At 37.1% G+C, this 72,089-nt stretch overlaps 4 protein-coding genes and 1 pseudogene across 4 annotated transcripts in view; 1 reads left to right on the top strand and 4 right to left on the bottom strand.

The window, feature by feature from the left end:
• Positions 1–32,579: 32,579 nt before the first annotated feature.
• Positions 32,580–35,639, bottom strand: LOC139687877 (zinc finger protein 431-like). The gene is made up of 2 exons (XM_071585213.1): positions 35,521–35,639; positions 32,580–33,899 (listed from the first exon to the last, which is right to left on the bottom strand). The coding sequence occupies exons 1-2, from the start codon at positions 35,567–35,569 to the stop codon at positions 33,010–33,012; spliced, it is 939 nt and encodes a 312-aa protein (XP_071441314.1). The 5' UTR covers positions 35,570–35,639; the 3' UTR covers positions 32,580–33,009.
• Positions 35,640–35,998: 359 nt separating this feature from the next.
• On the bottom strand, positions 35,999–42,074 carry LOC139688204 (uncharacterized). Its single transcript, XM_071585633.1, has 5 exons — positions 41,915–42,074; positions 41,562–41,732; positions 39,376–39,594; positions 36,094–36,315; positions 35,999–36,037 (listed from the first exon to the last, which is right to left on the bottom strand). The coding sequence occupies exons 1-5, from the start codon at positions 42,047–42,049 to the stop codon at positions 35,999–36,001; spliced, it is 786 nt and encodes a 261-aa protein (XP_071441734.1). The 5' UTR covers positions 42,050–42,074.
• Positions 42,075–43,389: 1,315 nt separating this feature from the next.
• Positions 43,390–51,413, top strand: LOC139687800 (zinc finger protein 723-like). Its single transcript, XM_071585108.1, has 6 exons — positions 43,390–43,409; positions 43,500–43,675; positions 43,858–44,028; positions 44,802–45,014; positions 46,950–47,073; positions 50,131–51,413. Exons 2-6 carry the CDS (start codon positions 43,541–43,543, stop codon positions 51,237–51,239), a joined length of 1,752 nt encoding a protein of 583 aa, XP_071441209.1. The 5' UTR covers positions 43,390–43,409; positions 43,500–43,540; the 3' UTR covers positions 51,240–51,413.
• A 10,852-nt stretch (positions 51,414–62,265) lies between these two features.
• On the bottom strand, positions 62,266–62,398 carry LOC139688445 (U1 spliceosomal RNA; annotated as a pseudogene).
• Positions 62,399–67,130: 4,732 nt separating this feature from the next.
• The window catches only part of LOC139688367 (uncharacterized), a 900,666-nt gene continuing 895,707 nt past the window's right edge, over positions 67,131–72,089 (bottom strand). The window contains exon 12 of the mRNA XM_071585902.1: positions 67,131–69,921. Within this exon, the coding sequence (XP_071442003.1) occupies positions 69,687–69,921 (235 nt within the window). The 3' untranslated portion in view covers positions 67,131–69,686. The remainder of the gene's footprint in view (positions 69,922–72,089) is intronic.

The raw sequence follows: 72,089 nt of genomic DNA, 5'->3' as shown, positions 1-72,089 counted from the left end.
TACCTACTAGTCTTACCATCAATTACAATTATTAATTTAATTAAATGGAAATGCTGCAAACATAAACAAATAGGCTGAAGATAAGAAAAATGTCAAAACATTTTAACAGGTAATGAAGGAACTCAGTGGTTTTTGAAAAATATTTGAGGTATCCATAGGTCTTCTTCAGAAAAGAGCATCATGTATTTCATCTTATTACTCCTGAAATGCAGAACATAATTACAATGGTCCATAGAGGGCCTCAAAATTTCAAAAAAATATGAATAAATTAGTTGAAATATAGAATTATATCAAGGAAAACACTGTAAGGACTCCATCTCTGGACCAAAATAATACATTCTACCATCAGACTCAGAAATGTTTCAGGGAAAAGGGTAATTTTAAGACACTGACATATGCAAGACGTTATAGTGACACCATATCTGCATAAGTGAATAATACATAGAAAAGAAAATCACAATTTTTAAACTGGAGGCATTGCTTTTTCACAAATTTTCCCCAATAGTCCTTTGAATGTACCCTGTTGACAAAGGTTAAATCAAACAATGCTAAGTAAAATAATATTGTAGTTATTAAAACATTTTCCAAAATCATACCAAAGTTATTAGTTTCTCTAATCTTCATTGAGCTATAACAAAGAAGAAACTGATCATTAAAACATAAAAAAGACAATAATTCAACATAAAGATATGCTATGCCTTACCTCTAATGAATTTCTCCTTTCCTGAAGATGAAATAGCAGTAAAAAACAATTTTTATTTCTGTTAATCACTGCCTTATACTCTAGTATTTACATTCAAAATATGATGATGAATGAAGAAACAATTCTTCAGTCCTCCATGTTAAAATATAAATCACTTTAATACTTATTAATTACCATCTTGAAAAAGAAAAACATTTCTCCAAGGTCTCTTTCATTGACCAGATATTTTGGCTTCATTTATGCTGAGCGACAATATTAAAGGTAATATATAGAAAATATATATTCTCTAGATTTACCAATACTACCTTTGTTGAAACAATAATTAGCAGAATCCTCATAAGTCTGTTTTGATATGAAAAATTCTAGCCAATATAAAACCATTAATAGAAAATGTTAACAAATATTTAAATAGGGACATTATTATGAAAGTTAAAAGTAGCTTCAGTAGTTGTGCTACAAAAATATAAAAGAATTTTTAAAACCTTCAAAAATGACAAAATAATTTCACTATACATACATTTTTAATAAAAATAGTATTCCATTGGGGAGTATAATTATTAATTTTAATAGATGAAACACATCAAAAGCATTATCTATTTTTCACCTTTCATTCACTAATAGTTTGGAACGTGCATTATTTTTTAATCCTTGCACAACAATGATGACTAGATGATTAGGCTACACTATTGGCATTTAAGTTACACATGTAACTCCTACAAATTCATTCAACATTACTGAACAATAACAATGCAAGTGTATATTTTCCTTGTTAATTTATATAGTTATTAAAGTAAGAGGCAATTTCTTTAAAATTATATTCTTTGAGAGACTTTTGAGCAAGAAGTCTTACCCGCATGATTTAACCTTCACCCATCACAGGTTATTCCAAATATAGCCATTGGTAAATTATTAATCTTTCTTACTTTTTAACAAAATATGGAAAGGGATGCCAAATATCAGTACATTTTTTTCTCATTTTTTTAAAATTCCCTAGCAAGTACACTATTACACTAGTTCTTCTGTTAAATATGTAAAAAGGTTTTCTATATATTCCAAGGAGCATAGTATATGCATACAGTATTCCCGATTTTAACATCAATGCCAGTATTAGTCGCATGGTCATATGACATTTAGCCTCTAGCACACTAGGGAGGAAACTGATTTAAAAAACTGTATTTATAATTAATATAAGTAAATTTTGATGACATAATGTTATCCAGGACATTGCTCAGAACATGAAATACAAACCAAAGTTGAACCCACTCACTTTTCTGTGATGACATTTTTTCTCTTCCCGTTTCTTTTTCCTTTGCCTGTTCAATGGATGAATTTCATGGCACTCCTACTGAAACAGATAGAAATCTTTCAGATTTTTAAAGAATTTAAAAAAAGCAACAATGCCATGCTCCTGTGTCTCAATACCTGTGAAAACAAGATTACCAAAGTATTAAACGATAACTATTGTCCCTCAAAGCATCTCAAATCATTGTATTATTAACATAGATGCTTTTTTTAGGTAAAACTAGTAACTACCTAATATTTCCCAGTAAATTTATGATAAAAGCATCATTATGAATATTACATAAACATACAATGGATAGCTTACTTTCAATTCCAATTACTCTTGTATTGCTTCACATCAATTTCTCAGCAACATTTTTTTCATAAAATATATTTGTGTACCATCCATCATGGCTAAGGCATAATCTACACCAATCTTTCATGTCGAGGCATCATTGTAGCACTTTACGAAGTCAACATAACCTTGACCAAAACAATATATTTGAAAATGGCTGACTATAATTTGATAAGTCATTTGTTCTGAATTGATGACTAAATCTAAGTGCAAGTTGGATAATCAATGTAGCTTTTTTGGCACTAAGTGATATTCAAATAAATTTCAATGTGTTAAATTTAGTTAAACTTTCAATTAACTTACTGTTATGATTCCTTCAAAATAGTACTAATAATAAAATTCCAAGAGCCTTATTGATTACTTGATTCTATAAATATGAGACATTAAGCACAACAATACATTGGCTTAGGCATAGGTGTATATTTTATTTTATACCCTAACCGACAATTTTAAAAATATAAATATGCTGCTGGAAATAAGATAGGTAGGTTGTCCTGAAATGTTTGCTTTCCAGAACTTTTATGGCATATAAACAAAACAAGTAAGGGAGAGCCATGTCCTGGCTATATCAGAGTTGTTTGATAGCTGCCACACTTGCTTTGATCATGTAGTCAGTGACAAAAAAGGCAAAGTGAGCTATGGCCATGTTTTGGTGTAACTTCTAGTTTTCTGCAATGTCCTGCCAGATGCATTAAACCCTTTGTTTTTCTTATGCGTCCTTTTATATAAAATTTGGAGGACACAGTGACTCCAGGTTCTAATAACTTGTGATGAACTCAGTCAGGGGAGCTCAAAAACTACAATTTTCATGATCTTGACTGAATTCTTGGGGCAAGGGGATGCTGATGTAAGCTGCTCCTATAATTGTCTTTTGGTTAAAAGGTTATATTCAAATGCCAATGTCTTGTCACCTGCAATGATATAAAAAAAATTGGGATTATATTTGCTCATGTTGTGGATTTCCTGGCACATTTCAACATGGCTTGACTTTTGGTCATCAATGATCACTTTTGGAAGAATTTTCAATATAATCTGTAATTTGCAATTCATTTAATTCACCTTAACTTCAGATATTATAAATTCTAAAACACCTTGGGACTTCAAAAAAACAAAAACATTTTGCCTGACAGTTTATAGCATAACAATGCATAAAAAGCAGCATTAGGGGTTTCAGACTTGTTTATTTTGAATAAAGTATTTACTGCTGGCCAAAACACTTGTTAAAAATCCTCACCATTAAATTTAATCACTGAAGATAAACACTGAACCTTTTTCAGTAATTTTTTCTAAAAACAGGGATAATTTCAATTTATGTTTAATTGGTTTTAAAGTGATAATAATTATTGATGTAATGGGGAGCATGTTTTGAATAGCACTTAAGGGTTGACCCCTGAAATGTAGAGAGCAGTTTCAAATGTACCAAATAAAATGATTTTTAACTCTTCTGGTAATACATCTACACATTCAATTCTATCGGATCTATAAAGTGCATGCTTTTAACAGATAGCATAATTGTTTTGAACTTAATGGTGTCTAAAGTAGAAGCAAAGGAATTCTTTGTTTTCTTAAAAGATTTATGGTCTTTCATAAAATAAAGGAACAACTCAATATACTTTTGATTATCCTTGGTCACTCTTCTAATGGAAGTGAGTTTAGGTTTGGCATGTATTCTTGATAAATGTTGTGTTTTTTTGTGTTCTTTTTAACAAATAATTATCAAAATGCTTAACAACTTGAATTCTCTTTGATTTCATTCTTCTCTAGTGAAAAATAATTTCTTGTGGTGGTTCTAGCATTTCTTTGGTATTCATTTTTAGTTAAGTTTCTTCTGTGTAAAAAATATACCAATTCTTAGGCATTGTAATATTGCAACAACCTTGTCTAGAATTTTCTTTCCCTAAATGAACACTTAATTCTTTCCAACTGCTTTTACACTTTCCATTTTTGTGTAGCTTTTAGTTTAGGAAATGTCCTGTTAATTGTGTGATAACTTTCTGATATTACTCTGTTGGTGCAAAGCTTGAAACTTTTGAAGCAGTTAATTTTTGTGCTATTTTAAAAGAATTTTGCTGAGTCTGTGGCAATTTATTTTAGTCCATAGTCTTAGTTATCAAAAAAATAGCTAAGAGAGCACTTGCACTGACTAATGATTTCACAAATAAAATGTTTGAAGTTTTAGCTTTGCTTAATGAAGAATAGATACTGAAAGCAGTATCAGGGAAAGGAACATTTTCAGGTTCCTACTGGAGAGCAGTAAGACTTCCTCATAGATTCATAAATTCCAGAAGATTTCCCAGACCAGCACAGAGAGTGAAGTGCACGATGGCTATTAAGGGAATTGCAATATGATGTAATCATATTTCAGGGTTTGCATTGATAGAGGAACTGCGAGATCTAGATTCCCAGCTAGAGTTGACATAGGAAATAAAGGTGAATAAGTCTTTAAAACATTAGTCAGACAAAATATTTGAACATTTTATCGATGATAACAAATGTTACTACCGAGTGAGTTGATATAACTTTAGGGTATTCTAAAATTCATTCTCACCTGCTTTAAAATCTGCATAATAAACATCACTGCATAAAGGAAATAACATTTTAACGATATGTTACTGGCTAATAATATCTCATGTCTTTCTACTGCTATTGTGGAGCAAATAATATTGAACACTGGAGAGATACCAAGGACCTTGGAATATATTTTAAGGATAAGAAAACTAAAATATATGTAGAAATGAAATTCAATAAATAAAAATGTTGTATAGGCATGTGAACTTTTCACAAGCCTTTTTCCAAGGACTTTGATAAGGAATAGTCAGTTACTACCAAAAAGATTGAAAGACCTGTTTGGGGGAAAAAAAATCAGAAAGGATGAAATTTTTTTACTGCGGCATATATAAAAATCACATGGATCTCCAGCTGCAAATCCACAAAAGCAAAAGTACACAAGACATCACTATGAAACAATTGTAATGGCAAAACTAAGAAATTATTTAAACTGAAACCAATAAATCTTTGCAATAAGTAGATGGGTGGCATTGACAGCTCTGACATGATGGTTAATGTTACTATGATGAAAGGCATAAGATAAAGTTTTGGAAAAAGGTTGTTTAGAGTAATTGCCCTTAGTTCATATAATATGCAGAGAAAATACCAGTAAAACAAATGAACAGGTTTCAATTAACTTCAAGCTTTATCAGCAGAGTGCATTTCCTATAGCTGCGTGTCAATAAATCAGTGAGATAAAAGCTAAACTCAGGAAATTTCAAGGCAAAAAAAATGCACATGGTTTGTATGGTAAACTTGTTCAGAAGAGGTCAAGATCCTGAACTGTATGCATTAAATGCAAATACTGCATCCATGAAATTAGCCTGGATCAACATGGATGTTCAATGAGCAGAGCAATGATAGGAATGAAAGAAAATAAGGACTAAGAAAATCAAATTAATCTGCAATGGACTAAAAGTAATTCGGTGAGCTCCATTAAGGTTATTATATTTTCCACCCAGATTCCAGAAGATTTTATGAAATAAATATTTCTAATTTAATTTCCATAGATCAAAAAATATTTAACTTCTTTGTCTCAAAAACTTTCATTTAAAATAATCCTAATTATGTTTTTTTACTTATTTTTTGTAAAAATTTGAATTTGTCCTCTATTTAATGTTTCATAATTTTAAAAATAAATTTTATTTTTTTATAGTAAAATTAAAAATACTTTATTTTTTAACACAATATCTTAGTGACATTAAAGAGTTATTCACCAAACATACCAGATCACTAGAAAGTAACAATAGCAAAATGACAACAGCCCTGAGTTCTTACCTTGTGCCTTCAATACTCCCTCTCTTAGTCCTTCATTCTCCTAAGGCTGGTCAGCATCATACTCTCCCTCACTGCTCACATCAGGAAACAAATGTATTTCTCTATAGTTTGAATATTTCCACAAGATCAAAGAAAAATATTACTGTCATAAAGGATATCCATATAAATTATTAACAAAATTCCCATATAACTATCATGTTTTAAATTGAAAATTAAGCAGTTAAACCTTTCATACAAAAGAAGACCCAGAAGTGCCCTGCCTAACCTAGAGATGGTGGAGGTTGTTTAAAAATACCCCTGTATTAGAAATGATGCAATCCATCAAGCATATGTTTCAAGTTGGAAGATTCTATGCTATTAAGCATCTTTTTGGCAACCATCAATACTGAACAATTTCTGTGAATTTGTGAAAATTGAGATTTGGTCATAAAGATGTGATACAACACCTTAATTTGAAAAGCCTCTGCCTTACTAATAATGAAGCTGAACTGGATTCTATTCAAGGTTAGTCTGCTCATTTATTTGCAACAGTAAAATATTGGGTTGCATAGTTTTAACTAAGCCATAAGAGCTGTCAAGATAAGTATCATATTGGCTAACCAAATGAGGTGGACTGCAGAAATACCAAAGAAAATCTACTTAGTGATACTGGATGATACTGAAAGTGTACCAGCTAGCAGAAATAGCAGGCATTTTAAAAAATGGGGATTATCTCATATTAGCTGAAAATTTGGATATGAGAGCTCTATGCAAGATGGGTGTTGCATTTGCTCACGCTTCAGCAAAACCAGTGTAATGAAGATATTTCAATTAGGGGCTAAGAAACAAAGCAGAATTTTTGCAGCTTTCCATAACCATGGATTAAACATGGGTCCAATACACACGAGATGAAAGAACAATCAAAACAATGGATTCAAAATGGAGAACCATCTCCACAAAAGATGATGACCATTTCATCTGTAGGCAAGGTCATGACGTTGTGTTTTGGATTCTGCGTGGGATAATTTTCATTAGCAATCTTGAAAGAGGGAAAACTATCAATAATGTGTTTTATGCTAACTAATTGCAATGTTTGAGTAAAGAAATCAAACAAAGGCAGCTGCATTTGGCTAAGAAGAAAATGTTTTTTCATCAAGATAATGCACCAGCTGTTCAATCTGCTATTGCAAAGGCCAAAATTCCTTAATTTTAGTTTAAATTTCTACCCCATGAACCTCTTTTAAAAAATTTAGCCCCCTCAGATCATTTTGTGTTTGCAAACTTGAAAAAATGGTTCAGTGGTGTGACGTTGTGCTTGGCGCAGCGTCACTTGCCCAGTTCGAATACGCGCGCCCCTCTCGCGAGCCGTAGAACGGCGGGGCGCTATTTGTGGGCGCCGACAATGTATGTAAGAAAAAAAGAAGAGCGGGGCGCGCCGCGCGCGGAGAGTGCCGGCCAACACGTGGTAAGGAGAGTTCGTTGTGAGATGCCCGAGAGAGAAGGTCGTGTGCTATCATCGTCGAGTCACCGACAGCCTGCGAACACCGGGGGTGCGCGTGCCAGCAACCGACCTCGCCGTGTGGGCCCCCCGCAGGCCCCGACCGGAACATCGGGAGCCAGCAGTCGACAGCGAGGCGGCCATCTTCGGCTGCAGCCGAGCGGCCACCCAACATCGTGGCCCAGCAGGCGTCGGCACCGCGCGTCATGTTTGCTTGGGAGCGCCCACACCTTTTCTTGTGATAATAAATAGTTCTTATGAAGTTTACTCGTCGGAGTCCATTTTTATGCGCCTCCTTGCGCCCCTCGTGATTTCAGCTGAAGAGCCGCTGCCCACCCCGGGGCACATAAAAGGTGAGCGAGCCCTCCCCTGGGACGAGGAGTGTGATGGGCCAGGTGACAGCCAGCGGCGTGACTCTGCGGCTAGCCATGCGGCTAGCCTGGCGCCCTCAAAACAAGTAGAGTCGCGGCCTCCCTTGTCTCGCGGTATCGGGGAAAATTTATCTATAAATTAAATACCGCGTCACAAATGGCGCCCAACGTGGGGCAGCCTTTCTATTGTTGTGCGAGAAAAGTGACAATTATATTTCGAGAGTGCGCATGCGGCGCGAGTGTAAAATGGCGTCGCGTCGGCCTTGACGAGGCAACAATGGTGTGAAGGAGAGCGAGCGGAGTGATACCGGCATGGTGTGCAAAGCGTGTGTGTGAGCGGGAACGATGCGTGATTAACATCGCGCGAGCGCCAGTTATTACGTACAGCTCTTTCGCGAGCGGTATACAATTTTTCTATTTGATTTATAAATTAGTCCTTTTTTTTCGCTATACATTTTCATGAAATAAAAAAATTTAAAATTCTTTGTGAGGGAAGCAGTAAATAAGAGATTATAATTTCTACTCAATCTTTTGTACTTGAATGTGGTTTGTGCGGTTGCTTTGAGTGGTTGCTTGGCGTTGAGGGTGGGATGAAAGCTGTGAACATTCCCGAGGCGACTTGTTTCCAGTTAAGTTGCGGAGGGACGATCGGTTTCTAAGATTAACTACTATTATTGGCGTGAGGGAAGCTCCGTGCGTGGCCACGTATCCCCAGAGTGGCAGAGGATCCTTTGAAAAGAGGAAGTGGAGTTTGTAATTTTTGAATTTTGAGGTTAGGTTATGCTTTTAATATAGAATTCTGATTTATTCTACCCTATTTGTTATAATAACTGTAGAACAGGGAAATATCTTTAGATTAGGATTAAATTTTTGCAGTAAGCGTATTTTAGGTTAGGTGGGGCAAATCCTTTAATTATTCAATAGGTTAAGAATTTTCTTCTTCCTAATTTACAATGGAGGGTGACACTGGATTTTTGGCGAGATATCAGAGAGATATGAGGGCACTGCTACGGCATTCAGCGGTAAAGGCAGAATTTGAAATAATTAAGCAAATGAGTGAAGAAGAGGTGGAAAATGAGTTGTCAAGTAAAGGACACTCCTTGGTGGGGCCACTCTTAGTACGCAAAGAGCGATTATTGCGGGCTAAGCTTCTTTTGGCACAACCACGGTTAGGGACACCATGGTCAAAAGAATTGGACGAGGATGTGCAGCCTGACGATGTAACCCTCTCAGGAGCTCTACACGCCTTAAACTGGGACGAAGACCTAGAGGCAGGGCGGAAAACGAAAGGAGCATGCAGTAAGGGGCATAAAAAGAAGCACATCGAGACGGAGAAAGTTGCCGCAAGCGACGGAGAAATTAATGAGGAACTGAACCCCATTCGGACCATTACAGCAAACGCAGCGGGGGGCCCTCAGCCCAAACTGCCGCTGATGGACTCGTATGATTTTCCGCCGCTGGGGGAAAGGAAAGAAGCGTCAGATTTGACCAGAGAAAAGGAAAAACTGCGCATTCTGCCTTCGGAAGCGAAATTAAATCAGAAAGAGATACCAGTACAGAGCGACCGCAACTCTGAGGAAATAAAGGAGTTGCGGAGTCAATTGCAACAGCAGAACGAGATGATCAACAACCTAACGGATGGACTTAGCCGAATTTTACAAAAATTGGGCAGTGAGAAGAACGATAAGGAAGTGAACTTGAGAAAGGGTTCCAGGAAAAAGTATCGGAGGGAAATAACATCCACTTCGTCATCTTCTTCAGAGTCGGAGGTAACGAGCGGGTCGTTATCTACTGACAGCAGTGATGACTCGGACGATGCATCAGGGGACGATGGACATAGACAGAGCATCAGCTCTGAGTTAGGAAGGGCCAGTGCTCCGAGAAAATTGGCATCTAAATCCAAGAGACATCGTACGAGCTCGTCACGCTCAGCTGAGATCTCGCAAAGATGCATAAAGGCGTTCCAGAGTTGGAAGCTTGAATTTCGAGGAGACGGCAATTCAAAGGCAAGAGAGTACCTCCAGAAGTTGGGAAACATCAGAGCCAGCACTAATGCCTCGGATAGCGATATCTTGAAGGTTTTGCCGTTTACTCTTCGAGATACCGCTTACAACTGGTATGCGGCCACGGAGGAGTACATCAAAGACTGGAATGACTTTCAACGACGATTTAAACAGAGATTCGTCGAAGAGTGGGACGAAGAGCAAGTGATGAGGGAAATTACCAATAGAACCCAAGGGAGGAAGGAGAAGATAGCAGAATTTATAGGCAACTTACAACATCTTTCTAAATATTTGAAGAAACCGTTGTCAGAGAGGAAACTTCTCAAGGTCGCATTGAGCAATCTACTTCCAGAATATCGAAATGAGATAAAGGATCGACGCCTTAAGACGTTGGATGAACTGATGGATTGTGGTCAGAAGTATGAAAGAAGAATGGCAATCAATGCTCGTTATCATGATCCTATGCCAGCTAGCGAGTCGCTAATCACGACTGGCGCTTATGTGAGGAAAGGAGAAGAGCAAGGATCAAGAAAACCAGCGAAAGTAGGGGCCCTGGGGAGCAATGTGGAGGAAATGAATAAGAAGACCAGCATTGTTAACGAACTTCAACACAATGAGGTCAAGAAAAAGTCCATCACGGATGGGGGAGGGAGAATACCGCCCACTATGGGGAAAAATGGCGAGCCGTCCTCTCCGAGAGAGGTCACGCCCAGCTCCTCTGGGGCAGGTTACAATGGCCGATGGGACAGCCGGGCCATAACGAGACCTACGTTGTCTAGGCCTTCACAGGCGAGAGACCAGGGACCGGGCTTTGACGGAGCTTGTTATTCCTGCGGAGAGTCGGGACATAGGGCAAATGTGTGCCCGAGAGTCCAGTGTTTCAGCTGTGGCGCAAGAGGGCATATCGGTGTCAATTGCCCCAGTCGACAGGGTAGGACACGAGAAAAGTGCCAACTTTGCGGCAAGGTCGGCTTATTGGCAATTAATTGCCCTAATTGCAAACATCTGTTTACTCGGCAGGAAAACGGACAAGCGGGGAGTCGCCTAGCCCCAGCGGCTTCCCCGCAAACCAATCCGTCGAACACAAACCGGCTGAATTAGATTTAGATAATCATAGGAATAAGTCAATTAGGTTAGGAAATGGTGATTCGATTTTGGAAAAGCCGAGTTGGACAGCCAAATTTTGCGAACCAAATTCGATCAAGGAGGATGTAAATAGTGGAATAAAGAATTGTATAGAGAAAGGAAGGGAGATAAACTCAGATGGGCCAGATGAAACATCTGCTCCTGGGTCGAGTTGGACAGCCAACATCCACCACCCATCTGAGGCGTTGGCAAAGATCAAGGATGAAGAAATCTACAGATCGAGGTGGACAGCCAACCTCTATCGATCTGGCCAATGCAATGGAGCTATCAGGAAAAGCTCTCCAGCTGAGCAGTGGAGACGGACGGCCGACCTCCACTGCAAAGCTGATATTTGCTGTCCAGCCGTTGATTTCGCCGAGCCGAGCGGGTCAGCCCGTCTCCGCCCATCAAATCAACCGCATATGGGGGAGAAGGCGCATTGGTCGACGGAGTCAGCTCCGCTCTGCCAATCCGTTAGGTCGGAAGAAAGCGAAAGGGTCAAGTCCTTGGTAGGATCGAACAGGCCAGCCTGTCTCCAGCCACCAAAGCAAGCAGAGAGTGAGAGAATGAGTGAGAGGCCTCAGAGCATCTCGTCGGTGCCACAAAGCCCGCCGAGACATGCGTGGAATGTAGATTCTGCCCAGTCGCTTCACGCGGGCCGGAAATCAGAACAGGACAGCGATTATGAGAAATTGCCTCAAGTACTGTTCACTCTGGATCGGTTGTGTACCAACAAAGGGACGGGCAGGAATGAGTCGAGTGAGAGTGTGACATACCCTGTAACCATTGAGGACAAACCTGATAGGCTGTGTCCGGTTCAGGGAGGGGGAGTCGGCGTGGAGTCCACGCCTAGAGTGAGTTTAGCGAGTGTTACGGCAGAGAATAGAGACCAAGTCTCAGTCCTGATCGGGGGAAAAGAGTACATTGCGCTCTATGACCCCGGGGCTCAAGTGACCATAGTAGGTCCCGAGGTGGCGAAAAGGTATAAGTCAAGACTGAAGGGGTCAATGACTCAAGTGACGATGCCAATGACGCCCATACCAGCTAAGACTTTGGGATACCTAGATGTGACGATTACCATCGATGAAAAAACGGAGAAGATGCAATGGAAAGCCGCTGATTTCCTGTCTTCTCATCAAGTGATCGTTGGAGCAGATTTGAAAAACCTTTTTTCAATTGATACGATGTCCGCGGAGAAGTGTTGGAGAGCAAAAAAGGGCCCGTGGCACCCATTTTGGAAGAAAGGGACAAGAAATGAACCACACATTTTCGCAGAATGCGCGGGTCTATCAGTCCTAGAGAGTTATCAAAGCGTAAGGCTCAGCGCACTACTGAGCGAATTTAATAGAGAGGAAGTGAAACAGGGTGAGAAAAAAAACATGGAATGTGGAGGCATCACTACGCTCACTGATGACCAGAGAAGAAGACTGAACAAGGTAATAGAGCAAGCGATCACAGAGGGCCCGAAGTTAATGCTGCTGACAGAACACCATATTGACGTTCAAGGAGCAGAACCAATAAAACATCGGCCGAGACGAATGTCTCCTAGAATGATGGAAGTAGCTCAACAGGAACTTCAGAGGATGTTAGACGAGGGAGTAGTGGAAAGGTCGGCCTCAGCTTGGAGCAGTGCGCCAGTCATTGTCAAGAAAGCAGATGGTAGCGCGAGATTCTGTATCGATTACAGAGACCTTAATAAGGTTACAAAGAAGGATGCGTACCCTCTGCCTAATATGGATTCAATCCTTGACAAGCTGAGGAAGGCCAAGTATATATCGAAAATCGATCTCCGTTGGGCCTACAACCAGATTCCTATGGAGGAATCGTCTAAGAAGTACACAGCCTTTGCTATTCCTGGCTCAGGTCTGTTCCAGTTCCGACGAATGCCATTCGGTTTGACGAACGCACCAGCAACGTTCCAACGACTAATTGATTCGTTGTTCGGGCCAGAATTCGAACCAATAATGTTCGGATATCTGGACGACATAATCATAGTCACCGAATTATTCGATGAACATTTGAAATGGGTCGAAATTGTGTTGAGAAAACTGGACCAGGCAGGGCTAGTAATCAATAAGGAGAAGAGCGAGTTTTGTTGTACCAGGGCTGCATATCTTGGATATCTGTTAGACGCAGAGGGACTTAGACCAGATCCGGAAAAGATAGCTCCAGTCGTGAATTATCCAGCACCATCTAACCTCAAACAACTAAGACGATTTCTTGGTATGATTGGATGGTACGCTCGGTTCATAAAGGACGATTCGGAAATCAAGCTTCCATTGGTCAAGTTATTGCACAAAGGTCAAGAGTGGGAATGGACAGAGGAACAGCAGAAAGCGTTTGAGACATACAAAAGGGCCATTACAGAAGCCCCGGTCTTGGCAAGGCCGGACTTCTCTAAACCCTTCATCGTACAAACTGATGCGAGTAGTGAAGCAATTGGAGGTGTTCTTTCTCAAGTGAATGAGGACGGAGAACATCCAATCGTTTATGTCAGCCGAGTTCTCACATCAGCTGAGAAAAACTATACGACGACAGAGAGAGAGTTATTAGCTATTCTATGGGCCATAAAAAAACTAAGGCCTTATTTAGAGGGCTACAAGTTCCTCGTGATCACAGACCACTCCGCACTCCAATACCTACGAAATCTCAAGGAACCTACGGGTAGGCTCGCGAGGTGGGCGCTGGAGTTGCAGCAGTGGGACTTCGAGGTGGTGCATCGTCGAGGTAAAATCCATGATTTGCCTGATGCACTATCTGGTATGTACGAGCAACTATCTGGCGAAGAGAAGATCGCTGAAATTACGGAAGTAAAGGATGAGGACCACCAACGCAGAGTCGAGGAAGTCACCAAATATCCGGAGAGGTATAAAAATTGGAAGGTCGAAGCGGGCCACTTGTATCGTTACAAGTACGATGAGCTGCTCGATCCAATCGCTGATTGTGAAGAGGGCTGGAAACTCGTGCTTCCAAAAGAATGTCGAGAGCGGGTCATAAGGGATGCCCATTGTGAACCTTCATCGGGCCACCTCGGAGTGGAAAAGACCTTCGATCGAGTCGTACGAGATTACTATTGGAGAGGGGCCTATCACGACATTCACAACTTTGTGAGGCAATGTCAGGACTGTCAACAGTTCAAAACGTCGCAGCAAGCGCCTCAGGGACTATTGGGTAAAATAACGGTAGAGAGACCATGGAGCGTGGTAGCAGCAGATCTCATGGAGTTTCCGCTTAGCAAAGCCAAGAACAAGTACTTAATAATCTTTCAGGACTTATTTTCAAGATGGGTGGAGCTAAAGGCGGTCAGAGCTGCTACGGGGGCCAACGTGGTTAAAGCACTTGAGGAGCTTGTCCTATTTCGCTGGGGAACGCCGGAGTATCTCTTGACAGATAATGGAAAAGAGTTTGATAACAAATGCGTAGGAGAAGCATTGGCAGAGTATGGAATAACGCATACAACAACGCCTCCATACCATGCTCAGGCAAACCCAGTGGAAAGATCCAATCGAACGCTGAAGACGGCCATCGCGATGTTTGTAGAAAAAGACCATAGAGACTGGGATCAGCATTTACACGAACTAAGGCATGCAGTCAACACCGCGAAGCAGGCCTCGACTAAGATCTCGCCAGCCTACTTGAACTTCGGAAGGCATCCACTACCAGTGAAGAGTTTGCGGCGCGAGCTTGAGAAGGGGGAAGGCATAGAGAGCAGATTGGATCCACAAGCGTGGAAAAAGAGGGCCGATAGGTTAGGCTTATTACGAGATCTAGTAGCCGAGAACATAGAGAAAGCTCAGGAAAAACAGGCGCGAGCGTATAATAAGGGTAGAAGAAACATCGAATTTAATGTAGGAGACCTAGTAATGCGTAGGACCCACCATCTGTCCAGTGGGATTGATAGGTTTTCAGCCAAGCTAGCCCCTAAATTTGAAGGACCGATCGAGATACTAAAAAAACTGTCTCCAACAGTTTATATCGTAGAAACGCGTTCCAATAAGCAAAACGCGAAAGTAGATATTGGTGACTTGAAAAGATATATAGCACCAAGATCCACTCGTCAAAGTGGTGAGTCCTCCGAGCGCCAAGCCCACGGAGCACACTCTCAAAAAAATTCCTTATGAATTTTGGTATTATGCAATAGGTCAGCATTGTGTGTTTGCCTCATGTTATCTTGTCTGTGTGTCAAAGTGAGCGATTTATTTTTCAATGATGTGAAAATCTCTGTCGGACATTATTGTTGTTATGGCACATAGCCCTTGAATTGTGGTGAATGAAAGTTTGCAAACGAGGTGTGATGTGTTTGAGCTGAGGACGTACTGCCTTTTATAGAGTGAATTATCTGAGCGAGTGATGCTTTTGTTGAAATTTTGTGAGAAATTCCCTTGGAATGTATGAAAGATTCATGCCAAAAGTTTGTTCATACCAAATGTATTACTTGATGTTCATAGAGAATGTGGTTTAAATTAGAAAAAGTTGTGCTATCCATTTTCTATCCAATAGCTGAAGACAGAATCTCAAAACTGAGTGAACTACTGGTAGAAATCTGTGAAATTGTTGTTATTATATTGTGTTCATAGGTTTCAGTTGCAGGCTCGTTTGTAAGCGGTCCACTCGGACGAGTGTCCGGCTTAGGGAGGGGGTATGTGACGTTGTGCTTGGCGCAGCGTCACTTGCCCAGTTCGAATACGCGCGCCCCTCTCGCGAGCCGTAGAACGGCGGGGCGCTATTTGTGGGCGCCGACAATGTATGTAAGAAAAAAAGAAGAGCGGGGCGCGCCGCGCGCGGAGAGTGCCGGCCAACACGTGGTAAGGAGAGTTCGTTGTGAGATGCCCGAGAGAGAAGGTCGTGTGCTATCATCGTCGAGTCACCGACAGCCTGTGAACACCGGGGGTGCGCGTGCCAGCAACCGACCTCGCCGTGTGGGCCCCCCGCAGGCCCCGACCGGAACATCGGGAGCCAGCAGTCGACAGCGAGGCGGCCATCTTCGGCTGCAGCCGAGCGGCCACCCAACATCGTGGCCCAGCAGGCGTCGGCACCGCGCGTCATGTTTGCTTGGGAGCGCCCACACCTTTTCTTGTGATAATAAATAGTTCTTATGAAGTTTACTCGTCGGAGTCCATTTTTATGCGCCTCCTTGCGCCCCTCGTGATTTCAGCTGAAGAGCCGCTGCCCACCCCGGGGCACATAAAAGGTGAGCGAGCCCTCCCCTGGGACGAGGAGTGTGATGGGCCAGGTGACAGCCAGCGGCGTGACTCTGCGGCTAGCCATGCGGCTAGCCTGGCGCCCTCAAAACAAGTAGAGTCGCGGCCTCCCTTGTCTCGCGGTATCGGGGAAAATTTATCTATAAATTAAATACCGCGTCACAGTGGTAAAAGATATTCCAAAGTGAAGCAGTGATTTAGGCAGTTAATTTCTATTTTGAGGAGCAGGACCATTCTTATTATAAAAAGGCTATCAAACTTATTATACATCCATGGAAGAAGATTTTACAGCTGAAAAGAGAATATGTTAAATATTTTGTCCCATAATTTTTGTTTTCTTTGTTGGGTCGGGTACTTTAGGGTATATCCTCCTATTTCAATCTAAAATATTTTTTTTCATTTACTTCATTTATAAAAATCAGCTTTTCACATCAAAAACTTTACTTATGATAATTGAAAATTTTAAAATTTCCCATATTCAAACAAATTGATAGGTTGGGCATGAGAGAGATAAGGATAACATGTATATAAATCCATGTATTTTAATGGATATATTAAGGTCAACACAAGTATTTACATTTCTCTACCAATTATTGTTATCTACAGAATAGGCACTGCAGTCTTACAGGTTCCCTTGAGATGAAGGGCAACAAAGGATAACAACACAGCAGAAGAGCAGATAGGAAGGAAGAGAGGATTTTTGAGACCAATCTATAGAAAGCTGGGAAGAATATGATGAATGCTGAAAGCACATTGATTGGAGTGAGATACTGAAGAGTTTGATATATAAAGGAAAGAATGCTACACAAGAAAGGAAGTAGGGACAGAAATAAGAAAGATAAGGATTTTACATGGGATGAAAGGAGGATAGAAGTACACAGATGGAAAGAGGCTCATCTAAGAGTTGGATGTCAATGTCAGTTTCATTGGAAGAAGAGAGTAATGTATTATCCTAACACATTAAAAAACCCTTAAAGACCTCTACCTAACAAAAAGAATAAGAGATGTCCAGAAAGACAATAACTCAAGACTACATTTTGGTGGCCATGGTGCCCTTCAACTGAGTCGTAGTAAGCATCAAATTTGGCCAATAGTAATATTAAGTTTTTTGCCATTGTTGTGAATGATGAGCATATATTTTTACCAGAGTAACTCTTCACTGATAAATAAATCCATAGTTCTTTGTTGATTGTAAGGTGCTAAAAACCTTCAATTACTAATCATTAGAAATTAGAAATAAACAATGCATGAACTGAGTATGTACATATATATATATATATATATATATATACACACATATATATATATATATATATATATATACACACACACATATATATATATATATATACACACACACATATATATATATAGTATAAATTTATGATTGCAATAAATCACAGGCCAACCCTATGCTTGCTATTTCCACTCATCAAGTTTATTTAAAATTATGTCCCTTTTACAATATATTCAAAGCAATTCACTGTGTACACTTCTTGATCTATTGACTACTCAGCTTTCAAATCATATTCCAACACAAGCAGCAGAGTTTTACTTTGAAGGATACTTAACACGATGTGCAGATGACTAAATATGCTCAATTCCTTAAATATGTTCACTCAACCAAATTTCCTGAATTTTTATTGGCAGACTGATGACAGAAATCTTCCTGCATTCTTAACTCTACCTAAGATAAATTAAACCTTGCACCATTCACCTTAAAAAATTATCAAATTTATGAAACACCATTGTTTATGACTGCAAAGCATAATTACTTAATTCATTCACCTGATTCACAATAATTATAACTATAATTGGCAATTCAATTCATTAGTGTGCCCTCTGTATAAATTAAACCCACCTCAAACATTGCTGTTCACACTAAATGATCTACAGAATCCACTATAATATTCAAGACCAAAACTACTTGATGCACAATCAAACAAATCCTCTCAAGGCCTCTCTGTACTCTTGTTGTCAAGCCCTTGGACATCACTCTCTTCCTCAAATTATTTGATCGCCAATCAAACAAAAGGTTGGTTTGGTAATGGAATGGTTGATTTCACCCAATACTAAACCCTAAGCAATTGTCCATGTTGCATTATGTAAAATTAAGCCATTACCAGGTTATTAATAACTGGAGGCTGCCATATCACGATTTCTCCTTAAATTCTAAACAATGACATGACACAATTTCTTCACACAGGCATTAATTACTAATATGGAAGAGTTCAATGGAAAAAATATGTATGAATTAGGACACAGAAAACATATCAAGAGCAATTCTATTTTTCATCTTCTACTCATCACCAGTTTGGGAACGAGTATTATATATATTTGCTCCACTGCTAAACTAAAACGACTAGATGAATAAGCTACGCAATTGTTCAAACAAATGATATTCGTAATTACTCTAGATTCCTTTGTTATCACTACAATGACTATGTAACTGAATGTATAACTTCAAAATGTTACTGCATGAAAATGCAATTCTTTAAACTATTTGATTCCACTAAATTTTAAACAAGAAGTCATACCAGGAAATATTTGTTATCTTCATGCAAAGATTTAATTCACATTTATGGTCATGCGTGAATTATTAATATTTCTTACTTTTCAATATATTATATTAAGTAATTGCCATATGTTATTAAGTGTATTCGCCAAATTTTTTAAAAAGCCATCTTAAGTAGACTTTTAAACGAGCTCTTCTGGTAAACATTTAAGTAGACCTTCAATATTGTCCCAGGAACATAGCTAGTGCAAACAACATATCCAATTTTCACAACAATGCCGGTAATAGTCATTAAATGTTTAGCCCGTTGTACACTGGTTAGGAAACTGATTAAAAGTAATAAGTCCATTTTTCAATATAAGTAAATTTCGTCGATGCAAAGTGCTATCTACTACTTAGATCAAAACATGGTGAATAACAAATATAAGTTGAACACGCACCTTTGCGCGACTAATTTTTCTCTCTTTTCTTTTTCCTTAGCCTCTTCAATAGAAGGTTGTTTTCATGGTATTGCTGCTTAAACATTAGTCAGCAATTGAAAACATCGATAGCAAACACCTTGTGTCATTGATAGCAAATAGGTAGCGTGGGATAGGAGCTACCCGGGTGCTGCTATCCCTCACTACCTATTAAAACAAGATTATCAAAGTATGAAAGCGTACACATTCACTCTCGACGGAGGTCGAATCATCGACAGGGTAATTAAGTCTTTTTAAATGCTAAAACCGGGCAATACCGAAAAATTTGTGGTAAATTTTCGACAAAAGCGTCATGGTTACGTAATTATGCAACGGATAGCTTATTTCAACTTCAATGACTCTTCCATTGCTTCCCGCACCAGCTTTTTAGCATCATTAAATTCATGTTATTTGTGAACCGTCCAATATAGCCTAAACATAATCTAAACTCAAAACATTCGTGTCGATGCATCGTCGCAATGCTTCCAAGTTGTCAATATGAAAATCTTCTTAATAACAGATTGCAAAATGGCCGATTAAATTTCGATGGGTAGTTCGTTCTGAATCGATAACTAAAATCGAGTGCGAGTGGTGGATTGTTGTTTGGCAAAATGTGAACACCAATTTCAAGCTGGATGTCTGCAAGATAACCTCATTTAAACTCTCAGCTATTTAATGGTAATGATTCTTTTGAATTTATAATACTTATAAATTAATAGGAGCTCATTAAAAATACTTGGGTTTCTAATTAGGAAACATAAAGCCAAGGAGAGATTGGACTTATTTAATATACTAAATAAAAGACTGAAAATGAAAGTTTCGCTAACAAAAGTTGATAATTCCCTAAACTTAATAAGCAACAAAAGTTGGTTTGTTGTTCTATTTCATTTTCATTTCGATTGTTAAAATTGATGGCACTTATTAATATCCTCCTAGCAATGTATTCGCTAATACTTTTAGGCTTAATTATTTAGATGGTGAATTACCAAAATACCTCTTTACTTTGAAGATAATGGTTTGGCCTTCTGAAAATATTGTGTAAGGAAACCATAACAGTTTGAATGTCTGCCTACCGCTTCATTTTATTGTTATACTAATGCCTGTGAGGCGGAATATTTTTGTTTGTTTTCCAACAGTTTAATGAGAGAGTTTACAGCAATTCATTATTCGTTAAGTTTAGTAATCACAGATTTTTTTTCATATGGCTATCCCAGTATCTCTCATTTCCCAATAGGTAATAAATTATGCTCTTTTGAACGTTAATTTTTTTTCTTGTTAAGACTATTAAAGGAAACAGAATTCTTTTACCTAGTTTTAATTCCAAACTGAGCATTGATATTGGCAGCATTAATATCGGTAAATTGACGAGCAAGTTAGGACGAATACCGCCATAAAACCTAAGCTCGTATTGATTCGTAAATTTCGAAATGGGGAAAACGAAGAGCTAGATACTTCATTTAAGACTAGAAATAAATAGAGTATTGCTTATTAATCAGTTAAATCGGACAGTGGACGAGACATTTTCTAAACTTTCAACAGAAAAGTCCGAATTTCAAGCTAAGGCTCAGGATGGACCTTATTGAATGTGATAGGTTGAGAACTCCGAATTAACAAGTACACACCATTTCGAGGTTCAACATTAATTGAGCTGCTTACAAAAATTAGGAATACTAAATCTGTTAACAATGTCAAAAATGATGATCAATAATTTCTTTAGCTTAAAGCTTTAAGTATGCCATTTGGGCGAAAAATATAAACATTCTTCCTGAAAGAGTTTCAAATTCCAGTTGCAGAGAATTCCGCGATGCCTACGTGTGGAGCTGCATCGATTGCCTGGTTGAGCTTAGAGATATAGCAAAATTCTAGGGAGCCAATAACATTTCAACCAAGGGTTTTGGTTTGACAGATAAAAACCTCGTAGACCCACTAAAATTATAGATCATGAGCTCAAGGATCATCTCGACCTCCTTTACATTAGCAACGAAACAACCGCTCACCATTGATGAATTAAGAAATCTGATAAATTGATTCACTCCCAAATTACAAAACATTGTAATAATATATTCACTTGCAAACGCTGACTCACACATTACCAGAATTAGCGAAAGCTAGAAGAGCATAAACAGCTATGTAAAGGTACAGGCGAACCAAGTAAAATCATTCTACCTGACGAGGACAATAAGTTTACAGTTCACTCACTTAACTTATTCTTTTCTGGTACCTTTTGTCATTTACGCTGACTTTGAATGTCTTCTGGAGAATTTAAGTACCTGCGAGCTTTATCCTAACTCATCCTATACTAATTTAATGCAGAAACATACCCCGTTCAGCCTTAGTTAAATCGGAGTCACACCTGAGGGATGAGGGAGGACCCATGCATGTACCGACGTCCCAATGCTTCAAGGGTATTCATTGAATGGATGAACGAAGAGGCTGAAAAGGTTTGTAAACTATAGAAGAATACTATTCCAATGAATCCTCTCACTCCAGAGGAAGACTCAGATTTTTAAACTGCGAACGCATGTCACATTTGTGGTAAAGAATTGAACGAGAATAGAGTTAGAGACAATGATCATTTGATAGGAAAGTATAGAGGACCGTCGCACTTTTTGTATCATCCAATATAAAATAACAAATTTCCTTCCAGTCTTTATTCATAACCTCTCGTCTTATGATGGGTATTTCATTGTACAATAGCTTAACTATGATGAGTGGGAAATATTTATAATTCCAAATTCTGAAGAAAAAAATATCTTTTTCTAAGTCTATCGAAGAACATCAAAAATGGTTTTGTCGACACGTTTAGATTCATGCCCGTATCTCTAGCTTCACCGGTTGCGAATTTAACAGTTTAAATGCACAAGTACAATATTCGGTGAAAAGACAAATTTAGTCACACGAATGGGAGTTTATCCCTATGATTACACTGATTCGTTGAATAAACTCGATGAAACTTTGCTCCCGGAAAAGGAAAATGTTCACAACAGGCTAACCGATGAATATGTATCCGACGAAGATTATCAGCATGCGGAAAATGTTTGGGATGCATTTGAATGTGAAATACTCGGCGATTAAAGCGATGTCTATCTGGAGAGCGACGTTACCCTTTAAGCTGATATTTTTGAAGATTTTCGTCACGTATGCTACAGCGCGTATAAACTAGATCCTGGGTGGTATTTTGCTGCTCCAGATTTAACTTTTGATGTAAAGCTCAAATACACTAAAATAGAACTAGAGCTTTTGGCTGACTACGACATGATACTAATGATTGAGAACGGTATCCAAGGCGGAAATTCCCAATGCGTTAAAAGTTACTGCAAATCGAACAATAGATACATGCCAAGTCATGACCCAGATTCTGGTTCAACCCATTTGACATATCTAGACGCGAACAATCTCTACGCGAGGGCCCTTCGAAACACCTTCCTTACGGTGAATTTCGATGGATAACAGGCAGATGTTGATGATTTAAACGTTGAAAATGTTCCCGAAGACAGTGAAACTGGGTGTATTGTCGAAATTGATCTTGAGTAACCACATAGGCTACACGATACACATTTAAATCTCCCTCTTTTCCCGGTAAATAACACACCATCCGGTAGTAAACAAAAGACTAAACAAATCGAAAATAAAAGTAAATATGTAATTCATTACGTAAACTTGAAACAAACTTTAGAACTAGGACTGGTGCTGAAGAAGGTGCATAGAGTAATCGACTTTAGTCAATCACCTTGGTTTAAGACTTATATTAATATGAACACTGAGAAAAGCAAAATGACAGTCAATGACTTAAAGAAGGATTTCTACAAACTTTTTAACAATGCTATGGAAAAACAATGGAGAACGTTAGGAAGCGGATGAATATGGAATTACTGGAAACGAAAAAAGACCACATAAGCCAATTAATAAGTCAACATTTCTGGATAGGACGATTTTTAACGAGTGTTTAGGAGCCGTTCACACGCGGATGGCAGTCATAAAAATGAATGAACCTATTTGCATAGGTTTCTGTGTCTTAGACTTTAGTAAGAATTTAATGTATAACTTTCAATACAAAACAATGCTTCCAAAATACTGTGAAAATAAATCCCTTGCCTACACCGATACTGACAGCTGCATATATGACATAAAAACGGATTATATGTGCAGGGCTTTTCCGGGGAATCTAGATGGAAATGACACGTCAAATTATCCAAAGGATCACTTTTATATTTCCGAAAAAAATAAAAAAGTCATTGATAAACTCAAAGAGTAATGCGATGGAAACCTAATGACAAATTTCCTTGGATTATGTAGTAAACTTTATTGGTTCTAGGTAGACGGAGGTAGAGAAAAGAAGAAAGCAAAAGGAATAACGAAAGCTGTTAAGGAAAAAGGTTTAAAATTGAACGATTACGTTAAATGTCTCAGGGACAACTCGACGATACTTCAAAAAATGAACAGGATTCGGAGTAAAATGCACAATATTTACACCATGGAGGTAAATAAAGTAACGCTGAATGTGACCTACGATAAGCGATACCTTTGCGAAACGCTTGCGCGGGGTCACTATAAAATTCCACGAAAACGTACGCATAATGGTGCTTTAAACAATGCTTGAAATTATAAAATATGAAATTTTTAATCTAAATTCCAGTGTTGACCAAAAAGTTAGCCTGGAAGCATCCGTTCACCTACATTTGCGCGGGTCTCTCAGGCTTCGGAAAAACCGCATTTGTCACGCAGTTTTTGGAAAATTTAGATTATACGGTGAATAGTCCGATACGTAAAATAGTTTCGTGCTGTGCTCCAGGAAGTAAACCAAGCATTAGAATACCCGTTCAATTTCGAATTGAAATACCCCCTTTCGAAGAATTTGGGGTTGTGCCAACGTTGTACGTGATTGATGGTTTAATGAGTGAGGGAGCTTATAGCAAAGACGTGTGTAAATTGTCCATCAGGGGAAGCCATCAATTTAACGTCTCTGTGTTTTCATTACACAGAATATTTTTATCAGTCCAAAAGCGAGAAATATTTCGTTGAATTCCAAGTATATTGTCGCTTTTAAAAATCATAGAGGTAGGTTACAATGTGGTCACTTAGCTAGGCAGGTTTATCCTGAAAAATCGGTAGAGTTGGAGAGGGTGTATAAACAGGTTACGCAAAAACCATTCGGTTATTTGGTTTTAGATCTCGGTCAGGACACTAACGAAAGGTTCCTCATTAGAACGGAAATTTTTCCCTTAGACGGGGCCACCGTTATAAACATGCCCCAACACGATGGAAAGATTGAAGAATAATAAGCATTTACTTCATGCTTTAAAGTGTGCAAAGCCTAAACTGCGTGCTGTTATATTACAATCTTCAGACGAGGACTTGATTAAAGCCATTTGTGATTGTTGCTTCAATACCCTAAACGGGAATCATAAGATTGATGAGCGTTTGAAAGGAAAATTATCAAAGCATCGCAACTAGTTGAGAAAGTTGGCTGAGAAAAGAACTAGTGTAAAAAGGAAACGCTAACTTATAGTATAAAAAGGTGGTTTTTCGCCATTATTATTTGGTTCAATTTTAAGCGTAGTCATCCGTAGCCTAATAGGAAAATGAGTGCAAAAAATGCTAGTCGTGAGTCCTGAGGCCTTCGATCAGTCATACAAAAACTAGGTTGAGCAACTTGGACAAGAAAATAAAATGTGTGTTGGGGAAGAAGGGTCTCATGGACTCGGATAATTGGCTCTTGTATAAAGGAATGCTCGATTCTTATCTTAATGCAGTCTCAAACATAAACTTCCTCGTGCACGTCCCGATAGTAAAGACATTGGCGGCAACGAGGTCGCAACTCGGTGAGGAAGAGAAAGGATCTCACGCCTTGAAGCAATCGCTGGCCGAAGTTTAAAGGTTTTATCGGATTTGGATGCAACATGGGAGCGTATAAGCAAAAGACTAGGAGCGATGGAAAGCGCTTCTCCACCAAAAAACGGAGAAAAGAAAAACGCTACCATCCCCAAGAAAAATTCCCAGACGAAGCGAGCGCGAAAGAAAAAAGAAATCCTTTGGGATGGAGTTGGAGACGACATAATAGATAGAGTACACAACGATCCAGTTCATCCCGCTAGTTTTTCAACCGCGCAAAAAGTACACCAAGTAACTCGGGTGGGGCGAAAGGCGATACAGGAATGGCTCGTGGGTCAGCAGACGTATACCCGGCACAAAACTTTGAGGATAAGGTTTCCACGTAATCAATTTATAGTATTATACATTGACGAATGCTGGCAGGTTGATGTAAATGACTTAAGATCTTCCAAAAAATTCGATCGCGGGTTTGCGTACATTTTTCCGGTAATCGATTTATTTTCGCGATATTAGTGGACGAGAGTTTTACGTTCGAAGAAACCGGATGATATCATTAAAGCATTCGAGGATATTTTTCGCGGTAGACGTAAACCTTTTAAAATTCAGAGCGATAAAGGAGATGAATTTGTAAAGGGTAAATTAAAAATTTTCTCTCGAATCAAGGTATAAAATTATACACGACCAATAACCCAGACATTAAGGCAAGTATCGTGGAACGCTTTAATCGAACACTTAAAAATAAAATGTACAAGTACTTTACTAGATACTCAACATTCAACTACGTAGATGTTCTAACTAAATTGATTCAAAGTTATAATTATAGCGTTCATTCTGCAAAAGGTATCGCACCCACTGACGTAAATGAGAAAAATGCGTTCCTAATAGCGAGCCGTCACTGACGCGACAAGTTTGAACACGTTTCTAAATTTAAAATAGTATATTACCTCAGAATCAGTAAGGAGCGTCTCCCATTCACAAAAGGATACACGACAAATTACACCAGCGAAATATTCCAGGTAAATGGTGTGGATCGTACGAGAGAAATACCAACATACGAGTTGCACGACATGAACGCAGAGAATTTAAAGGGTAGTTTTTATGCGCAAGAGTTAGTCAAGGTGAAAGTTTCTCCCGAGACGGAATACAGGATCGAAAAGTTTTTGAGACGTAGAGTGAGTGGTCCTAAATTGGAGTATTTTGTCAAGTGAGAAGGATACTCATCCTCATTTAATTCTTGGATTCCTTCCTCCTCTGTGCGTAAAATATAAACGAATTTTATCTAACACTCCCTAGCGATAGTTCGAGGGAATTCTTCCCTAGAAATACAATAGCTCATTATCAAACAAAGTTGAGTCATCGTATCAATTTAGAAAATGATGATTGGTACATGGGTCTGGCTGAAATTTGTTTCCCACGATGGGTAATATTATCCTTTCCCGTGAAGTAAGAGAAGAAATTGAAGACGCTGGAACTCTGGCGGAAGAAGATGAGGCGTGTTCTGCCGGAAAAAAGATAATAGAACACGAAATGAAGGGGGTGGTTTACGGGGAAAAAGGTGGACCACAGGATGACCCTGAGGTTAAAATTAAATTGAATGATGGTTCGTTCTTTGAGATACCTTATGGTACATACGAATCTTTGGGACGGGCTTACCTTAAACTATTCCTTGAACTGAATGAAAATGATCGAAAATCACTAGTAAAGGAATTGGCTTGTGATAAAGAAGATCTCCAATTAATAGATAATCCTTCTGGATTAAATCAGCGGCTATCTCCCGGTGTGGTAATTAAAGGTAAAGAATTAACGTACACTTTACATCCTGGTGTGTATGACTCGTTTCGTGATTTATACATTAAAACTATCTCCTTTCCACAATACAAGTCAAAACTATAAAAGGGAGGACATTATCGGAGCGAGTTGGTTTTTACTTTTCCATGGAGTAAAATTTGAACCAGGACTTCCAAAATCATTAGGGTTATAAGATAAATAACAGCAGCGTGGTGAAAAGGTAAACAACGTCGTCGTTGTTTTCGTCGAATATTTATGTATACGTGGATGTGATGAAACCACCGCTAGTAGGAGAATCACTGAGTAGACGCTTGCGCATAGTAAATCTAGAAGTCGGCAGACATCAAACATTCAATCCAATCCACTATTTCCCCGTGGAGAAAAACAATATTGAGACTGGAAATATTAATGACTGATAAACTCGGGGAGCCCATTCCATTTCTCGCAGGATCTCAGTCATTAATCGTATTACATTAAAAAAAAGAGGTAATTATAGTTTACGAGTCATTGAGCTTCGAGATGATTCCCACACGGGATCGTTAATATGATGCAAAACAGGTGGGAGGTGAGATTGGTCTCATTTATAGAGCTTCATATCAAATACAAAAGAGACGGGGGATAAGTAGTTTTCTGGCGGGATTGTGGCGCTTTGCCAAGCCGTTGCTATTTAGCGGAATAAAAACGGTGGGCAAGGAGGCCGCGAGTGCGGGGGCAGCAGCTCTCGAAGACTTTGGGACTAAACCGGTAAAGGATATACATCGCAGTAGAATAAACGAGGTGGGGCAGAACTTCAAACGCAAGGCCGAGGAAAAGTTGCAAGGTATGACTGGTGGACGATTGAGGTTCCTGAAACGTCCAAGCCTAAAAAAAATAAAACCCGTTGGATATAAGAAAAAACAGCATTCAACTAGAAGGCGGAAACGAGGAAAGGTCGCGCCGAGTGATATTTTTCATAATGAGTTAGCATATGCTGAGTTCGCTGGACATATTCCAACCCAATCCCCCAATACAGACAATTCTCTTGAAGCGATTAGTATAATAAAAATCCATCTCTTCGTTGGATAATAGATCCGTTATCGAATTTCTAATAAAAAATTCTGGAGATGCGTACAAGGGCTTGAAAAGCGTTTATCTGAAATTTAAAGTGAAACTAAAAAGAATTTAACTGACTTTACCGAGAGTGATACTAATCAGCCGGGAGTCGTCAACAATCTCCTCCATTCTCTATTTGAACAGTGTAATATATATTTCAATGGAACTCTTGTCAAACCCTATGAAGATCATTACTACTATAGGAGCTATTTCGAAAACGTGTGAAACTATGGGGTCGATGCGAGCAGAACCCACCTGCATAATGTAAGCTGGGAATTGGATACGGGAAATGATATCGATAAGACGGATTCTTCCAATGCAGGGTACGCGAAACGAAAATCATGGTTCAAGAATAGCGCCGAGGTGGAATTATTCGGTAAATTGCACGTGGACGTGTTCAATCAGTCGCAACTATTGCTAGATCGAGTCGATGTGGGAATTAGGTTGATGCTTGCACCTCCCTCCTATCTCATGGAGGGAGGAGTTTTGAAAATTCTCAACGCTACTCTTTACCTGCAACATTTTGATATCAATCCGTCCATATTGGTGGCGCATAGTAAAATATTAGAGAAAGATAATGTGAAATACCATTACAAAAGAACTGAACTAAAGACTTTTACCATACCTGGCGGAGGTCGAACCCTAAATATCGATCATACTATTGTTGGACGGATACCTAACACAATCGTTTTTGCAATGGTAGATAATGAATCATATGTGGGCAGTGTGACGAGGAATCTGTTTGCCCTTATCTCATCATTCATTAGAGAATTTTTCAATGTTTGTTAATGGTGATCAGATTCCTTCCGAAGGTTTGGAGTGTAATTTCTATGGAAAAAATATTGGGCACGTGCGTACGATTCATTATTTTCGGGTACTGGAATAAAGCACGCTGACAGAGGTAATCAAATCATGTACGACATGTTCAGACACGGTTATTTCATGCTAGTCTTTGATCTAACCCCCAAAATTCTGGGAATGAGGATTATATAAGTTTAGGAGATAGAGGTGTTGTGAGAATAGAGGCTAAATTCAAGCGAGAGTTGGAAAAAACAGCCACGTGTCTGCTTTTTGTAGAGTATAAAGCTACATTGGAAATAGATAAAGGCAGGTACATTATCACAAACTTTTAGTCATGGGAAGCATGCAGATAGGTTACTAAGACCATTTAAAATATTCCACAGTCTATGCATCTGATAGGTTACCTAAATCACCTCAAAATGGAGTTTACATAGTTAATTTAGATCCTTCTATTTTACCGGGTTCTCACTGAGTGGGGATATACTTGGATAATCATTGAACCGAGTATTTTGATTCTTATGGTCTGCCTCCCTTTGTGGTGAACGTATGCCAATTTTTAAAACCAGAAACTGGAGGAAATAAATAATGTGACCTTCAAATAATTTAAATAGTAATGCATGTCAGTTGAGAATTGATATCAAAATTTCTTCATTGAAGATTAATGGATTGGAAAGAGGAATAGGATGAGAATCAAAATAAATTCAAATAGATTAAAATTCAAAATTAATGAAAAGAGAATGGTGCAATTACCCACATAGCAAATCTGAACATAATAACATGAGGCACATAATTAGATCAGATGGAATAATGTGCATATCTCAGTAGTGTTTTGGTGCTGGAACCATAGCCAGTGAAAAACTGAGAAGAGGACCAAAATTATCCTGAACAAATAATATGTACATCAACAGTTTGATATAATTAGTGTAACAGCATCATGGAGTAACTATCAGGAAGATTGTCAATGAAGGCAGAATTATTGAGAGTTCCTATGCTACCATAATAAGAGAATTTTATGGTTTGTAGGGAATATAGATGTTATGAGAAGGCTAAGGCTTGCCATGTTTTAAAAGAGACCTCTAAAATGGAAACACAAGTCTTGGTGCTTTCCTGAGGAAAACATATCTGTGCTAACATCATTGATTTTTTAAAAATTTGTATTCAAGCACAACATACTGTTGATCATGCAACCGTGTTAACCTCCAGATTGTGAATTTTTTCTTATTTCACTAGCTGAAATCCATTCAGAGAGAGGAAAATGTTAAAGTATTAAAGACATTCTAAACCAGTGTTTCACAGGTTTCAAGGCATAATTACAGCTAAGGAATGTTTGTCAAAAGCAATATATATGATTGCCAATAGATAATTCAACCAAGTATTTGATCACATATTCTTACATTTTTTGAACTGACATTGCCTTAAAAATATGCTTAATAATACCAATGCAATTATTGTAATTTACATGATTTATTCTTCTTTATTTATGTCAATCCAATCAAGTTTTGTTATTATCTAAATTTTAATACTGTACACTGAATAATATATTGCATTGTAAATTCTGCTGTAAAATAAGGTCATCCTAAAAGCAGAGGAAAACTGCAAATATGAGCATTTCTTAATGTATAAGTTATACTATATAGCTTTCACAGATGGAACATAACATAAATAGAAACATATACCAGTTTCTCCCATTTAATACCCAATGGAATGCATTATATAGACAGGAAATAAATAATATTATAGATGCCAATACATAATTATCACTTTAAAAACTTTAAAACATTAATTATTACAATACAGTATTATTCAAACTTTCAAAATCAACTATGAAGAATTGAAACTTAGGAAGAAACATATTTACAGTTATAGGTCAACTACATGAATATATGAAACTCAATTTTTAGGTAGGAACTGCTGCTAATTAGATGCATCAATCAATGGTATGAAACTTTCATTTATTGAAATCCTCTTCCATAAATTAGACAGAACTTTTTAAAAACAAAGAACCTAAAGGTTTATAACGAAGATCAAAAAACATTATTATAATGTACTGCTCAAAACCAAATAAGTCAGATTAGATTAAAGAAGAGACCTATGCATATTTAATTAATGGTTGCCTTTGCCTATCTAAAGTAAAACTTTTATTTAAGTCCATGCTCAAAGCTAATTTAATTCACCAAAAACTATTGGTCTTGGATCTCCAGTTGCCTCAGAGTAAATAACAATTTTTACAGTAGAAGTCTGTACTTCATCTTAATGGCCTTCAATCTTGCTTAGCTCAACAAATGGTATTATAAATATGATTCCTTTGCAAAAATTAACACTGCCAATCATAAACTACTACGTGATCTATCAATTAAATTTATTATTTATATGAAATAAAATTCTTCAATTGTAAACAAAATGGCGATAGGAAAAATACCAAAACATTGTAATGGGCAAGGTAGATATTCAGTGACCCTAGAAACATATTTGACTTAAATCCATATGTATTCAGAATTATGCATCATATCTTTCTTTTGACTTCTGACAAAATGCATAAAATAATCACAGCAGTCCATAGTCTTTCAAAATTTCAGAAATATTTAGAAATCAATCAAAATACACACCAAGTAAAAAACTACATATGCAGACCCTTTCTCTGGACCAACATGAGAGATTCCACCAGACTTGCTTTTTTAATTTTTATATGGGGAGAGAAACTTTCCTTCACAATATGGGATGGTAATAAATCATAAGAAGATAATTGGTAGATATACCATGAGATATTTTCACTTGCATAATTTCACAAGAATAATGTGACCTTGCTGATTGGATGAAGGTCCTAGGTGAAGAAATCTTCTTGCTCTCAGAATATAGGATGGATTGGAAAATGGAAAACCTAGAGCTTTGTCATGAATAATCACATGGCATTGATAGCATTTTACAGCAGTAACAAGCCTCCAAGTAATGTTCCCATCTAACCAATTTCTTGGTGAGGTCTAGTGATCTCAAGCATATCCTAACCATTTCTTAGTGTACAGAAACTCATCTTTTCAATTGATTTACACATCACAGGTATTTTTTGGTTTGCCTGAGGGTTTATTTATGTGAGACTTTGGACCTTCCATGCAAAGACAGATATATTTCTTCAGTGAAAATTGTTTGTGAATTCCTATTAATTCTCAAAGGAACATTGTACTTCCTAGTACAAAACACCCGGAGTAGGGTGTAAACCAGAGAACCATTTTTCCAGTCCATATTAAAGTATGTCCCTTCAACAAGTTAGCTGTAGGTTTTCTTAGACCTTTTAGTTCAAGCTAAATACATCACAACATAAGTTTAAATGAAATTCATAGTATAATTCCTTGCCAAATATTGTACCATTCATGATTGCGATTAAAAATTACTGTATGATTGATGTATATCAATTCACTTGTCTCTTGGTAAAATCTTCAATAAGTCTTGTTTCCATTAACAGTTTTAAAATATGACATCATTGGTAAGATATCTTGTGTATACCAAAATTCATTTAACATAATAGCGATGAGCATATTATTAATATCCTAAAACTGTAATTAAATAGGATACAGAGTTTGAACATGGCCTATGAAGCCTCATGGTTGATTCATGAATAGAAAATCCAAAAAGTATAACATTACTAAAAATCAATGCCAGAGTTAATGAGTTTGAATTGAAGCTTTTTCATTTTAATGTTTACATTTAATTTCAAGGAATAAAACAGTTTCTGTTAAAATAATTTGTACCATGATATATAAATTCACTCAGAGCTTTATTATACATCATGTTTTATTTGAAAAATATACATAAAACAGGAGAATACTTGATCAGAATAATTTTGATTTTTTACCAAATTGTAATAAATGATTAATTATGGCTTCAACATATTGTAATAGTTATTTGGAGGAGTGTTAAAATCAATCAATCCTCAGCACTCTAATGAACCTCGATTATATGTCACCTCAGCGTTCTTTGGACAATGGATGTGAGTGAAATTAGAGCACTTCAATTAGCTTTTACTTGTTTTCACATTTTTTTATGTTTAAAGAGGATGCTTTTACTTTTAAATGCTTTTAAACATATCACGCTTGTGGAGCCTTTCAATAATATGTGACAAAAATTGAATCTGCTGGTAGTGTTTATGAAAGAATGTATCAGAACATCTAAGATTTGCCTGATCTTTTCTCAGTGTGTCAACATATGTTCCTTTAAATGACTACTTTGTGTGAATGCTTCAGAACATATAAAACATTTGTATAATCTCTGAAAAGTATGTGTCAGCAAGTGTTTATTAAGATTTCCTTTCTGAGTAAATGCCTTGGAACATATCTTACATTTGTATGATCGCTCACCAGTGTGTGTTAGCAAGTGCTTCTTCATATTACTATTCAAACTAAATGCTTTTGAGCATATTGCACATTTAAATGGCCTATCACCAGTGTGTGCAAACATGTGCCTCTGTAGAAGAGCATTTTGAGAAAACCCTCTTGAACATATCGCACACCTGTGTCTCTTTTCACCAGTGTGTGTCATCATGTGCTGTCTTAGGTTTTCCTTTAATGAGAATGATTTTGAGCATATCTCACATTTAAATGATCTCTCACCAGTGTGTGTCAGCAAGTGCCTCTTTAGATTACTCTTTAGACTAAATGCTTTCAAGCACATCTCACACTGGTGGTTCCTTTCTCCAGTGTGTGACAACATGTGTCTCTTTAGCCTACTATTAAGAGTAAATACTTTTGAGCATATCTCACACTTTTTTTGCCCCTCTTCAGTGTGTTTTGACCTGTGGATTTTGAGTTTACCCATACATAGGCAGTTTCTGGAGCACTGTTGGCATTGGTGCTTCTTATCCAGAGCATGCACCAATTTGATATGCCTTGCAAGGTCAATTTTTCCCTCAAATACCTCTGAGCAAACATCACATCTGAATTGCATCACCTTGCTAAGGTGCACATGCATTATGTGATCTTTGAGAAGGCCACTTTGTTCAAATACCTTGTAGCAAATTTGACAAGCATGCAGGAGAGTTCCTGCAGCATCATTCCCTGTACCATCTTGTTTCTGGCCATAATCTGATCAGTTTGAAGAATAAGAAAAACAATATTAGCAATGAATAGTAATTTCCTGCAATAAAAAAATTTGTTTTCACCAGTTTGCAAACACACATTTATGTACATAAACAACTATATAGGTATATTTGTTCAAATGCAATCATATATGCTTGCATGTCTGTAACATTTACAAACAAATATGTAATTTATTCTTGCATGCACATTCATCTGTCTGTGCTTGTGTCCTGCCAACTTTATTCATTATGCTAAAATCTCAGAAACAAAGCATCCATCATTGCCTAATGCTGATCTCCAATAATTACATCCATTAGTTTTTCCCAGTCTGCCAAATATATTCATACTTAAAACAAACATGTGTGATGTTCTTAGCATTTTAAGAGTTCTTAGCTTCTGGATAAAACTTATTAAGAATGACACACAGTGCTTTTTTAAATGAAATCATGATTTGAAATTTAATAAGAAATGGATACATCTAAAATGCTGATGATTTATCTGAGCAGATACTTTTTACTCCATTAAATGATTTTATTAAAATGATATCAAAGGATTAGTTTCTAATAATTTAGAAATTATTTAATCCCATTGATAATTAAAAACTTATATCACCAATCAATTAAAAAATATTACCCCTGCAAAAAATATTACCATATTGTTGACAATGCCAATCATGTATTTTACCCAGCATATACACCCAATGAGCACCTTATTGTTGACTTAAAATAAGTGGGCACTAAAAATAACTTACAGCTTTTTCACTATCTGTCCAACTAATATGGAATAAAAATTTTGATGTTATGGCACTTGATAATAAATTAATGTTTGCATTTTTACTGCTATTGTTGAGCAAGCAATAAGGAATATAGCAGAGACTTGCAATAAAATGAGCAAAGTTTTGTGGTTGTAAATGAACTCATTAATAAAGTAAATTATCTAATAAAATTGCTCCATCTTATGTTGCATTACCTTTTAACAAGTATTGGCTTGGCAGGTAAACTTTTCAAAACAAATATAATTTTGACATGGACTTAAAGAAGGAATAAAAAGAACAAATTGTAAGCTTTTAGAAATCATTAGCTCACAGGAAAAGAAATGTTCACTTAAAGAAAAATATTATTTTCTAAGGAAATTAAAAAATGACCGAAATGTCATGCTACTGTTTCAACCTAACACACAAAATAAATCAATAACAATGCACATGATATAACTAAAAAAAAGTGGGATTAGGATTAGGAAAATAACAGCATGCAGTGGTAAACATTAAGTAATGCAATTCATTAGTTTTGGCTATGGCATATTCTTTTGGGCTTCCACAAGATTTTATTTACAAATAATTATAGTTTTCTTTATGTTGGTAATGGAAATTTAATATATTTCTTGGCTAAAACAATAATTTACTTTTTAGAAAATTATTTTTCTAACTGGGTTGCTGTATAAATGATATAATCCTTCATTAAATGTAGCAGAATAAAATTAATAACAATTAATTCTTTTTTGTTGAAAAAACAATAACCAAACAAGTAAGCACCATCTAATTTTAATGGCACCATGACAGTTAACCACCAACACCTTAATACCAGAAAGTATCAAAAGTGAAAGCATAGCAGTCCTGGGCTCTCCTTACCATGCACATGCAAAACTTTCTTTCTCACGCCTCCTTCATCTTGTGCCATGCTAGCATCACACTGTTCCTTATTGTATACTTCTGCAGCAGAAGACAAATGTAATTCTACATATTTGGAATAATCCTGCAAGATCAAAGACAAACATTACAGGATTTTGTAAGGTGTACTCATGCAAAACACTAACAAAATGCCCCAAAATTATCACACTTTAAATGAAAAATTGTACTAAGCTGTACATTTTATATTTCAATTTAAAATATCAATTTAAGCATACACTTAATTTAAACATACTGATTTCTTCATCAAAAATTTTACCTGCATTAAATGAACCTTTTAACAACCAGGACTTGAACATTCAATCTTTAAACTAGCAGATCCTTGAACCACTTGAGCTATCATGAAGACAAAATTTAGAATGAAATCTGTGGAGACCTTATGAAATAAAGTGCCCTGATTCTTAGGCCAAGAGATGACATGTCAGAAGGCTTCTTCACTAACTATAGGTGAAATAGATGCCTGTAGTCAAAGTGCACATGACAAATTACACTAATGATAAGAATATGCATACTTACCAAATTCCCTGATTCTTTATTATCGGACCAATGACTGCAACCTTGCTGCATTGATGGCACCAATGACGAATCAATATCCCTTATGAGAGAAGCTGAGCATTCACTGGCCGTGTCAACCTCCTTTTTGACAATGATCATGTCATCTCTGATATCTCCAGTACTCTCAATAATGTCACCGGTGATTGTATAGTCATCAATCTCTTTCTTGATCTCACTGGGAGACTATTGCAAAGCATACATGCATGGAAACTTAATGATATCATTTCATTAAATTTTTAAAATGAGGGCATCAACACAAAACCTTCAGGTTAATCTGCTTTGCATAATTCTAGCAGGAGAACAATGCAGGAGTTTATTCAAACAATTAGTTATATATTCAAAAATTGGAAATTAAATTTCTTTTATCAACTATTCATAAAAGGGTTTATATATTATTAGACAGTTTATATATTATTGTTCCTAAAGTAATACAATTGAACTTTTTTCTCATTTCACTCCTATTGATTGGAGAGGTAAGAAATTACTAAGAGTTGATGAAGACACTAAGCTTTGCAAAAAAAACCACTCTCCAAGATAATGAAATTGTAGGATCTTAGTTATTGTAAATCACTATTACCAATTGTATCACGAAGAAATGGAATTAACAATCTAGCAGCCTTACGCAATTAATTACTAAGTTTTCTACTTTACTGAAAAATCTCTTGAAAAGACAAAGAAAATGATTTGTGAGGCTTACAGGGACTCTGCTCTGTTTTACTTACAAGTTTTGAGGTGATTAGAGGCCTTAATAAGGAGGGCCAGAAGAGGTTCAAGATGAATACAAAAATGTCTTTTTTTGACAGTAAAGGAGTGAGTTGAGAAACACTCGCAAAAATGCACTACTCTAGAAGCATGCCTTTTTAATTGCATTCTATTTTATACATATATGCTACTGTTACAATTATTTCATACATAAACATATATATGTGTGTGTGTGTATGTATGTGTATATATATTATTATTATTAGGTAATCTACTGGTTAAGGTAGGTTTTTGGAGGGACATAATTACTAATTAAATAATTTGTGACCCCTAGCAAAACACAACATCCTACTCTACATCAGGTCTCTCTTCAGCTCTGAGTACTTTCTTCCTCCCTTCATCCCGTCTAACATCCTTATCCTGTTCCTTTCCTTTCCTCATTTGTCCAACATTCTCCCCTCAATCAGTCTTCAACATCCCCCTGCCGGTCAATACCCCCTTCAGCCACTTTTCCTGCCTCCATAGGATTACTCCCAACAAACCCCTCTCCTCTCCCACTATACCAAGTACTTCCTCGTTTGTTTTCTTCTCTGTCCATTTCACCTTCTCCATTCTTCTCCACACCCATATTTCAAAAGCCTCCAGTCTACGTTTATCCTCCTGCTTCAATGACCACGTTTCCGCACCATATATAGCTATGCTCCATATCAAAGTTTACATGAGTCTTTTCTTAACATCCTTACTCAACGTCCCTGTCATCAACTCTCTCCTCTTTGTGAAAGCCTCTTTGCCTAGTGCAATTCTTCTCCTTACGTCCTTACTACTTTGACCGTGTTGGTCCAAAACACTACCGAGATACGTAAACTGTTCTACCTGCTCTAGTTTTTGCCCTCCTATTCTAATGTTAAGCTTAGCCTTTTTCTTTCTAGAAAATCGCATAACCTTTGTTTTATTAATATTGATTCTCATCCCATACCTGTCACACTGAATTTCCAATTCACTAAGCAATGCTTGCAGCCCCTTGGCTGACTGACAAACTAAGCTTGGTCATTGGCGAACCTAACTGATTTTACGAATTCCCCGCCCACTTTCATTCCTACCTCCAGTTCTTCCCATGCCTCTTTAATCATTTCCTCTGCACACAGGTTGAACAACAGCGGTGATAATGGGCAACCCTGCCTTACACCTTTTCCTAACACTCCCCAACCGGACTCCCCGTTTCCCACTCGCACCTGAGCAGTCTGAGTCATGTACAGGTTGCGGCTTAGCCTCCTTTCCCTCCAATCTATTCCTATTTTCTGCAATATACTCATTAGTTTTTCCCAATTCACTCTATCAAATGCTTTTTTGAAATCTACGAAACAGGCAAAGACCTCCTGTTTGTGTTCTATATTCCTCTCAATTAATAATCTCATTACTGCAATGGCATCTTGCGTACCTCTTCCCTTCCTAAACCCAAACTGATCATCCCCTAAGTAATCATTTGCCCTACTCTCTATCCTTTTGTTTATGATCCCAAGAACAACTTTTGCTGTGTGGGATATCAAACTTATTGTCCTATAGTCCTCATATGATGTAGCCTTTACCTTTTTTGGAATAGGAACTAAAACTGATCTCAAAAAGTCTTCCGGCCATATTCCTTCCTCATAAACACTATGGATCATTAATAAATAGATAAAGAACGTACTACGGCCGAGTGCATGGAAAGAATGGATCAGCCCATATAGCCTCTTCCTCCTACATTTTCCTAAACATTTCAATAGTTCCGCAGGAATGTTATCCACCCCGACGGCCTTATTTAGTTTCATCTCCCTTAATGCCCTTTCTATCTCATTGTCTATTATGCCTGGACCTAAGCTATCTTCCTCTACGTCATGTTCCTTTTCAATGCCTAACTTTGTTGGTCTAAGCTCTTTACTATACAGTTCTTCTATATATTCCTTCCATCTCTCTTGGATCTTTCCTGTGTCAACTATTACCCTACCCACCTTATCTCTCACTGCTATCATTGATCTCCCTTTCTTACTTCCCGATAAAGATTTAACTTTGCTGTACAGCGCACCGATTTCACCCTTCCTCTGCAGACTTTCCATATACTCACACTGCATCTTCCATCATGCTTCTTTTGCTTTATTTGTTGCCCGCCTCAATTTATTGTTTAATTCTTTGCACTTCATTTTGCCTAATTCTGTATTTACATTTTTCCATTTTCGCTGCTCATCCATCTTTGTAATCATCTTATCCGTGATCCATGGTTTCCTAGTCCTTTTAGCGTTGACGGTTCCTGTGTGTGTGTGTGTGTGTGTGTGTATATATATATATATATACATACATATTTATATTTACCCACACACCATTTCATGTGTACCATATAAGTGCAAGTTTTGGTAGGGACATTAAATGAATTCTGAAGCATTACTAAACCCTGTGAACCAAGAAATAAAATCTCACACCATTTATACACCTTAATAATCAACTTTGGATAAATTATCGGTATTGATTACAGTGCAAAATTGCAAAATAACTACCCAATTTACTCACCTCAATCACCAATTCATTAAAATTATTATCAGATGTAAAATGTAGCTGACTGCCAGCTTTATTAGTGTCCTGCATCTGCAACATTGCTTTATGCACTGAAGGACTGACAGCTTCTGCGGCAGTACTCAATGCCCAATTTTTGCTCAATGTTCCTTCAACAAAGTTGTCTCCAGCACTTTCTGCACCCTTATTGTCATTGTTCAGGACATCACTCCCCTCCTTTTAAGTGATAAGCACAGGAATTTAAGCAGGTCAGTTTCATGGATGATGATAAGGTTCATCAAATACTATGCCCATCATGTGATATTCACCCATTAGCAGGGTATTAATAAGGGGAGAATGGCAGATCAATTTCCTGTGCCACCTATGGTAAAATGGCAGAGCATTAATTTAATGTCTATTATGGCATGCCAGGTAATCAAACACTTGACTACCTTTTCCCTATTTTTAAATCACTTGCAGATAGGAAAGAAACATTAAGAATGAATAACAGTGAATTAAACTTCAAATAATTTATTGCAAAAACCTTTGATATGAAGGTATGGAGCCTTAGATGGAGCCTGGCACTAAAAAAATACAGAGCACCTAAACCCTGAATACTAATGGCACCATATGTTGGGATGACCATGATATTGATAAAAATTCCTATAAAAGCATAATATTTCATATTAATGTTGGCAGAACCATAGTACCCTTAGCCCCAGTGAGTGATAAGATATTATTGGTAGATAGATAGAGGTCTTTATTTGGGCAACATTGAGACAAGGTCCTTCTTCCATGTATCCCACCATCGTATTCATACAAGGTTAGGCATAAAATTTATAATTACATGCATACATAAAAATAAATACATATGGACAGACACATTCATTATGCACATTGAGAGAAGTACACAGAGAATGGATACAGTTAATCATTGTTCAGGTATACACTCCACCAATATATCATAAGGAGGAAGGAGTCAAAAGGATACATCATTATTTAGAGGACAACATAGGGAACGTGTTCCAGTAGGTAAATATTTAGGATTTAGCGATAGGGGATTGGAATTCAATAAAAGGCAAAGGCAGTGATGGTGATGAGGTGGGGAACAATGGGTTTGGTACGAGGTATGACTGCAGGTAGAAAGCAATTGAGTTCTGCAGGGCATAGACAGGGTCATCACCAACACTTGGGTTAGGAACCACAAAAGCTGTATGTATACAGGAAAAATGATTCCAGGTGACTCAGAAAGGTATCATTTAGATAATAATTATTTTTAGGCACAGCTTTTGGAACAACAAGATTCATTTGCAATTTCCCAGGAGTAGATACAGAATCTGATTACAATTAAATATTCATGAACTCTAGGATGCAATTCAAAAAGGTAAGGCAGGGTCGGTGTATTATGAATTGGAACATAAGGTTATCATGAGTGAGGGAAAGGAGCTGGGGACCACCAAGGAAAAATTGAAATACATTCAAAAAGGAATTACAAAACCAACAAACAAAAATATCGGAACTTTTAATAACAAAAATAAAGAGGGAACCATGGATTTATTGATGAGTTAATTAGAAAGATAGACGAAACAAGGAAATGGAAGAATGCATAGAACGTTTTATAGAAGAAAGCACAATTGGTTAAATAATAAATCGAGATAAATAACATTAAGATAAAACGAATCATTGTGAAGACAAAGTGTGAGGATATGGATAGTCTAGAGTGAAAGGGTGAGATTGGTGCACTATACAGCGGGCCGACTGCATGCTTAATGACCAACGTATTTGGTGTGGTGCTGTTTTGGACAGAATTAATAAATGAAAGGCTAAAACCGACTTAGTAAGTAAGAATCAAAATTCATCGGATAAACTATTCATTACCAGAAATTTTATAATAAATGGTATCGTGATTTTTTCGTTCATTTTGGGAAGTAAAAGAAACTGCATGAAAAAAGCTTTTTAATAACACCCTCTCGTAACAAATCATCCGAGAAATTAAAATTTAATGTTTCAAATAAATAATTCTTCCCTTCCAGAAGATAGACCATATTCGCTAAATTTTTAAACAATTACATTTGATTTAACGATCGAACTGAAACGAAAATGGTTTTCCTGCAACTTCATCAAAGAAGATGCAACGAAATATTAATTTTTGACCAAATATGTCTTCGTTGCCAATATCGTTCAATTTAATAGATAAAACTGACCTTCTCTCGATTGGTTACCCAGTCTTTTGTTGCAGGATTGAACCCCTTTTGAATGCGATTATAGAAAACAGACAAACACTCGGCACATCGACGCTTAAACAGCCGGAATTCCGTAAGCTTCTCCATGCAGTTAGAACACACCAACCAGGGATAATTTGCATCTTCCACAACCTAATAAAATATTTCATCAACAGATAGTAACAATGAAATGCACAAAACTCCTTCTCCCCGAATAAGAATACACTTTTTGACAACAGTGTACGGAATATATAAACCAACTACTAAATCATTTAACCGAAGATTTCTTACAAACATAATTTAAAAAAACACGTCACACGGACAACTCTACTTACTTTAACACCTATTAAATCCTCTATAGTCTTTTCCAACATGATTCGTAGTGTCCTGTTTTCCCCGAAAACATTTATCAACAGTCCACGACTATTTAAACACAATCTGCAGACTTCAAATTCGGCTTTATCGCACATTATGAAGGTTTCAGAGTAATCTGAAAGATTTACTGGACAATCTAACTTGAAATAATAATGCAATACGTCACAATATATTCGAAATAGTATTCAAAGATATTAAAACAGCAGAAACCACAAGGTAAACAACTTAACAGCTGGGCAGTTGCATTTCGTCCTTCATCTGTTCCACTCATTTGAGAAGTTCTTTTGAATGGCAATGGTATCGATGGATATGGGAAGAGAGGATCTTAATCCGAATCACACATATTTCGGGCCAATTAGATGATGTCTAGTTATTTGGTGACGGAAAGCGAAAATGGACCACTTATGATATTTTCATTAGGTGATGAAGCTGGACAGGCTTTCTTTGATACTAAGAGGACATTGATAAAATAATGTTCGTCAATTTTCCATTCATTTATTCGAAATACCCGGGTCAAAGGATTCATAAAGGCCTTGTTTGCGATGTCAAAATGAAAGAATAAGCATAAACATAAGTAAGCATTAGTTGCTATGTGTTGTAGCTTTAGAGTAATATTAAAAGTTCTACTGTGCTGGGTTTCCATTCAGTTCCATAATTAATAAACGTCGAAATGATTCTTCGAGCGTTGATGCGGGCCAAATTGTTTAGAAGTCGATACTTGCCCTAAAATCTCTTTAAGCATCTTTGAAATGTTTAAAGGTAGCATTAATGATTAAAATATTAATAGGTAAGCTTATTCACCCTAGGCAGTGGACTTGCATAGCCTAATGTAATTGATGCACCATGTTAGGTCCCTATCACATATTGTCACGGTAATGAAAAGAATCTAATGAATATTTTAACCAACTGTTAGGCTTTCGTAAAAGAAAAGTGCATCAAACTTTAAAGGCATTTAAATAAACTTAGAAATCCTGGAATAAATTATAAAAAGTCTTCCTAAGATCATTTATTTGGATATCCGTATTTTCAATTTTAGCGCCCAAAATCAGTTTTCACACAGATAGCAGTCATAGCTCCAGATTAATTTATAAATTTTCCAAGTCCTACTGAGGTGTCATTCAATTTAATTCCTTCATGACGACATCCTTCTTGGAGAACTGAATCTTAGAGACGTAGGACCCGGACATTGACGAATTGAATCTTTTTTTATCCGTGTCAACTTAATATTAAACGATGCCTGTGATACTCCATCAGCTCATTAACATCTCAAAATAAGCTGCATGTAATTTTAGGCCTTTTAGTTACGTGGTACGTCTAATTATTCCGATACATGTGTTCATATATGTGACCCGGATTAAGATTCACTCTTTTCTTGTAAATCCATTGAATGTCAAGAAAAACTTCGGTAATAAAATGAAAAGATGAATAACGAAATGCAAGTGCCCAGCTGGGAAGGTGCTTATTTTGTATGCAAATGTTGTTTTAGTGACTTTGAATACTAATTAAAGTAAATTGTGAACATTGTTATCATACTTTTAACGTTAGGTTCCTCAGTAAATCATTTGGAGTACTTTCAAACGATCAGGATGTGCGATAAAGCTGAATTTAAACTCTGCAGATTGTGTTTAAACAGTCGCGGACTGTTGATGAATGTTTTTGGCGAGAACAGTAAATTACAATTCATGCTGGAAAAGACTATAGAGGATTTAATAGATGTTAAAGTAAGTAGAATTGTCCGTGTGACGTGTTTGTGCAAATTATGTTCGTAAGAAATCTTCGGTTAAATGATTTAGTAGTTGGTTTATATATTCCGTAGGCTGTTGCCAAAAAGTATATTCTTTTTCGAGGAAAAGGAATTTTGTGCATTTCATAGTTAATATCTGTTAATGAAATATTTTATTAGGTTGTGGAAGATGCAAATTATCCCTGGTTGGTGTGTTCTAACTGTATGGAAAAGCTTACGGAATTCCGGCTGTTTAAGCGTCGATGTGCCGAGTGTTTGTCTGTTTTCTATAATCGTATCCAAAAAGGGTGCAATTATGCAGCGAAAGACTGGATAACCAATCGAGAGAAGGTCAGTTATATCCATTAAATTTAAACATGTCAGTAGAGAAGACATATTTGGTAAAAATTTATATTTTGTGCCATATTCAGTGATTAATGGGTAAAAAACCATTTTCTCGTAACTACGATTATTATGATCAATCGTAGAGGTTAGCGAAAAGGCTCACTCTCCCAGAAGGGAAAATTGGATGAAGTTTAATTCTAGTTTAATTTATCGGAAAACGTATCACCCGAGATAATTTTTGTTTTAAACATTTTTGAAAATGCAGTTTCTTTTATTTTTCAGAGTTAACGGTAAAAATAACTTAGACGTTGAGCAAAAAATTGGCTATTTGAATGAATAATTTAGCCTACGATTTTCCCTACTTACTTCCTGACAGAGTTTTAAATCATTTATTTTATTCGCGCCACGTCTTCACAGTGGTTCTTTTAATGCAAATATTATTTAACCCAGTTTATTATTTAACTATTACAACTAACCGCTGTTGTTTTTCTAGTTCAATATTAACAAAAAACAACAGCGTTCTATTTCTGTGTCCCAAACATAACTAACTCTTAAATTGTAGACCATCATATGTAACCCCTTTTATGAATATTTGTTGCAAGGAATTCAATTACCCTTAGGTACAAGTGTCATATGAATTGTAAAATGAGGGAGTCCCTAATAGTTCTTGTGCCAGATTTATGTAAAACAGTCTAGACAGAAGGAATTGTTGCCCTGATGCTCTCAGTTTTGAAATGTTGACGATATTTAATTAGTTAAAATGATATATATTGCATTAGTTTCCCAGTGAAATCCAAAAAGAGTTTTCTGGCGACCGGATTGTCAGTGATGCTATTGACAAAAGGGATGTGGATGTCCTTGATGACAAGATCCGTGTCAAAGTGGAGATTGACGCTGGCAGTGGATGCTCTACTTCTCCGGTAAGGGATATTGATGCATCAATGCGGGAAGGTTGCAGTAATACGTCGGACAATGTAGAAGCCGGGAATTTGGTAAGTGCACGTACGTGGTCTAGTATAAAAGTAGTCCGCATTCCTGGGTAACAATGGATTTATTGATCACTTTACTTGTACAAATGCATAAAATATTTCCATAAACTCTCCCCCTGCATCAATACACTTGCAGAGGCGTCTCTGCCATGCCCTGAAGGCAAAATAAATTTCCTCTTGACAGGAATGTCTCTCTGGAGCATTAAAACATGCTTTTGGATAATTTCTACAGTCTCTCTATGCTTTCCTAGTGGTGCACGGGGCCAGGAAGTGTGTAATGATGAAAGATCTGTGGCCAAAGGAATTGTGTGTGGCAGGGGGCATTGTCATGATGGAGCTTGAATGTTTCATGTGCCGTGTTACAAAGTCGATGAACACACTTCACGAGGAGGCACGTATTTCCACTCAGGCCGTTGCAAACAAACTGGCAAATGGCTGCATTGGAAGGGCAGACCCCGACCACATTGTTCATTACTTCCATAATGGACCACGTGCTTCCTTCCTTCTTTCAGCCTGTCTGAAATCCCTATCTTTCTCATTTCTACCCATATTTCCTTGTTTTCCTTTATATTCTCCCATTAATATACTCTGCCCTGTGTAATAGATACGCAAACTGAGGCCATAAACACTTTATTTTGCAAAATTTAGGCTACACTGATTTTGTCCCCTTTAAAGTACTCTCCATTTGTTGTAATGCACTTATTCCGTCTTCTTTTCCGCTGCCTAAAGCACCATTGGAAGTCTTTGGCAGTTAGGCTTTTAGTTGTCTTGCCGTTTATTGCTTTATGGTGTCTTATTCTTTCCAGTGATGTTCACTAATCACATTTTTGCATTTTGAGAATATGAAAGAGTCACACAGGGCAAGTTCTGGCAAATAAAGAGGATGGTCAAGGATGGCAGTTGAATTTTTTGCCAGAAACTGGCAAACAATCAATGCTGAATGTACACAATTTTGGCATGCAGTTTTTTTAAAGCCAATTGTTCTGTAAAAAAAGTGTGCACTCTTAATTTTCCTTAATTCAGTTCATCAGCTATTATTCGGAAAGTTTTTCAACAATTGGTGAGGCTAAGGGACCACACCTTATCGAGGTTGTCATCAACACAGGTGGTTGAAGGTCATCCAAGCCCTTCATCATTGGTGACATCTTGTTGCCATCTTTATAATGCCTAGTCCAATTGAAAACACATTTTCTCCAGTGCATCATCACAGTAAACAGCTGTCAACGTTTCAGTAATTTTTCGATAATTTTTACCAATATTCACCAAAAACTTGATGTTGAGTCGTTGCTCTGTGATTTTATTTATTCTACTTTTTGACAAGCAGTAAAAAAAAGACAACAGAAAGTAACATATTTGGCACCATACCCGCCACTCGACGATCCACAAAGCACAGATGGCTCATTGGGTCTTGGGCAACTAGCGCGGCTAGTGGGTGGGGCTATAGTCCACATCATGGCTGCCAGATTGCACTAGTTGCATATAAATTGGGCAGACTACGTATATCACAGTCTCAAACATCCTACTGCCGATCAATATGATCTTAGCATCCATTTTTATTCTCTTCTGTCTCCATTGGAATTCTTCCAACAATCCCCTCCCTTCTCCCCAATTACAATGCCTTTTGCACTTTGTGGTTTATTTTCCTTTCATTTCACTACACCTTTAATGACCCAAATGGACTGCTGATCCTATTCTCCTGATTGTATTAGTTATTAAGAGAAGGTAAATATTTTTGTCAACCCAGGAAATTCTTTCACTTTATGAAGAGAAAGTTTTTTGATGATACATGCAGAAATATATTTTGTTTTAATATAGTAAATGCAAAAATTATTATTTGAGATTTAAATATGAATACAATTTTAAATTAAAGGTATGATAGTTGGGTAGACATTTGCTGAATTTTTGGCATCTATATTTTCTTTGTCTGTGACTTTCCAGGATCAATCGCAGGATGATGAATTACGCTTGTCCTTCAATGAGGAATTGGTCATTAAGGAGGAGTGGCACATTGACGTTCCTCAGGAGGAAGGATGCCTGGGAGGGGATGAATCGCAGTTGCAAGGTAAGGAGGGCTCAGGAGTCGACTACATTTTCATTTTGGCTACTTTATGAAGATATAGAATTGTTGATTATAACCATTTTAGTGCCACTGAAAATTAGGGGTAATAACTTTGTTAATTATTGTATTTTTTACTCAACTAAGTAAAATCGATTTTTGTTGATAATGTTCTGCTGTTGATTAAGCCACAAGAATATACACAAAATGAAATTGCAAGTACCTTGTTTTGGGGTAAATTCTAAATGCCATCTCAAAATGTGCGCACACACACACACACGCGCGCACACACACACACACATATATATATATTGTTATAACTATTATTAGGTAATCTAGTGGTTAAGGTAGGTTTTTGGATGGACACAGCTAATAAATAAATATTTTGTGACTCCTAACAAAACAAAATCCAGCATCCTACTCTATACCAGGTCCCTCTTCGTCTCTGAGTACTTTCTTCCTCCCTTCATCCCGTCCAACATCCCTATCCTGTTCCTTCCCTTTCCTCGTTTGCCCAACATTCTTCCCTATATTACAGTCTTCAACATCTCACTGCCGGTCAATACCCCTTTCATCCACTTTTCCTGCCTCCATAGGATTTCTCCAAACAAACCCCTCTCCTCACCTACTAAAGCTAGTACTTCCTCGTTTGTTTTAATTTTTTTCCATTTCACAAACTCGATCTTCACACTCATATTTCAAAAGCCTCTAATCTACATCTATTCTCCTGCTTCGGTGACCACATTAATGCACTGTACCTGGCTACCCTCCATATTAAAGTGTTTATACGTCTATTTTTAACATCCATATACAATTCTTCTATCCCTATTACTTGGATTCTGTTGATACGAAACACTTTACAGATTCCTAAACTGTTCTACCTGCTCCAGTTTTTGGCCCTGCATTTTAATGTTCAGCTTTACCTTTTTCTTTCTAGAAAAGCTCAAAAATTTCTTTTTATCGATATTGATTCTCATACAATATCTATCACACTGAGTTTACAATTTACTCAGCATTGCTTGTAATCCCTTGGCTGACTGATGTATTATACCTAGGTCATCAGCACACCTAATTAATTTTAAGAGTTATCCTCCTACTGTCATGCCTAACTCCAGTTCTTGCCATGACTCTGTAATTATATCCTCCACATATAGTTTGAACAGCACTGGTGGTAATGGGCAACCCTGCCTTACACCTGTATCGAACACTGCCCATTCGGACTCCCAATTTCCCACTCGCACCATAGCAGTCTGAGAGAAGTACAGGCTGCAGATTAGCCTCCTTTCCGTCCAATCTATTCCTATTTGCTGCAATGTAGTCATTAATTTTTCCCAATGCCCTCTATCAAATGCCTTTTCCAAATCTACCAAACAGGCAAATGTATCCTAGTTGTATTCTATATTCCTCTTGATTACTGATCTCATGAATGAAATGGCATCACGTGTGCCTCTCTCCTTCCTAAACACGAACTGATCATCCCCTACATAATCATTTGCCCTACTCTCTATCCTTTTGTTGATAATCTGGAGAACAACTTCAGCTGCATCAGATATAAAACTAATTGTTATGTTGTCCTCACTTGATGTAGCCTTTACATTTTTTGGAATAGGAACTAAGGCTGATCTCACCAAGTCTTCCCACCAGATTCCTTCCTCATAGATACTAAAAATCAGTCTCTCTTCCTTCTACATTTTCCTAAACATTTCAGTTGTTTCACTGGATTATTGTCTATACCCACGACCTTATTGGGTTTCATCTCCCTTAATGCCCTTTTTATCTCATGGTAGAGTATGTCTCAACCTGAGCCGTCTCCAACCATATCATGTTCCCTTTCTATGTCTAACCTTGTTTGCCAATATTCTCTACCAAAAAGTTTTTCTTTTTATGCCTTCCAACTGTCTTGAATCTTTTCTGCATTAACTATTATCTTAAACAACTGATCCTTAACTGTTAGCACAGATCTGCCCTTCTTACTTCCAGATTGTGATTTTTATATTGCTGTATAGTGCCCCAATTTCACCCTTCCTCAGCAAACTTTCCATATCTTTGGGCTGTCTCTTCCAGAATGCTTCTTTAGCTTTGTTTGTTGCCCATCTCAATTAATTTTTTAACTCTTTGTACTTCTTTTTGTCTATCTCTGTCTTTACATTCTGCCATTTTCTTCTCTCATCTAAATATCTAATCATTTCATCTGTCTTCCATGGTTTCCCTGTCCTTTTCCCATTAACCATTCCTATAGTTTTATTTAAATCTTTTAATATCCATTTGATTATGCATTTCCATTTTTCTTCCATTGTACCCATATCTTCATCATCCTCCATGATTTTCTCTACAGTCTGCTGGTACTCCTTCCTTGTCAATCCATTAAATGCTTCTGCATTCCATTTCCTAAACCGCTGCCCTTGCCTTATCTTTTTAGAATTGACTCGACACTTCATAACAACAAAATTGTGGTCAGAGTCTGCATCGGCTCCCAGGATGCTGTGCGAATGGATCTCACTGTTTCTGAATTTGTGCCTAACAAGAATATAATCTAAGTCATACCTTTCTGAGTCACCTAGCATTTTCTATGCATACCTATGCCTTTTGTGGTATCGAAACCATGAGTTTATAATGACTAACCCTTGTCTCCTACAAAACTCTATTGCTTTCTTCTCACAGTGATTTCATTTCATTCCTTGCAGTGTACCAAAACCGTACGCCCCCCTCTCATCACCATCTATTCCTTTGTCTATTATGGCATTCTAATCACTCATCACTATCAAATGTTTCCCTGCAGGAACAGACATGATTATGTCCTCTCACCAATTATATATCCTGTCAACTTCTTCCTCTATATGATTCCTCTTTGGCATGGATACCTGAACAATGACAAAGTTCTGCTTTTATCTCTAATAGTAATATTCTATCTGCTGCTTGCTCAATGTTAATTACGCTTCTTCCTACATCATTATTCAATATCATAGCAACCCAAAGCAAGGGTATGAAAATTCATAAACATGTATATATTATGTTTCCTTGAAAAATAACTGGGTCTAATTCCTTGAATGACAACCGTTTCAGATGTTAGCAAAGGACAAGATTGTGTTGGGAATACTCTGCGCACATGTCAAATTTGCAACAAGGGATTTGCACAAGAAGATATCCTCAAAGCACATGTGATGGATGTACACCATGTGAAGGCAGAAGAAATCGGAAGTGATGTTGATGCTGATTCTTTTGAGTGCACAAATGATGTTGAAGTAAATGCAATAACATACAAGTGTGCAATTTGTTTGAAAGCATTCTCGCAAAAGTACAAACTGAAGAGTCACACGTTGATACACACTGGTGACAGGCCTTATTATTGTGCGATATGTATGAAAGGTTTTCATCACAAACAACACATTGAGGGTCACATGTTAAAACATACCAGGAAAAGACCGTACAAGTGTGGTATATGTCCAAAGACGTTCATTCTCGAAGAACATCTTAGGGATCACATTCGTAGACATGTAGGGGAAAAATTGTACGTATGTGAGGTGTGTTCCAAAGCATTCACATGTCAACAACAGCTTATGGAGCACCGGTTGATGCACGATGGCACAAGGAGGCACAAGTGTGATATATGTTTGAAGGCATTCTTGCAAAAGGCACATCTTAAGAGGCATATGTTGGTACATTCTGGTGAAAGGCCTCTTAAATGCCAGGTATGTTTTAAAGGTTTTCTTCACAGGCAACACCTCGAGCGTCACATGTTGAGTCATACTGGGGAAAAGCCTTACAAATGCGAGGTGTGTTTAAAGGCGTTCAGTGTGAAACAATCCCTGAAAGTTCACATGTTGAGTCATACTGGTGAAAGGCCTCACAAATGTGAGGTGTGTCAAAAGACATTTGCCCTGAAACAATGCCTGAAAGTTCACATGTTAATCCATACTGGGGAGAAGCCGCACAAATGTGAGGTGTGTTCGAAGGCGTTTACACTTAAACAGCAGCTTACTGAGCACAGGTTGACGCACAGTGCTCCAAGGCCAGTCAAGTGTGAGGTATGTTCGAAACCATTCTCACAAAAGAGAACTCTTAAAAGGCACATGAAAATGCATATAGATATCAACAGGGAGCCAACTAACGACCATATGACCACCAATTCACATTCTGGGACAAACAGTGCCTCGGTGGCTATATCAATGTAGGACACTAGAATGCAGAGGAGTTTTTGATACCCTAATTCATGTATGTTTAAGGAATCATATCTAATTGGCAAAATTGATTAAATCATTTTTTATTTTACTGACCCTGTCTGTTCCAATTTGAATAAAAACGTGTTAAAAAATCCACATTTATCAGGTTGTTCTGTAATAATATTAAGCGCTACAATGTAAACTTTTTCATGTATATTCAGTGAATAAATATGAAAATAAATATATCCTGCAATAAGATACATTTCTCCTGCCTCCTTTGATTTTCTCTCAAAAATCCTCGCTCTCCTCCCTTCTTTGCATTACCTTGTTTGTTTTCCTTTCTGACTTCTCCTGCATCCTTATACACACTAACATTTCAAAAGGCTCCAATCAGCATCTATCATGCGTTGAGCAGCACGGGTGATAATGGGATACACCCCATGCCAGACTCCTCTCCCCAACACCACCCATTCAGACTCTCCATTCCCCACTTACACCTGATACCAGTCTGAAACATGTACAGGTTGCAGATTAGCCTCCTATCTCTCCAATCCATTTCTATTATCTACATTATGCTCATTAATTTTCCAAATCCACTCTATCAAACAACCTGTTGGACATCTATGGAACAGGCAAATACATCCTGATAGTATTCTTTTTTCCTCTCTAATGATGTTCTAATTGCTACCTTGGTTCTCTCCTTCCTAATCCCTAAGGTTGCAGGTTCGATTCCCGCCTAGGTGGATTTCCCTCCATCTACGGCTTGGTTGTAAGTGATTGTCTTCAATATAATGTCTGTAATGTAGGGTTAGGTGGAAGAAGGGGCTAATAGTCTCAACCTCGCCCAATTAAGTCAATAAATAAATAAATAGTGTGGCAGCGGGTGAACACGCACCAAATTAATTTTGACTCAAATATGATCCCTTATTGCTCGTGGAAAAAATGAGGTCACCGTGTGTGCAAAAATTGATTGGTTTGGAACATATAATCTTTAACTTAACCTTCACTCCATGTAAGATTCCCAGCCCAATGTTCTAATACTTTGGATATGGCACTTGGTTTATCAACGCTTATAAGTCTAGGTCCTTCACACTGCCCGCGAACCACTTCGGCAATCTATCCATGTTTGTGAGGATAACCTCAACTAGCAGTATATTCTAAAATTGGCCTAACAAGTGACAGATAACATTTCTCTTTGGCATTTTCGTCATATTTACCTAGTACTTTTCAAATAAATTCTCATTTTTTGTTAGCTTGTCTGCAGGCATGTCAAACACTTGGGCGAATCGCAGGCCAGATGGTATGGCCACGCACAGACAGTGGATTCACAGCATTGTTCGGAAGCATCCCTTGCTGGCTGGGGGTTTGTTTTCTGGGTTTTCTCACCACCATTTTAGTTGCCTCTTAGGAAAAGCAGGGATACTGCGGGAGTATTCTTTATCCCCCTATCCATAGAGGGAATGTTTTAAGCGGCTCAATATCAGTTGGAAGATGGTCTTCGTTAAAAATTAAAAAAAAGTATTTCTGATAAATATTATCTGTATAACTAGTTAATCGCCGAAGTTTAAAAAACAAAGTCGCAAAAATGATCACCTTGCTCAAAGCACAGACTCAGATAAAATTATTGAGACAGGAAGCTGGTTATCCACTGATATTGTCAGCGGTGAAATTTTCCCGAAATCCTTTTCTATTTACAGAAATGAAGAACAAATAGTATCATGGGTGGTGTCTTTATGGCAGTCAAAAATTCTTGTGTCACCCAGGCTACGGTAATTCCCGGTAATGGTTTGGAAAGTGTTTGGAGCTCAATTAAAAGTCCTCAACCCAAAAGAATTTCTATATACAAATTTTACAGACTGCCAGTCGACAAAGAAAATTCAATACTAGAATTAGATCATCAAATCAGGGGTTTCTTATCCCAACAAAATGATTGCGATGTTATAATTGGTGAAGATTTTAATGTCCTAGATATTGGCTGGAGCACATAGTTTTAAAACTGGGGGTTAAGACAAAGGTAATTGCGAATTCCTATTGTATTCTTTTACATTGAACTCCTTGCATTGACTTGTCATTTCATGAACTAGGGGTTATAATATTCTTGATTTGTTAGTAATGTACTTTCCCGAAAAACCCTTAACTATAGAAACTAAAAAAGGAATAAGGGACCACAGTAAATGCTAAGTTCTCGCTACATAGGGCCTGAAACAAGAAGCCTAAAATGAAATTTTACTTGCTCAAAGTGTTGCATCAGCATGTTCTGCCGTGTGATTCACCGGTCAAGAATGGCGTGGCCGAGTCACTGCTGGTGACTTGATGTGGACATAGTGATAACTGGTGACTCGCCGTGGACTACGGACCAGTGGTTGATGCCCAAACCCCCCCCCTTTCTGCCTGGAGAGGGTGTTGATAACGACGACGGGTGACTGATGTCATCCCAAAGAAGCCAGTCTGGGACTCGAGATCAGATAGGAAGGTTGGGCTGGGCCCTTTCTCCTGGTTGGAAGCGCCAAGCCGTGTCAAGGGATATTTGTTGTAAACTCTGTCTGCCTAGGATACATTTAATTTGGGTTAAATCGGGACCGCCGTTGTGTGTTTTTTTAGTCCTTTCTTTTCCCCCATTTCTATCAATGAACTCCTCTCCAAGCAATAACCCACCAAACTAAAAGACCCCATTTACCCTTGAGGCAGCCACTGTTGCTGTTCCCATGTAGGGTTTGGCAAGGATGGAAAAAATTGAGATTCAGGCAGTGATTAAATTCTTAATAAAGAAAGCCATGAAAGCAAAGGAAATTCAACTTCCAGAACACTCTGGGGGATTCTGCTCCTTCATATTCAACTGTTGCAGAGTGGACAAATGAGTTGTAGTGTGGTCAGGATACCTTAATGATGGACCACATAATGGTCAGCTAAAATTCACCACTACCCCAGAAACTATTGCAAAAATGTATAATTTTGTCACAAAGGATCGCCAACTGAAAGTGGGAGAAATCACTGAAACTGCAGGCATATCCTCTGAATGGGCATATCACATTTTAACAGTGAAATCAGATGTGAGAAAATTATCAGCCAGGGGGGTGCCACCACTCTTGACGCAGGATCACAAATGAATCAGAATAGAAATTTTGAAACAATATATCACCCGTTTTAAAAGCAATCAACACGATTTTTTGCTCCAGTTTGTAAGCATAGATGAAACTTGGGTCAATTACTGTACCCCAGAGAAAAAACAACATTAACCCTTTGCCCTCGGGTGCTTTTTTCTCGATTGCCTTAGTCTACTCGGGATTCAATTTTTTAAATACCCCAAATTTACTACCCGTGGTACTAGAATGAAAAACTGGAGTTTCTTTTCATACAAACTGATATATTTGGATTTTTTGACATAATTATTGATACATTTATTGATAAACCATAATTGAAACTCTATAATTTTTCATGGTATGATATTTTTGGAAGCATTCACCAACATGAAGACCTGGTTTACATTCACATGTCTCACAGATATGTATCATCTCTCTTCTTCCACCTTTGATTTTTCGGTTAGGGCAAACCGCACAATCCTAATGTTTTTTGCTAGGGTGAGGTGTGATTATATGGAGTTTTCCATCTAAACATTGCTCTATGTTTGTGGATGGTAATCTAAACCTGGAAGTTTGTGTACCATGTTGGAATTCTCCAACGAGGTCGTGAACTAGTTTTCCTAACAAATTTCACATGCGAGATCAGTTTTTCATTTTTTCTTTGTTGGCATTCTTTATACAATGTAAATGAATTTACAACACTGACCTCAAGCCACCACAAAAACAATTTATGCCACCACTTCGGAGTTTTCCTCATGAAACAGTACGAGCTTGTGCCATAATCCACTATATCAACTCCCCCCATAAACTTGGTATAGTTTGTCACAACCTTGGGTTTGAAAACTATTTATTCCCACCACCACGAACTCTCCTTTCCATGGACTCAGTCTCTGCAGTGTCCCACATACTGAGCATTGTGACTATCCTCTTGTCTTTCCATGCAAGGAGCATTACATTTCCATCCCTGTAAGCCACTGTCTCTCTTTTCTATAGCTTTGGATGTTTGATCACAGGTGGATTATCTTTCTTATTGGGCATTATTGTCCCTGTCAAGCATGTTTTTTCCTTTAGCAATTCCCTTGCAAGAGTGACACTAGTTTAATGCCTGTCAGTGAAGAAATGATAGCCTTGAGAACCAGATACTGAGTTCTTCAATCTTTCATGCAGTTTTAAAACTATTCTGCTAGTAAAAGGGAGATCAGGTCTCACCAATGTTTCAGTTATTATTCCACCATAATAAGGGACAAATGAATGTACGTAACCACTTTTGGAATCTGAGACGACATATAGACGAATACCCCATTTTGTTGGCTTTTTAGGATTATACGTGATGAAGTGTATCTTTCCCTTGAAACCAACAACAGCCTCATCAGCAGAAATATCCATTCCAGGGTAGAATCTCTCCCTAAATTTCATTTCAAGGTATGACAGGAAGCAGTTTACCTTCTCGGTTCTTGTTCTCAAATCTTTACTTGACTTTTGATCATTTTTCAAGTGTAACATCCAAAATATTATCAAGAACCTTTCTCTTTTGAAAACAGCTCGAAAAAATGGTATATGAGACTCAAAATCTGTGGACCAATAACTCTGTAAGTTAGGGTGATTCAATACACCCATATTTAGTAATACACCAAGAAAAGCCTTCATTTCCGCCATCGTCACATCTTTCCAATTATTCCAAGTGGATCGCCGCGGTAGTTCTTTCTGGCTAATTTTATGCCTAGCATACTCGTTAAGTTTCTTCTGTTATATTTTGTATCAATCTGTCTGTAAAAAACAACTGAAAAAACTCTATTGGTGTGGCACATCCAGAAGGAACTTGATGTCCAACACGTAACTGACCAGTGGAGAAGGGGATTCTGCTAGGCTCATGGTTATTCACAGATACAGTATTCCACTTTTCTTTTTCTGGTTTTCCACTATAAACACTACTTTCACTGGAGCTTATACCCAAATGCACAATGCTATCACCTGTAATTCCATCACTATCACTTGAATAAACAATTGTGCGTCTTTGTTTTGCCGTTATGAATTCACTGTCACTGTCAGTACATTCACCCTGATCTTTGGACGTTTTCCTTTCCATAGTTCCACTTGGACCAGCGACTGGTTCATCATTTCCAAATGCATTCTCAGATAACTCACTTTTGTCACTATTATATTTGTTAAAAAATTCGTCACTTTCGATGTAAAATTCTTCGTAGCTGCTTTCTAATTCTTTGGAATACTTATCCATTGTGAGCAGGTGAAAATTGTTCAGAATGAGCAACTACTAGCTGGCAAAGCATTCGTCCAACTAAAGGGAAAGCATCTGTTGTAAGAGAACCCTCTGTCATTGGGGAAAACACCTGCGTTATGCTTCTAGAAACGTAAGCAAACCTCGGAGACTAAGATAAGGAAGGTTCTTTACCACGGGAGGATGATGCAACCTCAAAAAAGCACGACAAAGGAAAAGTGCTAGGGTTCAAGTTACTATGAATCTATGAATCATGTCTTGGACACTCCTCAAACAATTATGATGCAACCTCAAAAAAGCATGACTCCAGGAAAAGGCCTTAGGTTCGTGTTTCACTATGAGTATAATAGATCATATCTTGGACCCTCCTACTCAAGATTCCTGACTATGCAATAGATAGGAAAAGAGCAGGCAGAATGTTTGATGAGACAGCGGACACTAGGAAGAAAAGGAAATGAAAGAGTCCAAACTAGAAAGCAATGAACTAAGGATCAGCTGACTGAGGTAACTTTACATTCTGGCGATCTTTTTTCAGACATCGATAATCTCTAAAAGACATTGCTTTACATTTAGCTGACTTCCAAGTAATGAAAAGCGAACAATACAAATGAAAAAGAACTTACAACACAGTAAATAGATTACAAAAAACATCTGCGTAGGTGGTGGCATCCTTTGGGAGACGGCATTTATGTCGACAATGACATAATGGGTCGATACTATTCATTTATAAAACAAGCCATGCTATTAATTAAGCTTTAACTTTCCTTTTCCTTTCATGCAGATTATTAAAAGAAAAGGTATTGGAAAAATAGACAAAAATCCCAATTCCCCTTGTGGTGAAACTCCATGTTGAGTGTGGCTCGACATACGAGCTGCTGCCGTTGCTAACCGTGTCGAGTCACACTCGACATCCGAGTGCAAAAGGTTAAAAGCAGTGAGTACCTGTTGATACACTACCACCAAAGAAGTCTAAGGCAATAAGGTCAGCTGCAAAGGTGATGCCTTTAGTTTTCTAGGATGCGAAAGGGATTCTGCCGATAGATAATCTTCTCATTGAGCAAATTATTACTGGATAATACTATGCTAACCTCCAGGTCACACCACATCAAAAGTTAAAGAAAATAGTCCAGATTTGGCAAGGAAGACAGTCATATTTCATTAAGACAATGCCCACCCTATTTGCCTGATTTGGCGCCATTAGATTTCCATCTCTTCACCAAACTCAAAATTTTCCTAGGTGGACAAAGATTCCCTTCTAAGGAAGAACTAACAGCCAAAGCTGACGGGTATTTTGTGGGCCCGAATGAATCAATTTTTGAGATGGGATAAAGACATTGGAATAGCACTGAAAAATGTGCACCAGTGCACAGGAAGACTACAACAATAAATAAAAAAGTTTCATCGAGGTAAGTGTTTACTTCTATTCAACCCTGAGATGTTTTCAAATTAATCTCTTACCAATGGGCTAGATGGAAGTGAAGATGACACTGTGCAAGAAGACAGGGCCAACTTCAGTGAAAATATCTGCACAAATAACTCAGCATTAATGATAAGGAATGTCTGGGATTATACCATGAATAAACGTCAAACAATGTACAAGGAGCTGCTGCTTTTTTAAAGCAACCATTCAATTGAAGCATTGCTAACATTTTTGCAGGATTTATATCAGAAGAGGAAATGCATTTTCAATAGCAGATGGTAACACTAATATCTCAGAGAACAGAAGTTAAAGTGTATATATCCTGGCATTGAAAATGAAAATTATAAAAGGAAACTATAACCATATATCTGAAGTTAGGCTCTCATTTATTCATACAAAAACTTGATCAATTAATTACATTATTAATGGAAACACATAAAATAAATGGGATAATAGAATATGCATTATAAATGCCTTACACAGTGTTACCTTGCCAAAAGGGCACCTCAGTTATCGAGTAATTTGCATTACGAGCAAAATTATTGTTGTCTCAGGCGTAACTTTGTGGAATTTGCATAACATATTGAAATGTAATGAAATAATTGACTTTGTAATTCCACACACTTTATTTAAAAAAAACGCGACCCAGGTTTCGACGTTGAACGTCATCATCAGGTACCTGATGATGACGTTCAACGTCGAAACCTGGGTGGTGTTTTTTTAAAATAAAGTGTGTGGAATTACAAAGTCAATTATTTCATTACATTTCAAAATTATTGTGCCCAAGAATAACTCACTTAGCAAGCGGCATTTCAAATAATGTGACAAGGAGAGGGGGATTCCTGAATTAATTGTGCCAGCTATTTAAGTATGTGTTTAGCACAAGTACTTTTAGTATCGTAGTGATCTAACATTAATTCAAACTTGTGTTCAGGTGTATAATTGGTGCCACAACCCAATGAAAGACTGTCTCATGCTGTTCTTTTTTGCCAGTGCAAGTGGCGATTTGAAAATTAAACCAATGCTTGTTTGCCATTTAGATGCTCCACCAGCCTTCAAAGAAGTGCAAAGCCCAGGGGAGCAGGCTTCATGTGATGTGGAGGTCAAACAACAAGGCTTGGGTGACACGTGACCATTTTACTGACTGGATAAATGAAGTGTTTGGTCATCGGGTGAAAAACTATTTGCTTGGGGTTAATCTGCTACTCCATGTCTTGATTGTTATGGACAATGCTCCTGCTCATCCTCCTGGCCTACCGGATGACCTCCTTGATGAATTTAAATTCTTCAATATCCAGTTTCTTCCTCTTAAAACCACTTCCTTACTCCAACCTATTATTTCTTCCTTCCTGGGCCAGCATATTATTTCTAACTTTAAGGAGCCCTACATGAAAGCACATTTTGAGCATTGTAATGACGTGACAGTAAGGACCAATCTCAATCTGAGTAAGTTTTGGAAATATCATTTCAACATAGTTGACTATTTTAAGATGATCAAAAAGGTAAGGGAATGGATTGCCAGGAGAACACTCACTTCTGCTTTAAAGAAGCTTTGGCCGGAGAGTATTGACAAATTTGACTTTAAGGGATTGGAGAGAGCAGATAGGGACTGTAGTTAATGAAATTTTGTCTTTGACCAAGTTCCTGGAACTGGAAGTCAACAACCATGATATTGATGAGCTTGTGGAGGAGCATAGCCAGGAGCTGACCACCAAAGAGCTTATGGAGTTGCATTGTGTTTCACAAGAAGAAGTTGTGGAGGAGAGTTCGTCTGAGGAAGAGGAGGTACCGGCAAAGCAAAAATCATCTAGCGGAATTGCTCAAAGCATGGGAAACTGTTGCATCTTACATTAAGAAGCATTGCCCTAATACGGCAGCTGTTATGCAGGCTAGGAATTTATATGGTGATAATGCTGTCGCATTTTGGCAACATTTTGAAGAGTTGACAAAAACAAATGTATCTCAACATTTTTCTAGTAAAAAAGAATTAGGTATGTATCATATATAATAAACTAATTATTTTAATTAGTTTTTTCCATAAATATGATCTATATTCTATGCTAAATCATTTGGCCACAGAGGAAGAGACGAGGAATATAATTCTCAGCATCACCCTAAAAAGACTAGCTATCTGCGCCTAAGATTTATTTAGATATTTTTTTACCCTACAAACCACTGTGAGGGTGTGTGGCATGGGGTGAATACACAGCATATTAATTTTGACCTGAATATATTTACCCCTACCACAGTCGGACAATATTAATCTTATCCCTTATCGTTCATGAATAAAATGCCATCTTAAATATGTTTCAAACTTAATCCCTCTAGTATGATTGGGGTAATAATACATTTTCAACATCACTGCTATAGATACATCCCTCCTATTCCAGCAAGAGATTTAATGAGTCATTTAACCCTTGCTCCGTAAGTGATTCCCAGTGTAGCTCCGCTAACATTTTGGAAACGCTACTGATTTAATCATACAAACTAGCTTCTATACACTGCACGCGACCCACTTCCCCAATCAATCCAACTTTGTGATGAACCCATATACTAGAATCATATTTCAAATGAGGCCTAAACAGTGAATGATAGCATTTCTCTTTGACCTTTTGTTCACATTTACCCAATACTCTTCTAGTAAAGGCTATCTTTTTTTTATATTGTCCACATATTCCCCGAGTGAGTTTCACCCGGGAGAGGTTGTGAGTGAGGTTAACACCCAAGTACATAATCATTGAGTCAACTACACTTTTCATTACTGTGTTCCCGATTCAGTAGATTTTCGGGAGGGAATTGCTCTTTTTCCAATATTTCATAATTATGCCCTTTTTTAATTTTGATTCTAATTGTCAAGTATACACTTAAGTTTATCTGATTAAGCTGCTATGCTCTCAGGATAACAGACATCATGATAAACCACTGCATCACTGGCAAAAAAACGTATCTTTCTAGTGACTACAGAGTAAATGCCTTTAAGGTATAGTAGGAATACAAGAGGTCTTTAATCCTACCCAGATAATTTTTATCTATTCCATATGATTGTGGCTTTGCAAGTAGTTTACGACGACTTACTGTTATGGAGTGCTATGCCTCTTCATTGAGGCACCACCTATTCTTTAAGATAATTTGTCAAGTACAATTTCTGTTTCCTTCTCCTTAGAAGGAAACAGAAATAAGGTAATGTGTTATCCACTTCACCTAAGAGAGTGAAGCTGCCCCTGGCTAGTTCATTTAGCAATTATACTTAAGCCCATTTTATACATTATGAAGAATACTGCATGCTTTAGATTACCCATGAGGCATGATTGCACATAGTCTTCATGTTGGCTACAATCATTTTCACAAATTTAGCTAAACCCACGCACCCAATTTGAAAGTCATTATGGTGGTTCCTAAATGTTTGTTGATGTGAAACAATCAAGCTACACTGGATGAGTATTTGGAACTGGCAGCTAAAGAGAACACTGGCCGCACGGCACGTCTCCAGACCTTGGTTAGATATTTCAATACGCTCCCTTGCTTGCTGCCCTACTCCTGGCCTTCGCCAGTCCCAAATCACCTCATTGTGACCAACATCTGCCACTCCGTGCGCTAGACATGTTTCAGGTAACTCAAATTCAAAATTCATTCAGCACTTCTGTCTAGCTGAATGTTTGAATATGATTTTGCTCACTGCTTATTCTTATTGGGAGTATAGGGGTTGAGAGGCATTGAGAGGACGATTGAAGAGGCGATGGGTCTATGAAAGAACTATTGTTGTTTCATCGGAAACACTACAGACTGTTTAGAAAATATATGATCTATGTTGGTTTTCAGCAAACTAGACCATCGGGAAAGCTACGGGAAAATTTAATCCATCCTCAGTGTCCATATTTCACAACAATTATGAATCTAATTGAAAAATTCTTGGCCTATGAAAACCGGCGTCATGCCAGCATTAAAATAAGGTTATTTTAAGTGGCACCTCTTTTGGGACAAACATCCACATACTGATATGTATGGAACTTAAATGCAGCAGAAATCAAACCAAATGCTAATTTGATAGGAAAAGCAAGTGAGCACACCCTCTAAAAGTTGACGGATTGAGATGAACAGCTCTGTGATTGATTCATATAAACACCTTTTACTGTTGTCCTGAACGTTAAACTATTAAGATTGAGAATGGCCCATACATAAGATTAGTTACTTTAAGATAGCGATTAGAAGTGGCACCTCAAGGAGTCAGTGCCTTAACAGGAAGCATTACCTGGCCATAGGTGAATTTCCTTCTGCGGATCAGACACCTGGAGGAGAATTATTAAGGGACGGCGCGAACGCAGTCCCTAATACCAAAAATTATGTGCTCGAGTTACCCACATTTAGGGCAATTGCAGGAGTCAGCCTACCCGGAGTGCAATGGGTAAACCTTGTCCTGGGGGAACCACATTTTTTATTTACATATTTTGTGATAAATATACATTTATATTAAATCTCCAGGTGGAGTTATCCACACCCTGAAGGTAATGGATTGAATTTCATCTCCACTGGCCACTTAAATTGCTACAAAAATGGGTCATCTCTTCAACTGCTGTCTTCAACCGGATCTAAAGGACAAGATTCTTATATGATATTCTAACAGATAAAAACACAATTCACATACACAAACTCAATTCCTTGCCCTTCATACATAAAAGCATATTCATACATTTATTGCTAAAATGCACAACTGTCACTGTGAATACTTCTCTCTTCTCAATTGCTCGTCAATAAAATCAGTGAAGATTCAGAACTTGCGCACACATTTAACACTAGTTAATTCGCCGTAAATTCATAACCCAAATACCACGCCACATAGCCCTTTTGATAACTACCATTAAAGTTGACCTTTCACCTCAGCTATGGCGCTGCGGGGAATGGTCAACTTCGTCAACATCTCAAAAATCTCTGTTCAGTTTTAAACAAGAAAATACGTTTCCGCTTAGAAAAATTTAAATGGAAACAAAAGAAAATATGGGGAAGTTAAATTGCCTGCATCTGAAGAACTTGCGTGAAAGTATGTTTGCCAAGTATTTGAAGCATCAGAACATTAAATTTGTAGCAATAATGAAGAAAAGGAAAAACATGCAGCAGATATATAACATGTTTTCTTTACATTTTAATAGATTTTAAAGCTTCAAACATTTATTTTGGAGATAAAATAAATCAGTTGCAAGATTGTCTATGGAAATTTATTGAAATTGCAAACTACGGTTAATGGCGCACCACAGAATTCTATAAATTACTGTCTGGTTTCGAGATAATTAGGGCAAAAAAGAAACTTTAGACTTAAACAATTTATTGTGGAAGTGTAAGGTTTTTTTTACCCCCATCATGAAGGAATTCCACAAATTTGAACCTGAAACTGTTATGGTTTCGAGATGTTTAACTTTTGCATTTTTACGTTTTATTTGCAATTTCTCAGCCGAGAGTTTGTGTTCCAAACGATCGTTCGTTCTGATAATGATCAATACGTACATCTATCTGTCAAAAGAATGAATAGCATTTCCACTTGATATAATTACTATTGTGTTAATTCCTTCATAGCCATTTTCTTTCACGGGGTAGATTTGTTTTTTTCTTTGTGGGCCCTGCTTCATATGTATTGTAAAATAGCACAAAGCAACAGCCTCATGGGGGATATTGCAGCCTAAAACCTCTTCTAATGCCTGGAGTATGTGTTTTCAACCCTTAAGACTCTCCTCCCATTGTCCTTGTCATGTATTGATCCACTTCCTGTGGTGATTTGGATACATAATATTAATGTATATTTGGATGTCCTCAACTATTAAGAACAAAGACTATGACATCTACTTTATGGTATTCCATGCGAGTCATTTCACTGTTGTTGCCTAATTTTCTCCTCTAGAGACTAGAGCGATGGTGTCAAATGTGTCTCTATCCTCTTGACATGATTAGCTCACACTGGTCTAGATGAAGAACTCTTTTACAGTCTTTATAATTTTTGTTCCTCATCAAAGGAAACACTAGGATTTCATGGGAACATTTGGCTTTTAAAAATACCTCTTCAAGTAGCAAATTGTGTGACAAGAATGAGGAGCAAATCTGTTCAATGAATTACCATGCTAAAAAGACAATGGCATTACTTTTGGAATGCACCCTGTATTTCAAGAATGCAAATAATTGGAAAAAATTGATTGATTTATTTTAAACTAAGTAATATCATGAACCTGATAAATAAAAGTGAATTATCTATTTAAAATCGTTGAGGAACTGAGAGGAATTTTGTCTTTTTCTTGATCATAGGTTAACACTGAATTAATAGCGCAAATTACTTACCACTCAAGCTAATCATTTTTGGCAGGATATTAAGTATCTAACTAAGCCAACAAATAGTGTTGTAATCACCAGCATGGGTGGATGGAGCTTCACCCTGAATTTTGTGCAAAAAGAAATGGTCTTTCATCCATTTTAAAAATCCTGGTTGCTTGACAGGGACCCCAGTTTCAAGTTCTTGAATGTAGTTCGCATGAGATGGATGAATACCTTCTTTTTCATACTTCTTACTCCAGAGTCTCTGACTTGGGAAACATCAAGGCCCATGAATACTTATCCTTTGCACATTAACACAAAGAGTATGTGGTACAACCTCAGTTATATACCCTGAGCATAAAAATAAACCCTGCATAAAAATTTACAGTTGTTAAGGGAATACATTTATGATAAATGGATTTGCTTCTTAGGTTACGGAAAGGAAGATCAAGCAAGGAAGACCCAAGGAACAAATATGTGTGCCAAGAGTAATATTACAGGGAAGAGCTTTTATGGCATTGGCTTTAGAAAGGGAAGATTTAAAGGTATCAGCCAACCAATATTTGGATATTAATATCGATGTTGATGATTATGAAGGATGTAAAAAATTCAAGACATTTTAACTTCACATTATTTAAACTGAAATATGATGCCATGCAATGAAAACATTCACCAGAAATACTGAATATTGTTTCCATTAAAAAAAAGACAAAGCTTATTAGGAAGGATGAGGAACTTTGGAGCATTGTTCTCAAGTTATCAACCATGTCACCTGATATTCTCCTTATATAAGGTATGTTTAATACATATAGTAAACTTTCACAATGATTCAGGGAGATAACATTTTTATTTTATGGCAAGCCTGATGCCAATGAACCTAATATGAAGTTTAATGATTTCATTCTGATTTTGTGCAACAAATACTGCAGATAGTTGGGACATGAAACAAAATATTTTATAAATAATGAAGAACAATAATTGAAAGCTATTTAAATGAGGGTAAAGAACCAGGGCATAATCGTGAATTGATAAGCTCCTAAGGATGCCAGTTGAATAGGAATATAGCTGTTGGAATGGACTGATGAGAAAAATTGGGATAGGCGATTAGATTTAGATTGGGGATGTGTATAAGGGGAAACAAATGTGAATCATTGCCTCTGAATATGGTAGCAGCAAGGCTTCCCCATGCAAGGTACAAAAGTTTAACTATGGGAATATATCATTAGATAGTTCAATGGTAAGGTTGGCTGGTTCAGCTCCCAAGTGTTCTCTCTCCAATGATTGGGATCTTATGCCCTAACAGCTTTTGCATTACATCCCTCTTCATTTGACCAGGATAAAAGATAGAACTTATAATTGAAAATTACAATTTATGAAATGAATTTCTCAAGGAAAGAGAACTTAAATTTTGCACTGGAAAATACAAAATTGCACGAGTTTATACTTCACCATACAAATTATTAATGATTGAGATGGAAAAAGGATAGTTGGACAATAATATTTATGCCAAAAGCAGTTTGGGATGAAACAGCCATTGGTGCAAAAACAAAGCTAAATGATAACAAATAAATATTGGACAGCAGTGATATGGGATGTAGTTTTACAAATGGAGGAAAATTTAGCACCCAAGAAGCAGAGTTCAAGAAGGTGCAGATATCATCATAAAAACTTTAAGTTTTAATGTAACCTGGATTTCCCGGTTGGTTGGGTTAATCGCCCTCACTCCCTAAATAAGCAAAGGTGATGATAGGATCATCTTACAACATGTTTTTGTATGTGATAACTTTGAGAACTACTCTAGGCATAATTTTCCTGAGTCAAATGCCCAAACAGAAGGGATTGTCGTTTCGTAATCCCCATACCTCTCTCCCCATATCCCCATATCTCCCCTAATCCCCATATCCTGATGCATATCTTAATGCATACATTTTCATCTGACTGAATTTATCACTCCAATCTGAAAATATCACTTTAGCTCACCAATTTCATTCACCAAAATATCCACCATGAGTAATCAGAAGTTTTGGTCATTATTGTCTTTTGTAATTGTTGAAACTATGACTTAAATAGATCCCACATTTGAGCCAATTTAAATTTCTACTATTGATGAATGGTGTTCTTCCATTCTTCTCTGGTTCCTCTTACATGAAATTCTAGGAAAATTTATAAAAAACCAATGTGAATTCATGATTTGAGGTCTAATCAAGTTTATACGAAGAAAACCATATCTGCGATTTAACATTATTTCGTCAAACTAATCAGATGACATTGGTTAAATGTATTTCCTATGTTGAGTAAGTTATTCCATAGTAGTAGTAGTAGTTTTAAGGGGAGGCGACCGATGGCTAAGGTCATTTGCGCCATAGGGGATGGACAGGAAAGGATGAAGGGTGGAGAGAAACCCGGCGTCGGCACTATATTCCATTAAAAATAAAAATGATTAGGTACCAAAATGATTCAGACCACCCAAATACATAGTCGGCATTCATCATACAAGATGGTATAACTGACCGATATTCTGAAGGGTGCCCAGTACTTCCACTGCTGACTTAAGTCAGTTCATTTTTCATTAACTTATCTTTCGACTGAATTGAGTCGAAAAATTGGCATATGTTAACTTACTGTATTTAAATGTAAAGTGAAAAATTATCGCAGTAGTAAGAACAGGCATTGGGGGTGGTACATATATAGTGGATCACAGTGGATCATCTATAGATTTGATTCTTATGCCAATTTGTAGTGAATTGTATTAAATCTTTATCAGTTTGGATTCTGAAGGAAACAAATAGCAGTAAGGGATTGCATCATGAAGTGGGGAATCCAGGGTAGGTTCTGTACTACAAGAAAAAACTACCCATAAATGAAATATCACTCTGTTGAATTATGTATTATCTTTATTAATTTCTATTATACAATGTGACAGTCCAACTGGCTCACCTGCCGCTCTTCTTGCAGAAAAAGTTGATCTTGTGCATTTGACATTCATTAAAGTTGGCACATGTTTCTTGGTGTAAACAGCATGCAAGAATTAACTAAAAAACATTTACATTACATACAATAATCAATAAAAAAATTGCATTTTTTTCATTTTGAATAGTTTACTATCAAATTGAGTTTAATTCATGTTTTGTCTTGGATGGAATGTGAGAAACAGGTGCCAGAAAGTAGGCAGCACACACTTAGACAACAAATGTATAATCGGTTTGCTTCAAAGGCCAACCATACAAACATTAAAGCAACCTTTCCAAGCATGCAGAAGCATTTGTACCCTACTCCTCTTTATAGTAGTTACCTGTCAGAACATAAAGTTTATTGTTATTATTTTTGGAATAGTTATTCTTCAATCTATATTTTTTAAGAGGTCTAACTACCAATATTGCCATTAAAACATCTCTGTTCACCTACTTGCACAAAGATTTACGGACACAATCAAAGGTCTATGCACTAAAGTAACTTAGTTTCGGCATTCTCTAGGCAATTATGGCACACATTTGGAACTCTTCGGATTCTGCCCACTTCAAGCTGATCATCTCAAAACTGTCTTAACTGTGGAATGTCCATTTTTTGTCTGAATTTAATGCAATAACGTAGTAACACTAACATAGCCAATTGAGTACAAGTGTGGCATAATGTAATCAATGTTGTTATGAACAATAATAATTTTATTTTAGCTAAAATGATAACAATCTCAATTAGCACTCATACTTGTAAAATAGACATGGAAAAACTTGGGGTAAGACACTAGGTACTTATTATACCAAGTTAATTTTCAGTGATGCCAACTTGGATTACACATTTTTTTGGGAGGTTTTCAGAAAGTCAATTAAGGATATAATTAATGGAGACTGAGTTCATTTTTAGCAGGAGAGAAATGAGGTAAAGTCTAACTTCATTTCAGATTTATTCACATTATTTGGGGAAGGTGGAGCCATTAGTGCCAAGGATAATGGCGGAGGAGTGAAAGGTGGCACAAAAATGTAAATAGATAAACTACAAGCCCTCTCACATATTCATCTCACAAACCTGAATGAATGACAACATTTAAAATCATTTTTTATTGAACTGGAGAAGGAAAAATCATTAAAATAATAAATTGAGACTCATATTTTTGTCATCTCCGCGATTAATATAAGAGTACCTAAGTTTAAGTATTTCAAATGTCCAAATTGATGATTAGCCCTTCAAAAAGGAGATTTGAAATTCAAAATTGCATCAGTTCTCATATTTTCATTTTGAACAAATTTTCCAACTTACCCTCCACAAAATGTAATAACACTTATCATTTTAACTACAAATAATGGTGACTGGCTTCAATAATGCTCTTTGACTCATAACAAGTGGTAATGGATGCCACCAAAACATCAGGGTTACTGAGGTTTCATATAATCAGTAACACCTCATTTTCATGCAAAGAGTGGTGCTGACAATGACACACCATCTCTTGGCATTCAGAAGACAATATCCAGAAGGTTAGACATTATTTTTATTGACTTTTACATCCATTTTCCGTGACAATGAAAGAGGATTAAATATTGGATACATGAGAAAATTATATATGCCAAGTAGTTGAAGAGAATAAATTTTCCCTACAAATCAGATATAACACTTTTTTTAAATGTAAAATCAAATTGAAAAGTAGCTGTACTTGAGCTTGAGTCATATAAGATATTATTTGAAATCATCATCCAACACTTGATGGTCATCTAAGGATTTGTTCATTATAAAAATTATATCAATGAAATGCTGTTAGTTGGGTGTAAGAAAAACATTTCCATTGCTTAGCCCAGCACTGCTTCTCTTCTGTACACTAAACTAAATTGATGATTTATTTTAATTTGGCTTCATGGTCAAAAGAACTATGCTGCATTAGATATATTCAATGGTTATTATAATGATGTAGGCACTAGAGCAACATGTGTTCATGATCCAAATGGGAACACCGACTCCAGTTGTGAATATTTTTAACATTTCCCACAGCATTAAGTGAAGTAATTGATAAGTTTATTCTAGCAACAAGACCTATTTACTGGATGAAAATTTTTAATTCCTTAAAAATCGTTTATGATCAATCATATGTCAGTTTTTGTAATAAAAGGGCTATTGTATAATGAATTGCATTTTTAAAGGCTACTGAATTGCACTGATTAAACCACAACTGCAAAATCCCCTTCAAAAGTAAGCAGAGAGCTCAATGCAATTTCTTAGTTTTCAAGATTCATTTTTGCACAATATTTTTATTTTTACATGTCCTAAATTTGTATTTCAGTATTAATTCTCAAATACTCCCTCCCCCTGAAAGATCAATCTTAGTACTTCATTGTCCATCTAGCAAAGGTGAAGAATTCCGACCGAATTTGAAAATTTTCACTCACTTTAAGTGTGCTGTTTTACTCAAATTTTTTGTCTCTTTCAAGGTTGATTTTGAACTTCTCTCACTGTATTAGCGGTGAGCTTTGACTGTCACTGAAATCAAGGGTGTAATACATTTCAGTTGTGTCAAGTGAAGGGAAGCTGCGAGCAGTTGCAGCAGATGCTGATGTTGATGAGAGGGCTCTCTCAATATTTGCTCCAGCAAGCCCTGCACCACTGCCACTGCCCCGGCATGAACCTTTTATCATCTGGCCCTCCACCTCCATTAGGGTTGGTGTCGAGCTTCCTCTCCTAGAACTATAAACAGTGCAAACATTATTCCCAAAGAGGAAGCTATTTTAAAAAGCAGGGTTATTATTTTCAATGCTCAATGGAATCATCATTGCTGATCAATGTTACAAACATGCATGATAAATAAAAATATATACATTTTCACCCAAATCTTTTTACTAAACAACCCAATTTCAGTAAAACGTCATCATCATTATCAGGTGCTCTGTTGAAACTATTTGACAAACGTTTTGATGAAACTGGGTCGCATACAAAAAAGATATTAACAGAAATGGGTACAGAGTGAAATTTACCCAATGTTCGGACAGTCTACCAAGTGATGGCCAAGTCTTTGAGTAAATTACTTTTATTTATTTTTTTATAACTCACAAAATGAGAAAGAGGCATTGATACATGCATGCAAGTACTGACAGCTACCCAATTTTAAGAGCAAACAATACATTCACAGCACACTTTAGGTTAATTTAAATAGGGACATCAATTACTTCTGTAATAATTCTACCAATTGGATTGTCTATAATGAATATATATATAATGAGTTCTACAGGTGTCTTTATGAAACAAATGATGGCTATAAAAACTGAAACTTTTTATTCTAATTAATAATAAACTCCTGCAGGCTTGAGCCAGGTAAAAGTTTATATTTGTTTCATAATTTCTAGAATTCAGTAGTTTAATTGATTAATAGGACGCCTCAGTACAAAGAAGCATTAATTAGGCGCACTCAAATATATATGCTCATTCAAAAGTGTTAACATTCCTTAATTTTTTATGATTTAGGGATAATAGGAAAATAGTTATTAAAATATAGGTTTGATAAAACTGTAAACTGATACTTGGTGATGTTTGCAACACTGACAGACTCTCTGGGCCTCAAAGGATCATGACTCTTGCTTTTAAATATAAATATAAATGCTTTCAGATAATGTACAAAATGAGGATTTCATTAATGTGAGATAATTTTACTATCCTTATTTATGAAGCACAACTCAATGGTAAATGAATATACTTTTGAACGGTTTGAAACAGAAACCCTTTTGAACTTTCCAAAGCTGAGACCTGACTATTGTTATGACCCTTAATTACATAAAAAAATTACTTTCCTTTTGTTACTCATGCATTTATTATTACTCTATGGTGAGTATGCAATATGTTATATTTACTATTCTGTATGAATAAAATCTGAAAGATTGACTTTGTTTATTGCTTAGTCAAACATCTGAGGAATCTTATATACATTGCGTACTTTCCAAATGATTTTAAAAAAAGGTACAGTTCATTAGGAAAAAGGAAAAATTTTGATTAACTATTTCTTAATAAACTAATTATCATCAGGAAAAAATCATGAAGCATTAGGTTGATGTGATGGCTTTTGTACTGGCTTCTTGTCCTGTGGGCCATGGTTTGAATCCAGGCTGTGGCAGAATTTTTCAGAGCTACTCCAATTTCTACGAGGGGGCTATGCAAAGAGTACTTCCAGTGGAGTATGACATATGCTGAATGGAATGTTAAACTTTAGATTCTTGCCAATTTATTTAGTGCATTTTGTTCTGGCAAATTTCGACACTGGCTTTCTCTCCTCCCTTCCCTCAAACCTTGAGCATCCTCTCTCTTGTACCAAATTATCCATCTATTCCTTAGCTGCAAATGATCTTATTTGGTCATGCTCCCAGTATCAACTACGACGGGAGAATATTTAAAATAGTTCATGCCTACTTTGACTATAAAAATTATTTGGAAAACCAATCAATGAATATTAATGACAAGCATGATGCAGTTGGTGAAAACTACTACAGCCATTTATGAGTCACCCGTGAACTTGGCTACTTGTAAGGAAAAAGTGGCATCCCACAGGTTTTGGGTTATACTTGGTAGTTCCTTTCTCTATATCCTGGACTACCACATTCCTATGTGTGTCTCAACCTACTATTGGGAAGAATGGGCTTTTGCTTCAGGATCATAGCCAGAGACCAATGACTCATCTCCGGTAAAGACCTTTGTAGAAAACATGGTTCATTGTTTGTGGCTTGGAGCAAGTCCCCTGCAAGTGTAGCATGAAATCATTGATGTGGATGAGATTAAAGAGAATGCAATGAGGCAGCTGATGACCATTCCAAAAAAAGGACTTTGCTGATTGTTTTGAAAAGTGGAAGAAACACTGTGATGAGTGTGAG

This window comes from Hetaerina americana, unplaced genomic scaffold, assembly GCF_022747635.1.
Source record: "Hetaerina americana unplaced genomic scaffold, ioHetAmer1.1.p SCAF_2, whole genome shotgun sequence".
Lineage (NCBI taxonomy): Eukaryota > Metazoa > Arthropoda > Insecta > Odonata > Calopterygidae > Hetaerina > Hetaerina americana.
Note: the sequence above shows the minus strand (reverse complement) of the source record. Positions and strands in the feature narration are given on the sequence as shown.

Excerpts from the sequence above, each read along its gene's own strand:
- LOC139687877 (XM_071585213.1), bottom strand. The coding sequence starts at position 35,569 with ATGGCACAAGATGAAGGAGGCGTGAGAAAGAAAGTTTTGCATGTGCAT. Across the intron at positions 33,900-35,520 it reads GAAAGTTTTGCATGTGCATG|ATTATGGCCAGAAACAAGAT; the intron begins GTAAGGAGAGCC and ends CAAACTGATCAG.
- LOC139688204 (XM_071585633.1), bottom strand. The coding sequence starts at position 42,049 with ATGTGCGATAAAGCCGAATTTGAAGTCTGCAGATTGTGTTTAAATAGT. Across the intron at positions 41,733-41,914 it reads AGGATTTAATAGGTGTTAAA|GTTGTGGAAGATGCAAATTA; the intron begins GTAAGTAGAGTT and ends ATATTTTATTAG. Across the intron at positions 36,038-36,093 it reads ATAAAGAATCAGGGAATTTG|GCATCTATTTCACCTATAGT; the intron begins GTAAGTATGCAT and ends CTTTGACTACAG.
- LOC139687800 (XM_071585108.1), top strand. The coding sequence starts at position 43,541 with ATGTGCGATAAAGCTGAATTTAAACTCTGCAGATTGTGTTTAAACAGT. Across the intron at positions 44,029-44,801 it reads GGATAACCAATCGAGAGAAG|TTTCCCAGTGAAATCCAAAA; the intron begins GTCAGTTATATC and ends ATATTGCATTAG. Across the intron at positions 45,015-46,949 it reads ATGTAGAAGCCGGGAATTTG|GATCAATCGCAGGATGATGA; the intron begins GTAAGTGCACGT and ends GTGACTTTCCAG.